This window comes from Eumetopias jubatus, unplaced genomic scaffold (assembly GCF_037043125.1).
Source record: "Eumetopias jubatus isolate StellerSeaLion01/CBP00866 unplaced genomic scaffold, mEumJub1_p1.0 scaffold_2, whole genome shotgun sequence".
NCBI lineage: Eukaryota > Metazoa > Chordata > Mammalia > Carnivora > Otariidae > Eumetopias > Eumetopias jubatus.
The window spans coordinates 147,406,045-147,468,420 of NW_028274808.1; the positions used below are offsets into that span (position 1 = coordinate 147,406,045).

Below are 62,376 nucleotides of genomic sequence, written 5' to 3' on the forward strand. Positions count from 1 at the left end.
CGTCACTGACCCTGACATTCTTCCAAGATAAATTACATAAGACAGGTGACTTGCACATGTTAGGTCATTGGCTCTTAGCTAGATGATAGAACTTATAAGCATCAAACAAATATTAAACACATCTGTACACAAATGAAATCATCTACCTTTGGCTCTTTCCACTTGCCATCCAGATGCTCTGACTGTTCATATAATGTGTTTACTTTGAAATGTAGGAGTTATATTTTAACCTACTGATTGATTTCTCCTTGGATATAAGTACAAGCAAGGGAGAAGGAAACAGGAATTGGAAAAGAAGCACTGAATTCCACTAGGATGTCTATGAAATGGATTTCAGTTCTGCTGCTACAGCTGAGCTGTTACTTCAGCTCTGGAAGTTGTGGAAATGTGCTAGTGTGGCCCACAGAATATAGCCACTGGATCAATATAAAGACAATCCTGGATGAACTTATCCAGAGAGGTCATGAAGTGACTGTTCTGACATCTTCAGCTTCCATTCTTGTTGATCCAAGCAAATCATCTACTATTAAATATGAGATTTATCCTGTACATTTACAGAGAAAGGATTTTGAGGATATCTTCAGGAAAATGATTGACATATGGATATATAATTTGCCAAGAGATACATTTTGGGGATACTTTTCACAATTGCAAGAAACCTTGTGGGAATATTCTGACTGCCTTCAAAAGTTCTGTAAAGATATAATTTTGAACAGGAAACTCATGACAAAACTACAAGAATCAAAGTTTGATGTCATTCTTGCAGATGCCATTGGACCCTGTGGTGAACTGCTGGCTGAGCTACTTAAAATACCTTTTGTGTACAGTCTCCGCTTCTCTCCTGGCTATATATTTGAAAAGTATAGTGGAGGACTTCCTTTACCTCCGTCCTACGTGCCTATTATTATGTCAGAATTAGGTGGTCAAATGACATTCATGGAGAGAGTAAAAAATATGATATATGTGATTTATTTTGACTTTTGGTTCCAATCATTTAATGAGAAGAGTTGGGATCTGTTTTACAGCGAAGTACTAGGTAAGTCATGTTTTTAACTGGTAGCATGAAGTTTTAATTCTTAGTGCCTAGGAAGGTGAGTTTGTATAAATATAAAGTCAGAGGAATTTGTCCTTCATAAGTGCAATGATGAAATGAAAATATAAAATGATCTCTCAACCGCACAAATGTTATGGAAAGACTTATATGACAGGGCCAGTTAGAACCCTGTGGTCCATTATTTAGTACATTACACTCCAGGAAGTCAATAACCACAAATTAAAACACTAAGGATTTCTTGAAACAATTAGATATCTATTCTTTGTGTGTTTGTTTGTAATACTTAAAAAAATTTTTTTTTACTTTTTTCTGGATAAAGTGTTTTAACCTTTCTTTGTTATTTATTAAATACAGAGTGAAAATATTACTTCTGATATGCTTTACTTTTTAGAATAATTTTAAGTCACAGTATATTGAGTCAAGATTTCCCATATAACCCTTGCCCCACACATGCATAAAACATCCCCCACCAGAGTGGTACATTTGTTACAACTGATGAACCTACATTGACATATTATTATCATCCAAAGTCCATAGTTTACATTAGAGTTCACTCTTGGACACAAGTGTCCTCCTTAATCCCCATCACCTATTTAACCCATCCCCCCACCCACTGCCCCTCCAGTAACCCTCAGTTTGTTCTCTACATTTCAGAGTCTATTTCTTGGTTTGTCTCTCTCTTTATATTTTTGTCTTTTGTTTGTTTGGTTTCTTAAATTCCACATATGAATGAAATCATATGGTATTTGTCTTTCTCTGACCGACTTATTTTACTTAGTATAATACTCTCTAGCTCCATCTGTGTCATTGCAAATTGCAAGATTTCATTTTTTAAAAAAGATTTTATTTCTTTATTTTAGAGAGAGAGAGAAAGTGAGTGGGAGAGAGAGGGAGAGAGAATCTGAAGCATACTCGACACTGAGTGCAGAGCCCCACTAGGGGCTCCATCCCACAACCACTAGATCATGATCTGAGCCAAAACCAAGAGTTGGATGCTTAACCAACTGAGCCACCCAAGTGCTCCAAGATCTCATTCTTTTTTATGGTTGAGTAATATTCATTGTATAAATATACCACTTTTCTAGCCATTCATCAGTTGGTGGACACGTAGGCTGTTTCCATAATTTGGCTATTGTAGATAATGCTGCTATAAACATTGGGGTACATGCATCCCTTTGAATGAATATTTTTGTATTCTTTGGGTAAATACCTAGTAGTGCAATTGCTGAATCATAGGGTACATCTATTTTTAACTTTTTGAGAAACCTCCACACTTGTTTCTTGTGGCTTTGATTTTAGCCATTCTGAAAGATGTGAGGTGGTATCTCATTGTAGTTTTGATTTGCATTTCCCTGATGATGAGTGATGTGGAGCATCTTTTCATGTGTCTGTTGGACATCTGTATGCCTTCTTTGGAGAAATGTCTGTTCATGTCTTCTGTCCTTTTTAAAATTGGATTATTTGGTTTTGGGGTATTGAGTTGTAGAAGTTCTTTTTTTAAAGATTTTATTTATTTATTTGACAGAGAGAGACAGAGAGAGGGAACACAAACAGGGGGAGTGGGAGAGGGAGAAGCAGACTTCCTGCCAAGCAGGGAGCCCGATGAGGGGCTCAATCCCAGGACCCTGGGATCATGACCTGAGCCAAAAGCAGACACTTAACGACTGATCCACCCAGGCACCCTATAAGTTCTGTATATATTTTGGATACTAACCCTTTCTCAAATGTCATTTGCAAATATCTTCTCCCATTCAGTACGTTGCCTTTTAGTTTTATTGATTGTTTCCTTCATTATGCAGAGGTTTTTTTTTTTTTAACTTTGATGTAGTCCCAATAGTTTATTTTTACTTTTATTTCCCTTGCCTCAGAAGACATATCTAGAAAAATGTTCCTATGGCTGATGTCAGAGACATTACTGCCTGTGCTCTCTTCTAGGATTTTTATGGTTTCAAGTTTCACATTTAGTTTTTTAATACATTTTGAATTTATTTTTGTGTATGGTATAAGAAAGTGGTCCAGTTTCATACCTTTGCATGTAGCTGCCCAATTTTCCCAACACCATTTGTTGAAGAGACTATCTTTTTTTCCCATTGGATATTCTTTCCTCTTTTGTCAAAGATTAATTGACCATGTAACTGGGTTTTCTATCCTGTTCCATTGATCTTTGTGTCTGTTTTTGTGCCAGTACCATACTGTCTTGATTACAGCTTTGTAGTGTAACTTGAAGTCTGGAATTGTGATAGCTCCCATTTTTTCTTTTTCAAGATTGCTTTAGCTATTTGGGGTCTTTTGTAGTTCTATGCAAATTTTAGGATAATTTGTTCCAGTTCTGTGAAAAATGCTGTTGCTGTTTTGATAGGGATTGCATTAAATGTATAGATTGCTTTGGGTAGTATATACAGTTCAATATTTGTTCTTCTAATTCATGTGCACAGAATGCCTTCCTTTTCCTTTTATCCTCTTATATCCTTATTCCTAGGTACTTTATTATTTTTGGTGCAGTTACAAATGGGATTATCTTAATTTCTCTTTCTTCTGCTTCATTATTAGTATATAGAAATGTAACAGGTTTCTGTACACTGATTTTGCATCCTGTGACTTTACTGAATTAATTTAACAGTTCTAGTAGTTTTTTGGTAAGTTATGTCATCTGCAAATAGTGCAGGTTTTGCTTTTGGATGACTTTTATTTCTTTTTGTCATCTGATTGCTGTAGCCAGGACCTCTAGTACTATGTTGAATAAAAGTGGTAAGAATGGACATCCTTGTCTCGTTCCTGACCTTAGGGGAAAAGCTCTCTGTTGTTCCCCATTGAGTATATGTTCACTGTGGGTTTTCCATATAAGGCCTTTATTTTTTGAAGTATGTTCACTCTAAACCAACTTTACTGAGAGTTTTTATCATGAATGGATGTGTACTTTGTCAAATGCTTTTTCTGCATATATGGAAATGATCATATGGTTTTTATCCTTTCTCTTATTGATGTGATGTTTGGTTTTTTCCCGTCAGGAAGACCCACTACATTATGTGAGTTAATGGGAAAGGCTCAAATATGGCTCATTCGAACCTACTGGGATTTTGAATTTCCTCGCCCACTCCTACCAAATTTTGAATTTGTTGGAGGACTCCACTGCAAACCTGCCAAACCCCTGCCTAAGGTAACTGATTCCTGTTTCTTTTGTTTTATTTTCTCTGAGGCATTTCACCAGTATTCTAGCTTAAAAACACCATTCCTCAACAATGTTTGTGTGTTCCAACAATATCTGCAGGCAAATCCAATGTTTGCTTGCTGTCACTCCAACATTTACACAATTCATTTGAGATCCCAAGGTTTGACAACTTAGAGCATTAAAGGATTTGCTTAGCCTATGAGAACATGTGTTTTCTGCCACACACCAAGGCTGGACAAAATCTCAGTAAAGATCATCGGGGGAACATGGTTCTCAACATTATAGCTGACTGACAAAATGAGCACAGAGAAAACTACACTGTGTATATAATAAGGACCATAAATTCTGCATATTTAATAAGGACCAAATAATTTCTACCACTTATATCTGAAAAACATCCATAATATGAAATTACAGAAGAGTTCTGTATGCTTTCTTTTTTTTTGAAAGAAAGCAATAATGTAATATGTTTTAAGTTGATATTGTACCTTTAAGACACAATTGAAAAACAAGCATCACTTACTGAATGATTTTATGGGCTCTTCAACATCTTGTCTACCTTCTTATTGGTAATAAGATGAAACTAAGATCTTATTTGATGGTTAACCTAAGATCAATTTTGATTACAAAATGTTTAGGTGTATATGGTAAATTTCTCAAGGTCTAAATCCTGAGGTAAAACTAGCAAAAGTTCTATTCAGTCTAATACAAGTGTCCATCAACAGATAAATCCATAAACTAAATGTATTTACACACAATGGAATATTAGTCATAAAATAGAAGAAAATTCTAACACATACTCCAACGTGGAAAACTTTAGGACATTATGCAAAGTGAAAGGTGTAATCACAAAAAGACAAATACTTTATGATTCCACTAATACGAGGTATGCAGATTAGTCAAATTCATAGAAATACAAAGTATAATACTAAAGATGTGAAGGAGGGAATGGGGAATTGTTATATAATGGGTACAGAGTTCCAGTTTAGCAAGATGAAAAAGTTCCGGTGATTGGTTACCCAACAGTGTAAATATACCCATTATCTAACTGCATACCCAGGAATAGTTAAAATGGTAATTTTTGTATGTACTTTGCCACAATTTAAAGATAAAAACAGGCATTATTCTAATAACTCCTGATAATATTTGGTATCTCTCTTCAGCTGTTTGTAGAAATTATCTTTTTTTAAAAAGATTTATTTATTTGAGATAGAGTAGGGGGACTGGGGGCAGTGGAGCAGAGGGAGAGAGAGAATACCCAGCAGATTCCCCACTGAGTGTAGAGCCAGACTTGGGGCTCAATTTCACAACCCTGAAATCATGAACTGAGATGAAATCAAGAGTCAGATACTTAACTGACTGAGCCACCCAGGCACCCCTTGTAGAATTCTTTTAATAGTGTTTGCTATGCTGGTTCCTCTCTTGTGATGGAGAAAACTTTCTTCACAGGAAATGGAAGAGTTTGTCCAGAGCTCTGGAGAAAATGGTATTGTGGTGTTTACTCTAGGGTCAATGGTCAATAACATGCCAGAGGAAAGAGCCAATGTGATTGCAACAGCCCTTGCCCAGATTCCACAAAAGGTTAGATAAAGTAACTTAATCGTATACAACTACTTAATAAGTCTGTTAAACTGTGTAAAGGGATTGATTACCCTTTTCTTCATGACATGGAAACCATGATGATAGCTCCAATTTATCTCAGATATGAGCAAAATATACACAGCAGATACTAAAGTAGTACAGAAGGTGTTTTGACAATAACTTTAGTATTAACATTGAGATCAGAAAGAAATATATTTAGAAGGTATATATTTAGGAGGTACAGTGTAAAGTTTGCTATTATAAGGTATCATGGGCAGGTACAGAAATCACCAAATTCTGTCCTGTCATTCACTCCTTTTCCTTACAGGATTTCCAAGGGCACTGAATACCTCAGAGATGTTCTCAGAAAGGAGTTAAATTTCAACAGTATGTTAAGCAGGAACTGATAAAAGTCTGAAAAGCATCATTCAGTTTATGCTTGCTGGATAATCCAGGTTTCTTTTCCTTCCCCTAAATTTTTGAGATAAGCCTATTCAGTATGCTGTTCAGAGAGAGGATGGCCAGGGTTCACCAAGCTATGTCTAGGCATTCATCCAGCCTAGATTATTTAGAGAAATAGAAAAACTGACATGACTGGTGGAGTGGGCCCTATTAAGAGTAAAAGAGTAAGATAAATGAAAAGTGGGGAGATGGGTCTACCCTTCAAGGTGACCCTGTGCTTACTAATGTGTGGCTCCAAAAGGACTTTAACTTATCAGAATACTAACTCTTCCTGATTAAGGAAGGAAATGGAAATATATTAAGGAGTCAACCAGAAACAAGCCTAGCAAGGGAAAGTTTCAGATGCCTCTTTCTACATAAAATATAGTAGTAAATTACTTTCCAATATATAGAAAAAAACCTGGAGTATTTGGGTATTTGTGAACTACTTTTTAGTTTACTGATATAGTTTCTCTTTATGCTGTTTGCTTGATATCTAAAGTTTTACTTGAACATAGCAAATATATGTTAACCAATGAAAACTATAATCCAGTTTATGAGGATTGCTGGGGAATTCTAAAATCAATCTATTTTGGTACTGGGAATGGAAATTGCTTGGGTATAGATCTCATATTCATCAATGCTGTCAATGCTTTGTAGTGCATCACTGAAGTGTTAACAATCAGTTAAATAAAATTTAGCATCATCACAGTTTTGGATTTTTTTCAGCAGCTACACTGTTATTTGTGAAGTGCCAACAGGCTCTTCTTTGTAACATTTAAAAAACTTCCAAACCAAGATATAGTAATAATAATCTGGATTCATGTAATAAATTACCTTTTTCTTGGAAGTAGTGCCTAATAATTATTAATGTAAAAGAAATTAAATGTACTAAGTAGAAATTATTTATATTAATAAATTACTAATAAGCAGAATTATTTCTCACAAGCAGATTGCATACTTAGCTTTTTTGTATATCAAAAGACATAAAACTCTAATAAAATAACATATGGGACAAGTAGATATAAGTGAACTCCTTCTGTAACACTTAAAAAGGAATAAATAGGTTAATATGACATTGGAAGATGAAAGCAATTATAATTGATAAAACAAAACAAATGTGTAGGCCTTAGTATTTTCCTACTTGTTTGCACTAGAATTATAATAACTGCTTAAAAATTTCTTAAATATTTGTATTTGTCACTGATAATCTCATTTGTCTAATCTCTATGTTTGAACCATCATGATTACAATCATACCTGATTGAATATAAGAATAAGGAACAAAAATGTGCGTATTTTATTATACCAGTGTTTTAGTAGTCTTATTTTTAATAACTTTTGTCCTTATTACTTACCAGTCAATGAAAGGGGTCTAACTAGATTATCTCTTAATTTCTTTAAAATTCCTACATGCTATAACTTCAAAGTTCAACTCATGAAATAAGGTATTTTCTTTAACAGGTTCTTTGGAGATTTGATGGCAAGAAACCAGACACCTTAGGGCCAAATACTCGGCTATATAAGTGGATCCCCCAGAATGACCTTCTTGGTAAGAATCTGGAAAACACTGAATTGAAAGTAACTCTAAACAAAATAATAAGAGTTCCCAAGAAGGAAATTGATTGAACATTTATTATTGAAAAACTCAAAAACCAAACTTAACTTCCTTACATTTATTTTGCAGTCCTAGGGGGAAAAAGATAAGATACAGCATGTTATTATACACAGTCACATTCCTTATGGCCAGAATCAAAGTATCTTTATTTCAGGTGTAATTACTTCTCAAAGGTAATTTTTTTATTTTTTAATTTAAATTCAAATAGCCAACATATAGTACATCATTAGTTTTGGATGTAATGTTCAAAAACTTATCAGTTGCATATAATACCCAGTGCTCATCACATCATGTGCCCTCCTTAATGCCCATCACTCAGTTACCCCATCCTCCCACACACCTCCCCTCCAGCAACCCTCAGTTTGTTCCCTATATTTAAGAGTCTTTCATGGTTTTTCTCCCTCTCTGATTTCTTTCCATTCCGTTTTTCCTCCCTTCCCTTATGATCCTCTGTGCTGTTTCTTATATTTGCCATATGAGTGGAACCATAAGATAATGGTCTTTCTCTGGTTGACTTATTTAATTCAGCATAATACCCTACAGTTCCATCCATGTCAGTGTAATTGGCAAGTATGCATCTTTTCTGATGGCTGAGTAATATTCCATTGTATATATATACCACTTCTTCTTTATCCATTCATCTGTCCACGGATATCTCAGCTCTTTCCACAGCTTGGCTTTTGTGGACATTGCTGCTATAAACACTGAGGTGCAGGTGCCCCTTCAGATCAATACATTTGTATCTTTGGGGTAAATAACTAGTAGTGCAATTGCTGGGTCATAGGGTAGCTCTATTTTTAACTTCTTGAGGAACCTCCATACTGTTTTCCAGAGTGGCTGCAGCAGCTTGAATTCTCACCAACAGTGTAAGAGGGTTCCCCTTTTTCCACATCCTCGCCAACATTTGTCCCCGTCTTGTTAATTTTAGCCATTCTGACTGGTGTGAGGTGGTATCTCATTGTGGTTTTGATTTGCATTTCCCTGATGCCAAGGGATGTTGAGAATTTTTTCATGTGTCTATTGGCCATTTGTATGTCTTCTTTGCAGAAATGTTTGTTCATGTCTTCTGCCCATATCTTGACTGAATTATTTGTTTTTTGTGTGTTGGGATTGATAAGTTAGATCTGGGATACTAGCCCTTTATCTTATATGTCATTTGCAAATTTCTTCTCTTATTCCATAGGTTGCCTTTTAGTTTTATTGATTCTTTCCTTTGCTGTGCAGAAACTTTTTATCTTTTTTTTAAAATTTTTTTATTATGTTAATCACCATATATTACATCATTAGTTTTTGATGCAGTGTTCCATGATTCATTGTTTGTTCATAACACCCAGTGCTCCATGCAGAACGTGCCCTCTTTAATACCCATCACCAGGCTAACCCATCCCCCTGCCCCCCTCCCCTCTAGAACCCTCAGTTTGTTTTTCAGAGTCCATCATCTCTCATGCAGAACGTTTTTATCTTGATGAAGTCCCAATAGTTCATTTTGCTTTGTTTCCCTTGCCTTTGGAGATATGTCTAGCAAGAAGTTGCTGTGACCAAGGTTGAAGAGGTTGCTGCTTGTATTCTCCTCTAGAATTTTGATGGATTCCTGTCTCACATTTAGGTCTTTCATCCATTTTGAGTTTATCTTTGTGCATGGTATAAGAAAATAATCCAGCTTCATTCTTCAACATGTGGCTGTCCAATTTTCCCAGCACCAATTATTGAAGAGAATGTCCTTTTTCCATTGGGTATTCTTTCCTGTTTTGTCAAAGATTAGTTGACCATAGAGTTGAAGGTTAATTTCTGGGTTCTCTATTCTGTTCCATTGACCTATGTATCTGTTTTTGTGACAATACCACACTCTCCTGATAATTACAGCTTTGTAATGTAGCTTGAAGTCCAGAATTGTGATGCCACTGACTTTGGTTTTCTTTTTCAACATTCCTTTGGCTATTCAGGGTCTTTTCTGGATCCATACAAATTTTAGGATTATTTGTTCCAGCTCTGTGAAAAATGTTGATGGCATTTTGATAGGGATTGCATTGAAAGTGTAGATTGCTCTGGGTAGCATAGACATTTTAACAATATTTATTCCTCCAATCCATGAGCATGGAATATTTTCTCATTTCTTTGTGTCTTCCTCAATTTCTTTCATAAGTCTTCTGTAATTTTTAGAGTACAGATCCTTTACTTCTTTGGTTAAGTTTATTCGTAGGTATCTTATGGTTTTCAGTGCAATTGTAAATAGGATCAACTCCTTAATTTCTCTTTCTTCTATCTCATTGTTAGTGTATAGAAATGCAACTGATTTCTGTGCATTGATTTTATATCCTGCCATGTTGCTGAATTCCTGTATGAGTTCTAGCAATTTTGGGGCAGAGTGTTTTGGGTTTTCCACATAAAGTATCATGTCATCTGCAAAGAGTGAGAGTTCAACTTCTTCTTTGCCAATTTGAATGAGTTTTTATTTCTTTTTGTTGTCTGATTGCTGAGGCTAGGACTTCTAGTACTATGGTGAACAAAAATGGTGAGAGTGGGCATCCTTGTCATATTCCTGACCTTAGAGGAAAGGCTCTTGGTTTTTCCCCCATTGAGAATGATATTCTCTGTAGGCTTTTCATAGGTGGCTTTTATGATATTGAGGTATATTCCCTCTATCCCTACACTGTGGAGAGTTTTAATCAAGAAATGTACTGTATTTTGTCAAATGCTTTTTCTGTATCACTTGAGAGGATCATATATTGTTCTTCTCCTTTCTTTTATTAATGTGATGTACTACATTGATTGATTTGTGAATATTGAACCACCCTTGCAGCCCAGGAATAAATCCCACTTGGTCATTGTGAATAATCCTTTTAATGTACTGTTGGATCCTATTGGCTAGTATCTTGGTGAGACTTTTGGCAACCATGTTCATCAGGGATATTGGTCTGTAATTCTCCTTTTTGGTTGGGGTCTTTGGTTTGGGGATCAAGGTAATGCTGGCCTCAGCATTTGGAAGTTTTCCTTCCATTTCATTTTTTTTGAAACAGCTTCAGAAGAATAGGTATTAGCTCTTCTTTAAATGTTTGGTAGAATTCCCCTAGGAAGCCATTCGGCCCTGGACTCTTGTTTGTTGGGAGATTTTTCACTACTACTTCAATCTCCTTCCTGGTTATGGGTCTGTTCAAGCTTTCTATTTCTTCCTGTTTCAGTTTTGGTAGTTTGTAAGTTTCCAGGAATGCATCCATTTCTTCCAGATTGCCTAATTTTTTGGCATATAGTTGCTCATAATATGTTCTTAAAATTATTTGTATTTCCTTGGTGCTCGTCGTGATCTCTCCTCTTTCATTCATGATTTTATTAATTTGGGTCCTTTCTCTTTTCTTTTGCATAAGTCTGGCTAGGGGTTTATTGATCTAATTAATTCTTTGAAAGAACAAGCTTCTAGTTTCATTGATCTGTTCTATTCTTCTTTTGGTTTCTATTTCATTGATTTGTGCTCTAATCTTTATTATTTTTCTTCTCTTGCTTGTTTTAAGCTTTATTTGCTGTTCTTTCTCCAGCTCCTTTAGGTGTAAGGTTAGCATGTGTATTTGAGACATTTTAATTTTTTTTTGAAAAAGGCTTGCATTGCTATATACTTCCCTCTTAGGACGGCCTTTGCTGCATCCCAAAGGTTTTGAACAGTTGTGTTTTCATTTTCATTTATTTCCCTGAAATGTTTTAATTCTTTAATTTCCTGGTTGACCCATTCATTCTTTAGTAGGATGCTTTTTTACCTCCAAGTGTTTGAGTTCCTTCCAAATATCCTCTTGTAATTAAGTTGAAGTTCAAAGAATCATGGTCGGAAAATATGCAAGGGATAATCCTAATCTTTTGGTATGGGTTGAAACCTGATTTGTGACCCAGTATGTGATCTATTTTGGAGAATGTTCCACGTGCACTCAAGAAGAATGTGTATTCTGTTCTCTTAGGATGGAATGCTTTGTATATATCTGTGAAATCCGTCTGGTCCAGTGTGTCTTTCAAAGCCCTTGTTTCCTTGTTGATCTTCTGCTTACATGTCCATTGTAGTGAATGGGGTATTGAAGTCCCCTATATTATTGTATTATTATCAATGTGTTTCTTTAATTTGGTTATTAATTTATTTATATAACTGGCTGCTCCCAAGTTAGGAACATAAATATTTATAATTGTTAGATCTTCTTGTTGGACAGACCCTTTAAGTATGATATAGTGTCCCTCTTCATCCCTTCCTACAGTCTTTGGTTTAAAATCTAATTTGTCTGATGTAAAGATTGCCACCCTAGCTTTCTTTTGATGTCCATTAGTATGATAAATGGTTTTCCACTCCCTCACTTTCAATCTGGAAGTGTCTTTGGGTCTAAAATATGTCTCTTGCAGACAGCATATCAATGGGCCTGCTTCTCCCTCTCCCACTCCCCCTGCTTGTGTTCCCTCTCTCACTGTCTCTCTCTGTCAAATAAATAAATAAAATCTTTAAAAATAAATAAATAAATAAGAAACCAGGTGGGATGCCTCGCTGGCTCAGTCAGTTAAGCAACTGCCTTCAGCTCAGGTCATGATCTCCAGGTTCTGGGATCGAGCCCCACATTTGTCTCCCTCCTCAGCAGGGAGTCTTCTTCTCTCTCTCTCCCTCTGCTCCTCCCCATTGCTTGTTCTCTCTCTCAAATAAATAAAATCTTTAAAAAATAAAATAAGAAACCAGTTGAAAAGGAAAAATTTAAACTGAAAGATAAATGAATCTTGCGAAAAAAAACCCAATTTCTATATACTATTTTCCCCTAGTGTTGGAGTTTTGCAGTCCTGTGTGCTCCACAAACTGGGTGTTCCCTTCTTGTTTCAGCTGGTCTTCAGAGGGGCACCAATTGTGCTGATTATCAAGTGTCTTTGCCTGGGCAGACTTGCACCACCCCTTGCTAGGGGCCTGAGCTCAGTGTAAGCTGATTCTGATTGCTCTATGTGGCTTTTGTTCCCTGAAGGCCCTCTGTACCTCTTTAGAGGATGAAAATAAAAATGGCTGCACCCCAATCTCCAGCCCTGGAGCTGAAAGATTGCAGCCTCCTCTCTTCTGTAAACCTTCAGGGATAAGCAGTCTTCACTTGTGTGTGTGCCAAACTCTACAGACTCTTGCAGTGCATGCCCGCACTGATCCTCCCAGGGGAATGTGGGTCACCACATTTCTGCCCTTTTCAGGACCCCCACACACAGAGCAGTAGCCCAGTCCTGCACCCTCCTGCACTGCCCCTTCTGGGGGAAGGTGGGGAGTCACCACATTTCTGCCCTTTGGAAGGCCCCTACACAGAGAACGGTCACCCGATCATGCTGCAGTTTGCAGTTTATGGCGAACCGAGCTGAGAGCCCCCTCCTGTCTCACTGAACATAACTGGTTTCTCTTCTAATGCTGGGAATTCTGTCAGCTCAGGAACCCCCATTCTTTCTGTGACCCCAGGGATCCTGAGACCACACTGTCCCACCTAGGATTCTGCCCCATCTCGCCACCTGAGCACCTTTCAGGCAGGAATGTCTCTCCCTGGAGCAGACTTCTAAAGGGTCTGAGTTTGCACTCTGGGGCTATATCAATTTTTGGTAGCCAGCTTATGGAGCCCCCCTACCATTTATTTTCCAAATATACCCTCAGATTCATTTTTATACATCTCCTACCTTGCAAAAAGTGGTCACTTTTCTATTTGTAGAATTCCAGCAATTCTTTTCTTGTATCTCAGGTTGAATTCATAGGTGTTCAGAATAATTTGATAGTTTTCTAGCTAAATTCAGGGACAAGATGAAATGAGGTCCCCTACACCCACCATCTTGCCTCCTCCAATAATTTTTTAATAACTACCTGGATCATCACTCTGTCTCCTAATTCTCCCACCGTATTCCTATCCTTTCTCATTCTGCATGGGTATTCAGTGTCACTGAAAAATAAAAGCCCTTCTTTAATTATCAGTGACTCTACATGTTCTCTAGGAAAACACCATAATCATTTTCATGAAGTCACAACACATTTCATGATAAAGTGCAGTCTTTCCTTCCCCTGATTTGAACCACCATCACACTTCCTGCTACCTTGACACCCTACATGTTAACTCAGTGACTTTACTGCTTAAGAGAATATTGTCTAATATACCACCTCCTTGCCTTTTTTTTTTTGCACATGCTATTCTTTATCCAGAATGTTCCCTTTTAATTTGTCTGTCCAGCCATCTTGTATTCATTTTTCAAGTTACAAATACCACACCAATCTTCATTTACCTCTCCAGTAGATTTATGTGCTTCTTGCTCTGAGATCTGACATTTTAATGCTGTTTCATATATATAGTACTATATGCCTTATGTTGCCCAACTCTCATTTTATTTCTAAGACTTATAATTAATAATGTGCTGAGATTCATCCAATCCTAGGTCATCCAAAAACCAAAGTCTTTGTAACTCATGGTGGAGCCAACGGCATCTATGAGGCAATCCACCACGGGATCCCCATGGTGGGCATTCCTTTGTTTGCGGATCAACCTGATAACATTGCTTACATGAAGGCCAAGGGAGCAGCTGTCAGTCTGGATTTCCACACACTGTCTAGTACAGATTTGCTCAATGCATTGAGGATGGTCATTAATGACACTTCGTGAGTATTATAATTTTTTTCATTAATAGTATTTATAGATAGGTTCTTCTGTCAATGGTGACTATGAGTTTCATCCTATATTTAAGAGGCTAATTTTGAAATTTTAATATGATTTAACTGATCTTAAATCTACTTTTATTTTCAACCATTTATTTCAAAGTTGCATTTTAACCCCATTGATTTAATGGGTAACCAATTGCTGCAGCAATTTTCCACATGAACAAATGCAAAAGTCATACAGGTAATTGTAAGAAAACATTTTTAAAGATATAATAGAATCCAAAAAATGAAAGAATGAAGAATTTGCAGTTATGTAAAATAACTTCCAATGCAGTACCAAAAATTTCTAAAACTAAAAATATCTTTTTGCCCCAAAATTAATTTTATTCTTATTTTAATATATTTTATAATATGTAACATAAAATTTAAAGTATAAAAATGTTATGGAATTATGAAACCATCACTATAATCTAAGTTTGGGACATTTTCATTAGCCCAAAAAGGAATCACATATGACTTAGAAGTCATTTCTCATTCCTCTTGCCTTAGGTAAACAATCTACTTTCTATCTCTACAAATTGCTGTATTCTGGATATTTCATACAAATGGAATCATAGAAGTTATGGTCTTTTGCATGTGGCTTCTTTCACTTGGCATGTTTTTGAGTTTCATTCATGTGGAGTTTTGTATTGCTGAATAATATTCTATGGTATGGATATGTTACAATTTATTTATTCATTTATCAGTTCATGAATATTTTGGTTATTTCCACATTTAGGAATTACAAATATTGCTACATATGTTATTGTGTGAACAAAATTTTTCATTTCTTTTGGATAGACATCTAGGAATAGAGTTGGTGGTCATATGTTAACTCTGTGAGGAAGTGCCAAATTGATGTCCAAATGAGATGCACCATTTTACATTTCCACCTGCTGAGTATGGGAGATCCAAGTTCTCCACATCATTACCAACACTTGTTATCATCTGTTTTATTACAGACATCCTAGTGGATGTGAAGTGGTCCCTCCTTGTGGTCTTGATTTGCATTTCCCTTATAGCCAAAGTTATTAAGCATCTTTTCATATACTAATTGCCATTCATATATCCTCTTTAGAGAAATGTCTATTCCAATTCTTTGATAATTTTTAAATTTGATTACTTGTCTCACCTTATTAAAGAATTTGTTATGTGTTATGGATACAATATATTATCAGATATATGATTTGTTAATATTTTCTTCCATTCTGGTTGACTTGATTTTTCACTTTCTTGTGTCCTATTGAAGATAAAACTTTTTAAATATGATAAGATAAATATTGAAATTTTCTATATTACAGAGGAAAACAATGTGAGGGAATTTGTAGTGCCCAGCACAGCAACCATGAATTCAGTATTTATTACTGCTATAGTATTAATATTATATTAGGAGGGTATCATCTAAAGAAATACTGAAAAATGTATTATCGAGAAGAAAATGATAGAACAATCAAATAATAAAAATACTTTAAAATAGGTAAGAAAGAAAAAGAAATATATGGCAGGTTGGACAAATAGAAAAGAAAATAGAAATAAGACAGTAGATGAAAATATAAATATGCCACTACTTACATTAAACCTAAACAGACTAAATAATTTAAAGACAAAGTTTGTCAGAATACATTTTAAAAAATTATATACTGTTTATAAGACATGTTCAAATAGAAATGTACAAGAAGATTGTATCAAAACAACACAAATTACTAACTGGTGACACCTACTATTAAAACATCAAAATGCAGAAGTGGACAAAAGAACAAATATACAAATCTATAGTCATAATATTGAGTTTTCAAACATCTTTCTCAATAACATAGAAAAAGACCAAAAAAGAAAGAAAGAGAAAGAAAGAATGAAAAAGAAAGAATGAAAAAGAAAGAATGAAAAAGAAAGAAAGAAAGAAAGAAAGAAAGAGAGAGAGAGAGAGAGAGAGAGAGAAAGAAAGAAAGAAAGAAAGAAAGAAAGAAAGAAAGAAAGAAAGAAAGAAAAGAAGGAAAGAAAGGAAAAAGAAAAAGGTAATGGAATGGATAAATACCTGTGTTTTGAAAGACACAATTTAAAAATATAACCTGTCTGACATACATATACATCATTATATGTAAAACAACAGAGAATACACATTTTTCAAGAATGGAATACATACTGGTATTAACCATATGCTGGGCCATAAACCAAGAGTAAATTTGAAAAATATAAATCATCAAGAGTATATTGTCCAGCCTTACTGCAATTCACTTAGAAATTGTCAAAAAGAAAGAAAACTGAAACATCTCTAAATTTTGGAAATTAAGCAATATACTTCTACATAATTCAGTCAATAAAGAAATCATAATCATAAATACACCTCAGCAATTCTACTTCTACATTACATACAAACACAACTGTATAAACATGTAAATCAAAAGAAATACACAAGATTTTTATGACAGCATTAGTAGTAATGGCTAAAAAATTATTAACACAAATGTCCACTGATTGTTAAATGAAGAAATAATCTGTGGTATTGCCAAACGATGGAATACTATACAGTGATAGAATTAACCAACAACTGTTACACAAAAAAGGAAATGAGTGTTACCTTATCATTCCAATATATAAATAATAAAAGCTAATCTATGATGATTAAAAGGATCAGGGAAGATGGGGTGCTTCTGGGTAGCTTGTGATACCCTCTAACAATATCTTAGTAGTAGGTATATTATTACATCCACTTCACAATAATATTCTAGCTAATTTTGAATTTATGAGCTATTCAGTTAAAACTATGTGCATTTTTCTTATGTAATATACTTAAATGTTTTTCTGGAAAATATAACGTTTTCAAATTCTAGGTTTCAAATAGCAACACACACACACACACACAGAACAAATGTCCAAGGGTGCTTTGATAGTGTGCCCAGAAAAGCCTCTCTGAGATGGAACATGAAGCTGGGTCATCAAGAGGTAGAAACAGCCTTGGAGTTTTATAGGGAATAGTGTCCAGCAGAGAGACAGAGAGGACAGAAAGTGCAAAGGTGCTGAGGTGAGGACATGTTTGGCAACTTCAGTGAACAGCTAGCAGGCCTCTGTGCCTACAACAGAGTGTACATGGGACAAAGTGACAGGAGAAGAGGTTGCTAAGGGTCTGTATCTATAAGATCCTATAGTCCAAAATTCATAGTTGGATTTTATTCTAAATGTAATGAGAAGCCAGATGGAAATTTTGAGCAGGGAAGTGTCATGATCTGATATCTGTTTCAAAAATCAGACTGGCTACATGATGGAAAATAAAGAGTAGAGGGTAGACGAGTGGAGACACAGGGACCAGTGAGGTGGCATTTTACTCACCATGACATAATTCCCTTTACTGCTTCATGAGGATCATTCTATAAGTGCATTCCCACCACCGCATTTATAGCTGTTACAATGGCCCATATCATTTTCTCTGTTAGAAAAGATAAAACTATCCTAACTAAACTTCCATTTTCACTTTTTAAAATATTTGTTGATGGGAAAATTCCAATTTAAAAGCCCAATCTCCTATGTGGACCCAAATAAAAAACACACTACTCCTGTAATTCTATGGCATTTATTTTGAATCATTTGTATGGCACTTTTCAAAAACCTTTCAAGGGAATTATATGATTAGGCAAATTAGCTTCCTTTCAATATCAGTATCTTTATGTTTCTCCTTTAGATACAAAGAGAATGCTATGAAATTATCAAGAATTCACCACGATCAGCCTGTAAAGCCCTTGGATCGAGCAGTCTTCTGGATCGAGTTTGTCATGCGCCACAAAGGAGCCAAACACCTCAGGCCAGCCTCCCACAACCTGACCTGGTTCCAGTACCACTCTTTGGATGTGATTGGGTTCCTGCTGGCCTGTGTGGCAACTGCTCTATTTGTCACCACACAGTGTTGTTTGTTTTGTTACCAGAAGTTTGCAAAAATAGGGAAGAAGGAAAAAAAGGAGTAATTGTATCTGGGGCCTCAAGCTGGTATGCCTCATAGATGGGACTCCTCCAGTTTATTCCAGAAAGAAGTTGTGATGTAAGATTCCCTTCCTCCTGTGACAAAATGACTTCACAACTTAGCTTCTCAGATCAAAATCTGCTTTTAAGGGATTTACTACCTGTTTAAGAGTTAGAAATATGTCATGCCCACAGAAAAACTGGCAAAAAATAAATAAAATAAAAATAAGACTGTATGGATATTTATTGAAAATTATTATTCTAAATCAAAAGTCATCCCCCTCCAAAAATTATTGAGCTTAACTGTGTTTCAAACATTGGGCATGGACACAAGAACATTAAGGTTATTCACAATATCATTATTGTGCAAATACTCAGAATATTTTAACTTAATTTTGGTGCAGAATTTTGTAGTTTTGTACCTTGCTAGAGAAACTACAGATAGTTGAAATTGTGTAAAATGATTTACCCATCCATTTTGTTTTGGAAGACCACTAATTCTCCTTGGCTCTTACTGTGGATCCAGCCTCAGCATCACTCCTTACCTAAGAACATGGCAAGTTGATGGCCTACTCATTTTTCAGTGAAATGTTTGTGGAATTAGAAATATAACAACACTACCTGCATCTTATTATAAAATTGAACTATCTGAAAGTCTTTGATTTCATGACCAAATTCTTTCCCCTTCTTGACCTTTTTTTAAATTTTATGTTATGTTAATCACCATACATTACATCATTAGTTTCTGATGTAGTGATCTATGATTCATTGTTTGCGTATAACACCCAGTGCTCCATTCAGTACGTGCCCTCTTTAATACCCATCACCGGCTAACCCATCCCCCCACCCCCTCCCCTCTAGAACCCTCAGTTTGTTTCTCAGAGTCCATAGTCTCTCATGGTTCGTCTCCCCCTCTGATTTCCTCCCCTTCATTTTTCCCTTCCTGCTATCTTCTTCTTCTTCTTTTTTTTTTTTTTAACATCGAATGTATTATTTGTTTCAGAGGTACAGGTCTGTGATTCAACAGTCTTACACAATTCACAGCGCTCACTATAGCCCATACCCTCCCCAATGTTTATCACCCAGCCACCCCATCCCTCCCACACCCCCCACCACTCCAGCGACCCTCAATTTGTTTCCTGTTCTTGACCTTTAAGAGTATTCACCTGGTTGCTTTCACTCTCATGTTCAGCCTTTGATAATGGATGTAAGGTCTTATTAACCTGGCTAGCCCCTCAGGGCTCAGCAGAGGCAGCAGACAGAAATGCCCATCTCCCAGTTTTTCCCTGAAAGAGGCCTAGTTGTGTACTTTAAAAGCTGCTGCCCAAGGGGCAGGCTTCAAATTCAGCACACATCTAGCAATAAACTGCAAACCTCCCTGGAGTCCAGTGGGTGCCATTTTCATGCTCACACTTTCACCCATTCCAGACCACCACTGTCTCACTGGAATGAGCTTGTACACATGACTGCCATGCTGGCCTTTGTAGCAGAAGCACAGGAGATATAAAACTTGATCGGTTGGCTCTGGGACATTTTTCAACTACAACATATGTTAGGCCACAAAAAATGTCTAAATAAAATTAAGAAAATTGAAATCGTATCAAGCAACTTCCCTGATTTGGTGGCCAGATGTGTCAGAAGTGTTATATTGTGAAATAATAAGAAATACATATATTGGCTCGGCTCCCAGTTCCCAACAGAGAGCTCCCAAAATCCTTATAAATTCCTTAGTGATACGTGCACTAGGAGCCTCTTTTGTTCTAATATTTGGTCTTTGACCCCAGTCCCTGACACAGGGCTCCTAAAACCCTTATAAATTCCTAAGTGATAAGAGCACTAAGAGCATCTTTTTTTCTAATGAGGTAATTCTAGGTGGGCTCCTGGATGGGGAAGGGGGCTAAACCAGAAAAACCACAGCATAATTGGAGCTTGCAATTTTCAACCTCACCCCCACTTCTTTAGAAAGGGGATAGGGGCTAGAACTGGAGTTAATATTGATCATGCTTATGTAGGAAGCTTTATAAAAATCCCAAAAATATAGGTTTCAGAGAGCTTTCAGATTGGAGAACATATCCATGTATTTGGGGGTGATACACCCCAAATTCACTGATATAGAGCCTGCTAGACTCCAAAACCTCCTAGACCTTGTCTTATGTATCTTTTCATTTGGCTGCCCATATCCTTTAATAAACTGATAAATATAATTTAGTGTTTCCCTGAATTTTGTGAGCTGTTTTAGCAAATAATCAAAACCAAGGGGGAGGAGGCCATGAAAACTTCCAATTTGTATCCAAGTTGAACAGAAGCTATAGGTAACCAGAGGATGTACTACTTGTAATTGGCATCTCATGAGACAACAGCTCTTAACCTGTGAGCTCTGATGTTGTCTCCAGGTAGCTGATGTCAGAATTGAGTTAAATTCAAGGACACCCAGGTAGTGTCACAGAGAATTGCTTGATGTGGTTAAAAAAAACAAAAACCCTGCATATTTGGTGGCCAGAGTGTCACAAGTGTTGTGAGCATGGTAGTAGTGTAAAAGTAAAGGAGAAACACAGGAAGAATACTGTATTTTTTCCTTACATAGTTATGAAACTAGAAATCAATTCAAAAAAGACAACTGGAAAATTCACAAATACATGGAGATTAAACAATACAGTACTAAACAACCAACAGGTCAAAGAAAAAATTAAAAGGAAATCAAAAAATATCTGGAGACAAATGAAAATAAGAAAACTTACAAGATGCCGTAAAAGCAGTTCTAGAGGGAAGTTCATATGGATAAACATCTAAAAAGAAAAATCCCATATTTAAAAAAAAAACTAACCTTACACCTCAATAAATTAGAAAAAGAATAAACTACACCCAAATTAGTAGAGGGAGGGAAATAACAAAGATCAGAGCAGAAATAGAGACTAAAAAGACAACAGAAAAGATCAACGAAACTAAATGCCTTTTTTTGAAAAGATAAACAAATTAGAAAACATATAACTAGACTAATAAAGAAAAAAGAGAAAGGACCCAAAAGAAAATTTTATTAAGAAATGAAAGAAGAGACATCACAAATGATACCACACAAATGTGATAGATCATAAGAGACTACTATGAAAAAATATATACCAAAATTTGAACAACCTAAAAGAAATGGGAAAATTCCTGGAAACACACAACCCACCAAGACTGAATCATGAAGAAACAGAAAGTCTGAACTTACCAATTATCAGTAAGCAGACTGAATCAGTATTCAAATCTCTCAACAAATAAAAGTCTAGGACCAGATAGCTTCATTCGCAAATTCTACCAAACATTTAAAGAAAAATTAATATCAATCCTTCTCAAACTCTTCAAAAAAAATAAAAGAGAAGAATTTCAAACTTATTTTATGAGACCCACATTACCCTGAAACCAAAACCTGACAAGAACACTACAAGAAGAGAAAATTACAGGCCAATATCCCTGATAAGCATAGATGCTAAAGCCCTCAACAGAATATTAGCAAGCTGAATTTAACAATAAATTAAAGGGATGTATTAAAAGAATCACACACCATCAAGTGGGATTTAGTCCAGTGATGGTTCAACATCTGCAAGTCAATCAATGTATTGATTATACCACCTCAACAAAATCAGGGCTGAAAAGTTATATGATCATCTCAATAAATGCAAGAAAAAAACAACTGATAAAAGTCGACATCCATTTATGATATAAACTCTCAACAAAGTGGGTATTGAGGGAAAACACTTCAACCCAATAAAGACCATATATGGCAATCCTACAGCTAAGATGACACCCAAAGGCGAAAAACTGAAAGCGTTCCCTCTAAGATCAGGAGTAAGAAAAGGATACCCATTCTTGCCACTTTTATTTAATACAGTACTTGGCAGTCCTTCCCAGGGCATTGACAAGAAAAAATAAAATAGGGGTGCCTGGGTGGCTCAGTCATTAAGCGTCTGCCTTCGGCTCAGGTCATGATCCTGGGGTCCTGGGATTGAGCCCCGTGTCAGGCTCCCTGCTCTGCGGGAGGCCTGCTTCTCCCTCTCCCACTCCCCCTGCTTGTGTTGCCTCTCTCACTTGTCTCTCTCTGTCAAATAAATAAATAAAATCTTTAAAAAAATAAAATAAAACAAAATAAAATCATCCAAATTGGAAAGGAAAAATTAAGATGGTCTCTATTTTCAGGTAACATAATATTATATATAGAAAACTATAAAGACTCCACCAAAAAAAAAACAAAAACAAAACAGAAAGAATGAAAACCAACTATGAGGGCTGTGGCCTGAATGTGAGCCCTTATGGTGGAGGTACCAGCTTCCCCAGGGGGAGGAGGCCAAGGTTACAGCTTGAGGGAGGACCCAGACTCTCTGCACCTGTGTCTGTCAGAGCCGGTGTGAGATGAAGAGACAATCCTTCCCCGCTACCCCAGATAATCAAGAGTTTTGGCTGGACCTTTGAGTACACACTGAGCCAGTGAGGAGCCAGCCAAAAAGCACAGACTATAGCAGGGAAACGGATTAATAAGGAATTTAGTGATTTGGCCCATGACTCACCAGCACAATGTTCTGCAGGTCTAGTTGGGGATTGCATGTTTCATTGGCAAGCAACAATTATGGGACTTAATGATAGCTCATATCAAGGCAATGTACAGTGTATTCTTTTTGACAATTCATTTTCCTATAGATTATACCTTCAAACCACCTAAGGTTGCATTTACAACAAGTTTATCATCCAAATATTAACAGTAATGGCAGCATTTGTCTTGATAGTCTAAGATCAAAATGGTCTCCTGCTTTAACTATTTCTAAAGTTCTTTTATCCATTTGTTCATTGCTATGTGATTCAAACCCAGATGACCCCCTAGTACCAGAGATTGCATGGATCTATAAAACAGGCAGAGATAAGTACAACAGAATATCTTGGGAATGGACTCAGAACTATGTCATGTCATGCTACCTTAAAGTCAAATAACCTGCATTATAGCTGGAATAAACTTTAAATTACTGTTCCTTTTTTTTTATATTCTTATCCAGCTGCTCCCCTATCAGACCTTATCTTTTTTAATTTTATTTTTTGTTTACCTCCCTCCATTCATTCAATGCTCATCTGAGAAGACTTAAGTTCTTCCAGCTTTCAATAATAATTGATTTTAGAAACTGTAAAGTAGTTACAAGAGAACAGTTGTCCAAGATTCAGAATTTTTTAAAAAATGGAGCATGTTTCCTCACTGCTCTAACATGCTGAAGCAATCATCTGAGGGGGAGGGAGATGGATGTTCAGTTGTCACATCAAAGGAAGCAGCATTATTCTAGCACCCAGTCTTTTTTAAGCTTTCCACTGTTACTGATTCGAAGTTACATGATATACTTTATGCTCATACTGATGTGGCTGGAAAATTGGTATTGTATTTATAGCATCAGCAGAACAAAAAATGTGATGTATTTTATGCATGTCAATAAAGGAATGACCTGTTCTTGTTCTAGAGAGGATAGAAATTGGAAGTCAAACACCCTTTGTATTCAAAACTAGGGTCTCAAACATTTTGTAATCCTCATTTAAATTGTTAGGAGGTTTGGAGCTATTAGTTAATCTGTCTTCCAACACACTGTTTAATATAGCACCGAATAAATGGTATAAGTTGTCAATGGATGAGTGATCAACCCTGCTAGTAACTGATTTTTCTTCAATAAAGTTGCATAAACCAAAAAAAAAAAAAAAACTACTAGAAGTATAAAGGAAGTCAGTAAAGTTGTAGTATACAAAATCAATACACAAAAATCAGTTGCATTTCTATACACTAACATCAACTATCTGAAGGAGAAATTAAGCTCTCTTTCTCAGCTTTGCCTGAGAAGGCAGCAGCCATCTCCTACTCAGTATCATGGCTGCCCTCAGACCTCTGGTAAATCCCAAGATCATTAAAAAGAGGACCAAGAAGTTCAGCCAGCATCAGTCAGACCGATATGTCAAAATAAAACACAACCGGCAGAAACCCAGAGGTACTGACAATAGGGTACACAGAAGATTCAGGGGCCAGATTTTGATGCCCAACATTGGTTATGGGAGCCACAAGAAAACAAAGCACATGCTGCCCAGTGGCTTCTGGAAGTTCCTACTTCACGACGTCAAGGAGCTTGAAGTGCTGCTGATGTGCAGAGATTGCTCATAATGTCTCCTCCAAGAACCACAAAGTCATTGCAGAAAAAGCAGCCCAGCTGGCCATCAGAGTCATCAATCCCAATGCCAGAAAGCAGGGTGAAGAAAGTGAATAGACAGCTTATGTGCCTGTTGTATTTGTGTTAGTAAAAACATAAAACTACCAAAAAAAAGGGGGAGAGAAATTAAGAAAGCAACCCCATTCTATAATTGCATCAAGAAGAAGAAAATACTGGGGCACCTGGGTGGCTCAGTCAGTTAAGCATCTGACTCTTGATTTCAGCTCAGGTCATGATCTCAGGGTCATGAGATCGAGCCCCTCATCAAGCTCCCCACCCTCAGTGTGAAGTCTTCTTGTCCCTATCCCTCCCCTGCTTGCGCTCACTGTCTCTCATAAATAAAAATCTTTAAAAAAATAATAAAATACTTAAATACATTTAACAAGGGAGATGGGAAATCTATACATTGAAAACTAAAGAGACTGATGAAAGAAATTGAAGAAAATTCAAATAAGTGGAAAGATATTTCATGCTCATGTATTGGAAGAATTAATATTGTTAAAATGCCCACAATACCCAAAGCAATCTACAGATTCAATGCAATCTCTATCAAAATTCCAATAGTATTTCTCACAGAAATAGAACAAATAATCCCAAAAGTTGTATGAAACCACAAAAGATCCCAAACAGTGAAAGCAATCTTGAAAAACAAGTACAAAGCTAAAGACATCATACTTCCTGATTTGAAATCATATTACAAAGCTATAGGAATCAAAAAAGTATAATACTGGCATAAAAACAGACACATAGAACAATGGAATAGGAGAGAGAGCCGAGAAATAAACTCACACATATATGGTCAACTAAGACAAAGGAGGCAAGAATATGCAATAGGGAAAGGACACTCTCTTCAATAAATGTGGTTGGGGAAACCGGACAGCCACATACAAAACAAGAATTAACCCAAAATGGATTGAAAACTTAAATGTGAGACCTGAAACTATAAAACTTCAAGGAGGAAAACATAGGGGATAAGCTCCTTGACACCGATCATGGCAATAATTTTTTGGATATAACACATAAAACAAAAGCAACAAAAGCAAAATAAACCAGTGGGATAACACCAAAATAAAAGGCTTCTGCACAGAAAAGGAAGCCATCAAGAAAAAGAAAAGGTAATTTTTACAGAACGGGAGAAAATATTTACAAATTATATTTCTGATAAGGGGTTAATATCCAAAATATATAAAGAACTCATGTAACTTAATAGCAAAATAACAAGCAATCCAATTAAAATAATGGGTAGAGGAACTGAATAGATATTTTTCCAAGAAGACATACAAATGGCCAATAGGTACATGAAAAGATGCTCAACATCACTAATTATCAGGGAATTGCAAAACAAAATAATGAGATATCACCTCACACCTATTAGAATGGCTGTTATGAAGAAGACAAGAGACCATATATGTGTGAGTGTTGGCAAGGATGTGAAGAAAAAGAAACCCTTGTACACTTCTGGTGGGAACGTAACTTGGTGCAGCCACCATGGAAAACACTATGGAGGTTCCTTAAAATATTAAAAATAGAACTATCATATGACCCAGCTACCCAAGGAAATGAAATCACTATCTCAAAAAGGTATCTGCACTCCCATGTTTATTTTGACATTATTTACAATAGCCATAACATAGGAACATTCTAAGTGTCCATCAATGATGAATGGATATATATATATATATATATATATATATATATACACACACACACACACACACCTAGGAATATTATACAATCACAAAAAAGAAAGAAATCCTGCCATTTGTGACAACATGAATGGACTTCGAGGGCATGATGCTAAGTGAAATAAATCAGACAGAGAAGACAAATACTGTATGATCTCTTTTATATGTGAAATAAAAAAAACTGAACTCCTAGCAATGGAGAACAGACTGGTGGTTGCCAAAGCTGGAGTTTGGGGGAAATGGGTCAAGGTGGTCAAAAAGTACAAACTTTTAGTTATAACATAAATAAGATCTGGGGATGTAATATACAACATGTTGACTATAGTTAATGACATTGTATTGTATATTTGAAAGTAGTTAAGAGAGATCTTAAAAGTTCCCATCACAAGAAAAAATTATACCTATATGAGGTGATGGATGTTAACTGAATTTATAGTAATCAATTCACAATACATATACCAAATTATTAAGTGGTATACCTTACAGTGTTATATGCTAATATATCTCAGTAAAACTGGAAAACAGATTTTTAAAACACAGAAACTAGAAAAAAAAAAAAGAGCAAACAAAACCCAAAGCTAGTAGAGGAAAGAAAATAACAAAGATTAGAGTTGGAATACCAAAAAATAGAGAATAACAATAAAGCAAAAGAACAGAACCAAAATTTGGTTCTTTCCAAATATCAACAAAATTAATAAACCTTTAGCTGGATGGACACCCAAAAAAAGAGAAGACTCACATTTCTAAAATAAGATATGAGATTGGAGATATTACTACCAACCTTAGGCAAATAAAAAGGATCCTAACAGAATACTAATACAAACCGCATGCCAACAAATGAGATAACTAGGTCAAATGGACAAATCACTAGAAAAACATGAACTATGAAATAACTCAAGCAGAAACAGAAAATCTGAATAGACCCATAACAACAGAAAGAGGGACTGAATTAGTAATCAAAAAACTATCACAAAGGAAAGCCCAGGTCCAGATGGATTCTACCAAGAATTTAAAGAAAAATTAGTATCGTTTCTTTTTAAAAATCCTCCAAAAATACAAGAAAATACATGATACCAAATAAAACATGATACTAAAACCAAATAAGGACATCACAAGAAAACAATAGACCAGTATTCCTTATGAATATACATAAAAATCCTCAACAAAATGCTAACAAACCAAATCCTTAACCATATAAAAAGAATTATACACACACAAAAAAGTGGAATTAATCCCAGAAAGCAAAGTGGCTTTAACATCTGAAAGATCAGTTAATATAATACCACATACCAACAGAATAAAAGACAAAATTGCATGATCATCTTAATAAATGCAAACAAATTCTTTATTTCATGAGCTCCAACAAACTTCATGATAAGAATACTCAGTAAACTAGGAATAGAATTGAACTTCCTCAAACTGAAAAAAAGGACCTACAAAAAACCCATGCCAATGTTAATGGTGAAAGACTTAAATGCTTTCTTTCATAGATAAGGAAAAAGACAAGAAAAGCCACTCTCTTCACTTCTGTTCAATGTGTTATGTAGGTACTAAGCTAAGACATTAGACAAGAATGTGAAATAAAATAAATCCTAATTTGAAACGAAGAAACAAATTTATCCCTATTGGCAGATGACATGATATTATGTAGAGAAAATCTAAAGGGTGCCACTAAAATAATATTGGATCAAAACACAAACTAAGCAAGTTATCAGGATACAAGATCAATATACAGAAATCAACTGCATTTCTATACATTTGCAATGACCACTCCAAAATAAAATTAAGAAAACAATTCCATTTACAATACCATCAGAAGAATAAAATACAAATAAATTTAACAAAAGAAATTCAAAACTCATACTGTTGAAAACTCTAAAGTATTGTGAAAGGAAATTAAAAAAGATCTAAGTCACTTCCTGATTTCAAAGCCAGCTACCAATCTACAGCACTCAAGAGCGTGTTATAGGCAAAGGGATAGACGTAGATCTTTGGAATTGATTTTACAATCCAGAATAAATTCTTTGAGGACAATTAATTATCCACATGTAAAAGAATGAAATTGGACCCCCCTACCTCAAACCATATACAAAAATTAACTCAAAATGGATCAAAAATCTAATGTAAGATGGAATAATCATTTTAAAAGCTCATAATAGAAAACATGGGGGCAATATTTGTAACCTTGGATTTAACAATGGTTTCTTAGGTATAACACTAAGAGCACAAGCAACCAAATTAAATTTATATTAGTGGGACTTCATCAAAATTAAAACCGTGTGCTTCAAAGGATACCACCAAAAGAGTAAAAAAAAAAAAAAAAAAAAAAAACCAACCCACAGAATTGGAGAATATATTTGCAAATCATGTCTGATGATGAGCTTGTACTGAAAACACATAAAGAACTCCTACAATTCAATAAGACAAATAATCCAATCAAAAATGAGCAAAATATCTAAAAGAAATTTCTACATGGAAGATACACAAATAGCCAATAAGCACATGAAAAAGATGCTCAGCATCATTAGGCATCAGGGAAATAGAAGTCAAAACCACAATAAGATACAACCTCATACCCAGTAGCATAGCTGTAAACAAAAAGACAAATAACAACTAGTGTTGGCAAGAATATGGGGAAATTAAAATCTTTATATATTGCTTCTGGGAATTAAAAATGGTACAGCCACTTTGGAAAACAGTTTGCAAGTTCCTCATAATGTAGATTTAATTATATGAGTAAAGATTAGAATGAAAACATACAAATTTTAGCATAATGTCCTCAAGACCCATCCATATGGTCACAAATGGCACTTAGGTTGTTTCCACTGGTTGCTGTAAATAATCAACAAACATGGGAGTGCATATATCTTGTCAATATCCTGTTTTTCTTTGAGTATACACTCCGAAGTGGAATTGCTGGATTATAGGGTAGATCTATTTTTAGTTTTTGTGGAATCTCCATATTGTTTATCATTAGTGGCTGAATCAATTTACACTCCCATATATGGTGTACAAGGATACATTTTTCTCCACATCCTCGCCAACACTTATCACTTCCTAATAATAGCTATTCTAACAGGCATGAGGTGATATATCATTGCGGTTTTGATTCAAATTTCCCTAATGATTAGTGATGTTGAGCATCTTTTTATGTACCTGTTGGCCATTTGGATGTCTTCTTTGGTAAAATGTCTATGTAGTTCCTCTGCCCATTTTTTAATCACATTGTTTGTTTTTTGTAATTGGGTTGTAGGAGTTCCTTATATATTTTTATATTAGCCCTCTTATCCAATATATGGTTTGCAAAAATTATCTCCCATTCTGTAGGTTGCTTTTTCATTTTGTTGTCTCTTTGTGTGAAAGCTACTAAGTTTGATGTTGTCCCACTTTTCGGTTTTGCTTTTGTTGTTTGTGGTTTTGGTCTCATGTCCAAAAAAATCACTGTCAAGACCAATGTCAAAGAGTTTCTTCCCAATGTTTCCTTTTAGGAGTGTTATGGTATCAGATCTTATGTTTAAGTCTCTGATATATTCGGGTTAATTTTTGTGAGTGGTGTAAAATAGGGGTCCAATTTCATTTTTCTGCATGTATATGCAGTTTTCCTAACACCGTTCACCCCCAGGTGCTCCTGTCATTGACATTTTGATAGGGATTGCATTGAATCTATGGATGGCTTTAGGTCGTGTGGACATTTTAGCAATATTTTCTTTGCATCCATGAACATGGGATATCTTTCCACTTTGTGTCTTCTATTTTTTCCCCACAATGTCTCATAGTTTTCTTGTACTGACCTTTCACTTCTTTGGTTAAATTTACACCTATTTGATGCTCTTGTGAATAGCACAGTATTTTTCAGATGTTTCATTATTGGTGTGTAAAAGTGCACCTGATTTCTGTATGTCAATTTTATATCTGCAACTTTACTAAATTAGTTGATTAGTTCCAACAGTTTGGGTGAGTCTTTGGAATTTTCTATATACAAAATCATATCATCTGCAAATGAACACAATCTTACTTATTCTTTTCCAATTGGATGCCTTTTATTTCTTATCTGCCTACTTGCTCTAGTTAGGACTTCTAGTACCATACTGAGTAAGAGTGTCAGGAGTGGCATACTTATCTTCTTCCTGATCTTAGAGGAAAAGCTTCCAATTTTTCACCATTTAATATAATGTTAGTTGTGGGTTTGCCATATATAACCTTTATTATGTTGAGCTGTGTCCCTTCTATACCCAATATGTTGAGAGTTTTTGTAATGAAATGATGCTGTATTCTGTCAAATCTTTTGCCTCTATTGAGAGGATCATGTTATTTTTGTCTTTCATTCTATTAATGTGATCAGTATTACTGTCATTGATTTCCATGTTGAACCATCCTTGTATCCGAGGGATAAATCCCACCTGGTTATGGTGTATAATCCTTTTAGTATGGTCTTAAATTCAGTTTGCTAACATTTTGTTGAGAATTTTTGTATCTATATTGATCAGGGATATTGATTTATAGTTTTCTTTCTTGCGTCCTTATTTGGCTTTAGTATCAGGGTAATGCTGGCCTTGGAGAAGGATTTTGGAAGTGCTTCCTCCTCTTCAAGTTTTCGGAAGAATTTGAGAAGGGCCAGCATTAATTTTTCTTTATATGTTTGGTAGAATTCACAAGTAGTCTGTTCCTGGGGAATTTCTGTGTTGGGAGGTTTTTGATTACTGATTCAATCTCTTTACTCATTATTGGTCTGTTCAAATGTCTACTTTTCATTATTCAGTCTTGGCAGGTTGTGTTTTTCTAAGAATTTATCCATTTCTTCTAGGTTATCTAACCTGTTGGCATATAATTGTTCATAGTAGTCTTTTATGATCCTATGCATTTCTGTGTTACCAATTATAATGTCTCCTCTCATATTTCTAATTTTGAGTCTTTTTTTCTTAGTCTATATAAAAGGTTTGTCAACTTTATCTTTTCAAAAAGAGAGAAAAATAAATACTATATGATATCACTTATATGTGGAATCATGAACGGTTATGGTGGTTATCAGGAGCTAACCATCCTGGCAAGTGGGGTAATAGGAGACATACTGTTTAAGGGTACAAACTTGCAACTAGCAGTAATGTCTTAGCTGATACACCGTATAGTGAATACAAAAATAATGTATTATAATCCTCAAACTTGCTAAAAGACTAGATCTTAATTACCCTAACCACAAAAAGGAAATAATTATGTGACATGAGATGCTATAATTACGATGGAAATCATTACAATATATAAATGTATGAGGTCAACATGTTGTGCACCTTAAGTTGCACAATGTTATGTATACTTTTCAATTAAAAAAAAAAGAAAGCAAATTCTAAACCAGGCATATCCCCAGGTAGACAGTATGAGTAAATCTTATTTCCTTTTTTGCAATTTTTTATACTTTCGCAAATTTTCTTGCAATAAGCTTATTTTCATAAGGATGTCAGGGAATGAGAACCACCAGTCCATATCAGTGATTAATCTGCAGAAAATCTATTAGTATAATACTATAGGGAATAATCTTCCACAGCATGGATGAAGAAGCTTTAGGCCAGTGAAAGAAAACACTGAAAATAGGTAATCTTAACTGCAGCTACAGTCACTGGAATCACACACATTATACCAGGACGCACTATGTGAGTCATAGGAAAATGCCATCAGGGTGGAATTATACTTTTGAAGAATGCTCTACAAAATATAGTATACAAGACTACTGAAGTTGGGGGCGCCTGGGTGGCTCAGATGTTAAGCGTCTGCCTTCGGCTCAGGTCAGGATCCCAGGGTCCTGGGATCGAGCCCCACATCGGGCTCCTGGCTCAGCGGGGAGCCTGCTTCTCCCTCTCCCTCTGCCTTTCTCCCTGCTCATGCTCTATCTCTGTGTCTCAGATGAATAAATAAAATCTTTAAAAAAAAAAAAAAGACTACTGAAGTTGGAAAACTGTTTCCTTTCTCTGTAAAAATGATTTTGAAAAGTTTTATGACAATGATTAGGATGAGAAAGTATAGCTTTTATATTGGAAAGCTAGATCATTATGTTCCAGAGAGAAAAAAAGAGATGATGGAGGATGGAGGATGGGAAGGCAAGGCAAGGCAAAAAGGTAAAGGCAAAAAGGCAAAAAGGCACAGGCACCAGCAAGGCAAGGCAAGGGAAGGGAAGGGAGGGAGAAAGGATAAGCATATGGTTTTGATCAGGTATCCAGGAAACTACATTTTCCCCCCTTTGGAAGGAGAGTACACTGAACAATGTGGAGTCATTCTAGCATAGAAAGTAATATATATATATATTTTTTAATTGGCATGGATCAGGGACAAGAAGACAAAATGACTCTGAAACAATTCCAGGCAAACACATCTTCACCAGGAGCTTTATCTAGTCTTAACTGAGCTACTCAGGAGGGTGATCACAGCTCTGCTGTGGTTCAAGTGCTCCCTGGGGCCCTCACTGTGGTGATGACCAGGGCCCCGCCCCTCACCGCCAGTCACAGAAAGCACATTCTAACGAGACATCAATTTTACAGTATGATTTCAGGGCAAAGGGTGTCATATGTAAACAAACCCACAATACTGTTACTCAAAAAAGGTAACGACACAATATATTTCTGGGTTATAAAGAAGACTGCAGGATGATTTCATAGAAATTCCAAACTATAATATGACACTCCTCAATATCAGCAATTAGTAATTTAGGGAGAGAGTTTGGGAAATTTTGACAAGGTTTAAGGTAAGGTATAAAGGATTATAGGCCTGAGATAATGTTATAAAGTTATCTTAATCATAAGTAACATTTTCTTAGTGCTCATAGTCAGGGAAGTGAAATACTAATGACTAAAATAATACTCCAGAAAATCTGTCTGGAATAAAAACAAATGATTTAGTAGAACTATAATAAAGAATTAAAGTTAACTTAAGATCCTGCTGTGTGTGTCCTACTTCCAAGAATCTACCATAGTAATAAATAACATTATTGATAAGAGTCTGGGTATACTGTCTATTATTGTCTAAAAGTATCTCCCCCTCACAATTGTGCACAGGCTCTATTTCATTTCTTGCCTACACACACACTCATTTACACAAATATACATAATAGAAGGAATTGACCTCATGCATACATCTCTTTCCAAAGGACCTGAGGATTAGGTCTGTTAATAAAACAGCCACTACTGAAAACAAGGAGTTTCCTCAAAAAAATTAAAACAGAATTACCCCATGATCCCCCCATTCCACTTCTGAGTATATATCCAAAAGAACTGAAATCAGGATCCAGATGAGATATTTGCAGACCCATGTTCACGGCAGCACTATTAACAAGAGCCAAGAGGCCAAAGCAACCCAAGTGGCCATCAACAGATTAATAAACAAAATGTGGTAAATACAAACAATGGAATATTTCTCAGCCTTTACAAGGAAAGAAATTCAACATCTGTCACAACATGGACAAAGTTGTTTTGTGAAATGAGTCAGTCACAAAAAGACAAATACTGTACAACTTATATGAGGTATCTAGACTTGCCAAATTCATAGAAACAGAAAATAGGATGAGGATTGCCAAGGGCTGAGAAAAAGGGAAATAAAGTTCTTTTAATAGGTATAGACTTCCAGTTTTAGAAGATAAAAAAGTTCTGAAGATTGATTGCACAATATACCTACTGAGTACACTTAGGTACAATTAAGATGGTAAAATTTATATATATTTTACGATTTAAAAAAAAGATGCTACTTTAATTCCTGATTATATTTGATTTTCTCTATTTGTTTATAGTACTCCTTTCAACAGTGCTTGCTTTGCTGTTCCTCTTTTGTGATGGAGCAAATTCTTTCTTCACAGGAAATGGAAGAGTTTGCCCAGAGCTCTGGAGAAAATGGTACTGTGGTTTTCACTCTGGGGTCGATGGTCAGTAACATGACAGAAGAGCCAATGTGATTGCATCAGCTCTTGCCAAATTCCACAAAAGGTAGATAAAATACCTTTTAGTGAACAGCTACTTAATGAGTCAAACTCTCTAAGTTTTGATTACAAACATTTCCTGCAAGAAAGGTAAACTATTACAACTACAATTTATCTCAGATATCGGTTTAAAAACTAAAATACACATGGCAGATGCTGTAGTAGTACAGAGGGTATTATTTTATTGATGATAACTTTGACATTAAAACTGTGATATATACATATACACACATACACACACATATGAGGTGCAGTATGAAATTTTGGTATTATAATGGTATTGTGGACAGGTACAAAAATCTCCAAATTTTGTCACTTGTTTCTTTTCGATGAAGGATTCCTGAGGGCACTGTACACACTACAGATGTTATCAGGAAAAAGTTAAACTTTAATAGTAGCTGTACCAGCACAATGTTATGCAATATTGATAAAAATCTGAATGCACCATGCAGTTTTTGTGTTTTCCATGTAATCCTGGCCTCTTTTATTTCCCCTAAACTTTGGATAGGCCTATTCAGTGTGCTTTTCAGGGTGCTATTCAGAGAAAGGATAGCCAGAGCTCACCAAGCTGTGTCCGGGTGTCCAAGCAAGCCACAATGATTTAGAGAAAGAAAAATGGGTCTGCCCCAGTTGAATGGGCCCTACCAAAGTCTGAAATGGGAAGGTAAAAGATCAAGGGTGGATATGGGTCCTGTCCTTGAGGTGAACCCTGGCCTCAAATGGACTCTGCTTCTAATCAATCAGATTACTGCTCCTGACTGAGGAAGAAGGGAAAAAAGGGGTCAGGCAGAAGGAAGACTGGCATGAAAAGGGCTCAGATGCCTCCTCCATAAAATATTAGTTTTTACTAATATATAAGTAACTTTTCTTATCTGATACAATCTTCACCTAATCACCTATGTTAATTTTTTGCTGAGAATCTAAAGTTACTTTATATTCACATAACAAATAGAAGTTAAACACTAATAAATTGTAATCCAGTTTATGGGGATTGCTTGGAAATTCCAAAGTCGACACCAGATTTTGGTACTGGCATAGGCAATGCTATGTGCCTCATTTTTGAAGTGTTAAAAGTCAGCTGAATAAATTTTAGCACTCCGATTTTGGAATTTTTTCAACATCCATGTTGTTATTTGTAAATTATCAACAAGCTCTTTCTAAATCAAAAGAATTTCCAAACCTAGCAATAGTGGTAATACTCTGAGTTCATGTCAAAAATTATCAACAAATTTTTCTTGGAGGTAATGCTTAACAATTTATAATCTAAAAGAAGTTATACTTACTTCCTAAGCAGAATTAATAATTTATAAGGAAACACAAATACTTCTCACAAGCACCTGATTGCATAGATTAGCCTTCTTGTACATCAAAAAATGTAAAACTCCAATATAAGAACTTGAGAAACAGGTGGATATAAGTAAATTCCCTTCTGTGACAAAAAGAAATACAGGTTAATATTTAAGTTTAGAAAACAACAGTATATATAGCAAAATAAACGTATAATTTGCAACTGTTTTCTGTACTGGAATCATGATTGCCTAACAATTTCTTAAATATATGAATTTGTCATTGATAATTTATGCCACTATTTGTCTATGCCACGATGTGTGAAATGCCATGACTTTATTCCATATCTGAACATAAAAAATAGGTACATGTTATATGAGCATTTCTATTACATCAGTGTTTTATTGGTTCTCATTACCTAACACCCCCTGTCCTCATTTCCTCGGCCGTCATATGGAAGGCATTTAACTAGAGGTCTTTAAATCTCTCTAGAATTCTAATATGCTGTAAAACTTTGAAGTTCAACTCATAGAATAGGTATATTTTTTACCCCAACAGGTTCTATGGAGATTTGATGGCAAGAAACCACAAACCTTAGGACTCAATACTCAGCTGTATAAGTGGATCCCCCAAAATGACCTTCTTGGTATGACTCTGGAGAACAAATACTGAAAACATGAGTGACAGCTGGTGACAGCTGATAACAGCTGAGCAGAGCAAAAGCTCAACAAAAAACGAATTTATTGAGCATTTACTATTGAAATACTAAAAAATAAAACTTACTTGTATTATTTCTAGTCCTAGGAAAAAATATAAAAGTTGGCATTTTATTACATAGTCACATTCCTTATGGCCAGAATCAAAACACCTTTTATTTCAGGTATAATTACTTCTCACAGGTGAATTTTTCAGTAACATCCTAAATTGTTGCTGTCTTTGAATTATACCTATCTTTCTCCTATTTGCAGGGGTACTTCAAATGCTACTGAAAAAGAACAGCTCTTCTATCAGTGGTTCTCCATTTTCTATAGGAAAAAATTCTACAATATTTTGCATTAATAACACATTTTATGATTAAATGTAGCTTCTCCTTCCTCTGGTTCCAGTGCCACCACCATCACTCTTCCTGCTACCCTGACACACCCTTCATATCAGACTCAATCACTTATTTAAGAGAATGTTTCTAACATGCCCCCCTCTTTTTGCACGTTTTTTTTTTTAAGATTTTGTTTGAGAGAGACACGGCAAGAGAGGGAACACAAGCAGGGGGAGTGGGGGAGGGAGAAGCAGGATTCCCGCTGAGCAGGGCGCCTGATGCAGGGCTGGATCCCAGGACCATGACCTGAGCCGAAGGCAGACGCTTAACGACTGAGCCACCCAGGTGCCCCACATGCTGTTTCTTTTTATCCAAAATGTTCTTTCCATTTGTTCGCCTGCCAATCTTGTATTCATTTTTGAAGTCAAACACACTTCTTTAATGTAATCTTCATTACATTACATACTAGCAGACTTACATGCTTCTTGCTGAGTTCTGAAAGTAATTTAAATGCAGTTTCACATGTATAATAATCTGTTATCTAAAAAAAGAAAAACACTGCCTCTAGATTCAGTCCATTACAATGTTCATTTCTCATTTTAAAGATATAATAATTTTAGTGAAATTCACTCAATCCTAGGTCATCCAAAAACCAAAGCTTTTATAACTCATGGTGGAACCAATGGCATCTATAAGGCCACATCTATCATGGTATCCCTATGGCGGGCATTCCTTTGTTTGCGGATCAACCTGATAACATCACTCACATGAAGGCCAAGGGAACAGCTGTTAGTTTGAACTTGAACACAGTGTCAAGTACAGATTTGCTCAGTGCATTGAGGACAGTCATTAATGATCCTTCGTGAGTACAATTTTTTTTTTTACTAGATACTATTTCTAGAGAGATGCTCATATGAAAGGCAGGCAGGAAGCAATGAGTCCAAATATGAAAACAATTATGACTAAGATTTGCTCAATGCTTTGAAGACCACCATCAATAATCCATTGTGTAAAAGTAAGTTTTTTTTGGTAGTTTTAGGGAAAAAGCTTGTAAGACGTTTAAAGATAGTAAAGAAATTTTTGACATAATCAATAAAAAGAATCACCAAAATGGTTAACAGAAAGATTAAGAGGAAGCATTGAGAATCAGGTTGAAGCAGGGAACCATGAATGTTACAACAGTACTAATCTGCACAATTACAACTTTCAGCATAACTCAACTGTTTTAAACTCTTCTAAAATGGTTTAATTTCTGTAAACCAGCATGTTACCGATCTCAAATTCCCATTAAACACTTCCAAAATTTTCTATGCTAATATTTTGATCCCATCATTGATAAACAATAAATAACTACAACTTTCAGATTTATCCAATTAAAACTTTGTGAATACTACTTATAAATGCCGTTATATTCTTAATTTTTGTTATGCTTGTTTTTGTTTTGATAGAACTATAAAATCAAAAAGTAATTGACTTGGAAGATATCTATTGGAATATTCCTGTTTTTTTTTTTAAGATTTTATTTATTTGACAGAGAGAGACACAGTGAGAGAGGGAACACAAGCAGGGGGAGTGGGAGAGAAGGAGGCTTCCCACTGAGCAGGGAGCCGATGCAGGGCTCAATCCCAGGACCCTGGGATCATGACCTGAGCCGAAGGCAGATGCTTAACGACTGAGCCACCCAGGCGCCCATTTAAAAGCCAAACTTTCTGGACCAGAAATATTTGATTTCCAAATTATTTCAGTATATACATTAATTTGCTATACTCTTCCTACTATTACTAATTATCATAATTAAGCATATATTTCCCCTTTTTTTCCATGACTTTAGAAATAAAATTTTGTGAATGTTTGGTTATATCACAGGGGACATCTGCATTTTAAAAGTAATGTTATTTAATTTTAATTTAGCCCAACTATTACTCATCCTAAATAAGCACCATGGGAAGCACATTTTTGTTGTTTTTTTTTAAGGTATCTTTGATCTGGCAGTTTTATGTAAAAGCGTATCTTTCTAAAATTGATGTCTTTTTACATTTTTTAATTCTTAGTAAGGTAAAGCTGTGCCCCCAAAATGAAGAAAATTTATTAGCGGATATGTATTGAATGTTTATGATACTGGTACACACTGTACTAAGTTCTTTGTACGGATTAAGTAACTTCTTCATTATAGTTGTTCCCTATTGTATTACAGATATGTTTCAGGATTACTTCCCTCCTCTCAAAAACCCAGTGGTGCTCTCAGTGGTTTTCACAGGACAGGGACAGAAGTTACCTCCACAGTTCTTGCTACAGTGCCATAGCACATTGTGATCTGAAGTTTGTAAGCCCTCTTTATTAATCCTTCTTCTTTCTGTTAGTCCATAATCATTTCAACAGTAGAAACAAATGCAACTGGCAATGCCTGCAAGAGAAATGTTGAGCACTCTCCACATTCTAAAATGACAGTACTAACAAGAAAAACAATACCAAACACAAACGGAGTCTCTAAATGATAGGGACATCTCCAGGAATCAATACATTATTCCTCAAAATCGTTAAGATTAAGAAAGGTACTATTCCTATCCTGAGAAACAGAAATGATAAAAGAGAAATGAAAAACAGAAACAGAAATGATAAAAACTGAGAAACAGAAATGATAAAAAAGCAAAGTGTCAGAATCAAGACCCAAACCAACACAATCCATTCCACACTTGCAACCACTAATTCACTGTTATCAAGTCACTACCAGCTCTTGGATCAGCTCTGCCCAGACATTTCCCTGAACCTCACAAGGATTTTGTCTCCTATCTCTGGATTATTATAGTATTTTGAAATGTGCTTACCAGATCTATTAACAATTCCTTACTGGATAATTCAAAATTTGCATGTCAAAATATTGTAATTTTTTTTTTTTTGCCTTGGGGAACTTAACTCATTCCACTTTCTAAGCTAGAAATACTTGTCATCTCCCAACTTTTTTTTCTTCAGTTTGAAATCCTAGACATTCAACAAATTCCAGCCCATAAAGATCTCTATAATTGTCTCTAAAAAAAATAATAGAATTTTCTTCCAGTTGTTATGTGGCACTCATTTTTACCATCCACATGAAAATTTTCACTTTTCTACTTTGTTCTGTAAATCATTTGATTTTCTTTCAGCTATAAAGAGAATGCTATGTGGTTATCAACCATTCATCATGATCAGCTTATAAAGCCTCTGGATGGAGCAGTCCTCTGGATTGAGTTTGTCATTCGTCATAAAGGAGCCAAGTACCTACGCCCAGCTTCTTACAACCTCCCCTAGTTCCAGTACCACTCTTTGGATATGATTGGGTTCCTACTGGCCTCTGTGGCAATTGTTACTTTCCTTGTCATAAAATGTTGCTTGTTGTCAAAAGTTTAAGAATGGGGCCGCCTGAGGGGCTCAGTCATTAAGCGTCTGCCTTAGGCTCAGGTCATGACCCCGGGGTCCTGGGATAGAGCCCCACATTGGGTTCCCCACTCTACGGGAAGCCTGCTTCTCCCTCTCCCACTCCCCCTGCTTGTGTTCCCTCTCTCGCTGTCTCTCTCTCTCCATCAAATATATAAATAAAATCTTAAAAAAAAAAAAAGTTTAACAAACAAAAGAAAAAAGGGAATAGACTTTTGAGACATAATAGGCAAGTAAGCTAGCAAGCATAAGTAAGATCACTCCATTTAATTCAACCACTGTGGATCAAGTTGTGACAGATTCTCCTCCACATTTTATAGACCTGTGCCTCACCCAAAACTTTTACTCTTGGTTAAATATATTGTATTAGTTAATCCATTCTACCCTAAGGAGTAAATAATCCTACGTATTTTTTGACATCTACTTCCCTCAATATTCTTCTTGTCATTCTTCAATTCTGTTCATCAAACCAAAGAGACATGCTACCTATAAAGATGGATTATATTCCATTTATAATTCTCATTTTAAAAATCCTCAAATAATTCTACTTTAATACGGACATATATCTCTTAAGTGGAAAAAAAAAAAACTCACTAGCGTTTTAGTCTGTGACTTAAGCAGCCTGATTGTTTTTACCATGCATTTTCAGAAGTATCTGCTGTATAAATAAAATCAAATAGAATACATATGCCCCTGACAAAGAAAAACACAGCTGAATACTTGTTAAAGGTGGCAAGACAGATGTTATTCACACTACTGTAGTAGGGAAGAGAGATTCCAGTATAAACTGAATTCAACTCCAACTAAGACAAAGGTGACTGAGGTTTTTAAAGAGAGAGCAACTGGGAACAAAAAAGAACTATAGACAAGTAAAAAGAGAAAGGAATAAAAAAGGGACTAGATATATGTCTTTCTCTGATTGCCTTATTTTGCTCAGCAATAATACCCTCCAGTTCCATCCACGTCGTTGCAAATGGCAAGATGTCATTCTTTTTGATGGCTGCATAATACTCCACTGGTGTGTGGGTGTGTGTGTGTGTGTGTGTGTGTGTGTGTGTGTGTGTGTGTACACACATCTTCTTTATCCATTCATCTGTCGATGGACAACTTGGCTCTTTCCACAGTTTGGCTATTGTGGACATTGCGGCTAGTAGCAGGGGGTGGGAGGGATGGAGTGGCTGGGTGATAGACACTGGGGAGGGTATGTGCTATGGCGAGCACTGTGAAGTGCGCAAGACTGCTGAATCACAGATCTGTATCTTTGAAACAAATAATACATTTTATGTTAAAAAAAAAGATAGCAGGAGGGGAAGAATGAAGGCGGGGAATCGGAGGGGGAGACGAACCATGAGAGACTATGGACTCTGAAAAACAAACTGAGGGTTCTAGAGGGGAGGGGGGTGGGAGGATGGGTTAGCCTGGTGATGGGTATTAAAGAGGGCACATTCTGCATGGAGCACTGGGTGTTATATGCAAACAATGAATCACGGAACACTGTATCAAAAACTAATGATGTAATGTATGGTGATTAACAATAAAAAAAAAGGGACTAGGGGGCTATGTGGAAATGGAAAATTACAGAAAGGAGTAAGTGGAAAATTACTGAAAATGGTTTGGCTAGGTGAGTTAGACAATATATGTTTTATTGTTTGGCAGGATCACATTTTCTTGAGCAAGGACTCAACACAGGAGATGGGGCCATCCTTAAGGACACAAGCCATGACCTAAGTACAGATGGAAGAGAAGTTAAAGTTTGGTCAAGAGCCTTAGCACAGTGTTTAGGCAAGTCCTTTGCGTTTATAGTTCACAACCCTCTTGAAATACAAAATATTCTTTCCTGTAAATTTCCTTTGTTACAGGAATTCTGAATGGTTTTAACTGGCTTCCTACCTAAAACCATGCAACCAGTAAAATCTTTGGTTGAAAGGACAAAAGGTATTTTCCACACAAAGCCTTGGATATGTCTGAATTCCTTTTCTCACTTTATTGAACCCTTTATAACTGGATAGTAAGACACAAAATAAAAGAATAGAAATGATAGGTGGGGCCCAGCCAAGATTTAGTCCAATTCCTCTGGATTATAATGTTAGAAGATTCCCCTCCCCCTACAATAATCTCCCATTTTTTGGCCTTACCTTGTCAAGTCAGATATTTCCAACTCCTTTAATACATGGGATACTGAGGATATCAAAACAGAAACTTACATAACCTTTTTATTGATTCTTTTCTCACGTCACATAGAAAAGCAAATTGCAGATGACAAAGAGCCAAATATTTTGTGCAACAATTTTTAAAGTCCATGCATAAGAAAGCATTTGAAATAGCAAAAAGGTCTCCAGCGCTTGCCTTTAAATATTGGTAATAGAGCCTTTAGACTCAGAACACAACTTACAAAGTAAACCACAAAAAGAAAAAGCAAATCAAGTTAAGAGCAGCTCTTCTGCGTGACAAAGAGATATATTTAAACAGTTGGATGGAAATGAGGCATTCTTAGCACTTTGATTATATGGAGATTTTTATAGCATTCCTCTATACAAAAAAATTACATTTAGCAATAATCACTGTAATTATAATAATAATATCCAGAAAGGAAACAATGAATATTTTCTTTTATTAAACTTGGAATATATAATCATCTCACTAAAAAGTAAAAAATAGTAAAGTACACAGAAGAAAAAAGTAATGCATTAATGTTCTTTAATTACATTAATGTCTTTTTAAAAAAATAGTGAGGTGGGGGAGGGGGTAGAGAAGGAGCGACACCTTACACATACACATTAGCCTGAGGCATAATGAAGCTCTGCGTGTCCTACCCGAGCTGAATTCCAATCCACTTGTCTTAATGAAGTAATTTCTGCAAATAATGACTTTGTCAAAATTGATCTTTGCAATCCTTAGACCATATAGCCAGATACATAAACCTATGTCCAATCATAGGTGATCAAGAATTCTCATTCCTTTTAATTTTGAAAAGTTTCCCATAAAGCGATATAATACTATAGTTAGGAAAAGATGTAAACATAAAGACACATTTAGCAGAGTCACAAAAGTCCCATTATAAATTCCAAAAATTGCAATACTATCCACGTGTTTGTTTCTTCAAGATTCTAGCGGCTTTCAAATGTCTAAGAGGTCCAAAAAATTTAAACACAAAAACTCCCAAGTGGTTACACAGAATGACAGAACTGATGTAAGTTTTTTCATCTTTATAATCTCTGTGCTAGTATTGTTTATTTCAAATATATTGTTTACAACCAGAATTATGTTAAGCACCAGAGGTCGAAGACAAAAATCAAATGATTGATAATAATGTAGGAAGCTGGGTCCATCTATGTCAGGAACTATGTAACCAAGAGTTTTAATTTCCATATTCCATATAGAATGCAATATTTATTAAAGGATAAGTAATACAAATATACTACCAATTTTCTTATATTGTTTAGTTTATCTTTAGGATTTTGAAGGACATTCTTTACGTGTTCTTAAAATCCAACAAGAGTCACAAAAATTACTGAATAATAAAGATGAGGCCTTTAAAGGGATGGGTCCCCCTGACACTATGCAGTCGCCCCAGTGTCCTCTACTGATGAAGCTTAACATTTAGCCAGTTAGCAAAGAAGAAATGTTGATAGTGTTCAGATTCAGTATCACAAAGCTGAATCTGAAGCTGAGACACAATAAACTGAAAACTGGCACAGCAGATGGCATTCCACATTTCTCATTTGTTCAAATCCCAAAGATTTTGTACCTTTGGGCACTGCATCATGGTAAAACTCAGATGAGTAATTTTAAAATGAAGTTTGTGAAATGGGGGGTTATAGGGAAGTCCAGCCTCAAAGAAGAAGCCAAAGGAGGCCCACTGAGTCTGTAGCCTCATTGATCTCCAAATGTATCATCAGAATAGACACACTAGCAGGCTAGATTCTTTGTATCAGTAATAGCTAGGGCAGTAGTGGTTAGAGGGTCATTCTGTTAGGCCCACATGTAACCACTCTGCACTCATCACCAATCTGTTCAACAGGCCATTGAACCAGCACTACAGTGATCCATTATTTGGTGCCTCTCCTATGGTGGATATGTATTTTACCGATTCAAAAAGATATTGAAATGTGTTTCATTGATTTAATTGGCAAATCACTAATTCTTTATCTCACTGGCCATCTTTTTGTATGTTTTTTGTCTATTCAGGTTTGTTGTTTGCATGTACTGCACTCATTCTCTACTGTGGTGTTTTTCTACAGACTCTTCTTTGGTGACAAGAAGCTACAAAGGGTAAATTTGTTATATGTAAAAAATCTGAAGAATTCAGGGGATGACAGTGGCTCAGAGTGATTGGCAAAGCAGTTAAGATCAATGAAAATGACATAAACTGGTAAAAATTAATCAAATATCCTAACCCAAAGATGATGACTTTTGGAGCTATGCTTAAGTTGCAACAGTCGGAATCAAATGACAAAAACTGAGGCAAATACAGTGACTCAATCACAAATGCTGCAATGAAGCACAGGATGGGTGACTAAGGTCAGGAAAACAATTAGAAACAAGAGAGCTTTAGAAAAACAGGTAATTAGGAGGGCTCTAATGTAAGGGGCTGGCAAGTAACACCTATATTTTAATCAGTTTACTGGAAATTCCTAGAGCCTTTGTCTAAGGTTCAGTCAGGAAAACAGAAAATTCACTAATTCTCTCTACAACTGATCTTGTTCATTCTTCTATTCATCCATTCAGTTCTATTTCAAATAATCAATTATATTTCATGTAATAAATGACTTTCTGATTTCTAGAATTTTAGAATGGTGGTTTTATACATCCTTCTCAACCCAGTCCATTCTTATGTTAACCACTCTTTCATGTCTAAACAACTTTTTTTCTCTATCTATAATCTTTAAGTGCAAATCATCCTATTTTGTATAGTCGGTTATCTCCTCGTGTGGTTTTCATGAATTAATCTTCAACAGGTATTGATTTCTGCAAACATTCCACACATACTGTATTGTGAAAGCATCCCTTCAGAATGTTTTTTGATTGCCTCTGCTGCAGCCTAGCAGGATCACCAGTTTCATTACAATTTATTTTAGCCTGAGGTCACTACACTCTACAAATAAGAGTAAATTTCGATGCCTACTGTTGAGGCCCTTATCTTTTTTTCTTTCTTTCCCAAAGCCACTTTTTTTATAGCTCCTATAAGCATCTATTATGGTATTTCCTTTTATGCTAACAATTAGCAGATATCCTTTCTTGGTTTCATATTTGACTGTGTATGTTGTTCTATGTTGTCTATTCTTCAGGATGTATATGCAATTGAAGCAGAAGTGGAAAAGGGTTGAGTCAGTTAAAATAAGCTCAGTCTACTACACTGAACGGTACTCTTAAATGTCTATGTTTGGGGAAAGGGTATTCCCTTTTAATGATTTTTAAAAATGTTACTGCACTATAGTCCAGAGTTGTTTTATAGAGGTACTTTGTGACCCTAAGTTCAATTTTATAAGTTTTTCATCTGCATTTGAAAAGAATGTATATACATTGTATCTACATACAATGCATATACATTCATGCGGCCGAATTCAATTGATGAATCTTGTCACTTCCGTTGCTAAAATAAGCAACTTCCAACTTTTGTTACCAAAACAATCAATTTGCATACGAATTTTTTGTTTATCAGTTTCTGAGGTATACTAAAATCTTACAATGTTTCTTATTTGTTAATTTGTAGTGAATTACTTCTACCCATAGAAATGTTTCTCTTTATCACAAGTTGTACTTTGCATCTTTTATTCTACTTTGATATTAATAGTATTACATTAATTTTCACTTAGTACTGGCTAAATACACATATATAAAATAACTCTAGGTCATTTTGTATTAGTTATTTTTCTTTTAAATAAAAGGTGGATTAAAAAGTCTGATACTTGTTCTTCAAAGGTGAGTTTACTTAATTCATATTTAATGTAAATGTATATTAAATGAATGTATTACATTAAAAGTTTGCACTTACCTTTAACAATTTAACATTTAATTACCATGTTTTTTCTCACTGCATTCTCCTTTTCCTGCCTTTTTGTTAGACTGATCAAAATGTTTTTTCTCAACTGCCAATAAAAGTTACACTGTACGTACATATATTTCTCAACTCTCTGCCAGGAAGGGCCTAGAAGCAGTAACATCCCAGCAACCATGAGCACAGCTATAACCCAGATCTTAATTTCTAAGTATTATTCCTCAATAATAGGAATCAGGGCTTCCTAGAGAAATGACTGATTTTAGTTCTGGACAAGAAAAGTACAAGATGAGCACGAATCATCTTGAAGTATATTAAATGATGGGACCATGTCAAAAGGAAATACAAAGCAACTGGAGAGGGCTCCAATGAATCAGATCTGGAGTAATTTGAGCAATAAAATAAAAAATGATAGTTATAATCATGACCCATAGGTTAAATGAAATATCCATAAATCTACATTGAAAGAAACAAAAATAAGTAAGTGCAGGAAAGGGGAAGTTCTTCCTTAGGGGAGAATTCCAATTAATAATTATAGAAGAAATTATGGATACAGAAATCACCAGTAGGCAGACACCACAGTAATATTTGTTCTAGGCAAGAATTATCTATCAATGGATACTAAAATTGGAAGGCAAAGGCATGATGACAAACAGGATATTTACACAGTCTCCAAGTATCTCCTTATAAAACACTTAATTTTAAATGGAAAAATCGTAACTTTATAGTGCAGAAACCTACAGACATCATCTTAATCAAGTGATCAGAGTTAATATCACTATTGAGATACATTAACAGCATATGCCTCATGAAAATGATAGTGAAAAGAAACAGCATATGCCTCATGAAAATGATAGTGAAAAGAGCACATCACTTCAGCAGTATTCTTGCCAAAAATGCATAATCTGAATTTAATCACAAAGAAACATCAAGCAAACCTAAACTGAAGATCATTCTATCAAATAACTGGCCAAGAATTCATCCAAAGTGTTAAAATTAAGAGGAAGAAAAAAAGACTAAAAGATTATCTCAGATTAAAAAAGACTAAAGAGGTTGACAACTAAATATAACATATGATCCTGGATTGGATCCTGGTGTTGGAAAAAAAAAGTCTAGAAGCTAGACACTTATACTATGGTCCCTACACCCTATATACCTCTACCCTCCTTATTCTCCCCACCACCAAAAAAATCTGGGTCCTTTTCTAAAGGAAATGAAATAAATTGTCCATCCAGTTATCAAGTCCTTCACTGGTACAAAGAGATCCCAGTGAGTCATTCTACTGCCTCATTCTTAAATATAAACAGACAACCAAAGATTAGCAAACATTTGGGGAAAGCTAATAAAATGGCAGAGGAAGACTAAAATACACACACACACACACACACACACACACATTACCACCCTCACAATGGACATAATGAAGACAGAATTTTTAAAAATGAAAGATTAACTGTATTAGGAACTTCAGATACCAAAAATACTTAATCCATACAATAATATACTGTAAAATAAAACGGAAAAAAGGGAGAGCTTTTGTTATTTCACACCTTTGATGCCCCATCTCGTATCTTTTCAGCCCTTTTTCCTCCAGTTTTTGCTGTGACAAGGAGCTACTGTACAGTTATAACCTAATAGCACAGATCTCTCACTTTCTGCACCATGCACCACTGCATACAACTGCTAAACGAACTCACCTAGCACTCATGTGTATAATCTAGCAGCATGTTCAACAGGAGCTCTCTCCTATCCTTCAGGTTGTCATCTGTGAGTATATTCCATAGCTGCTTACTGGGTCTCAGTGGGATTCAGTCCCAGTGATGATCAACTTTGTCCACAGTGATGATTAGCTTTGTAATACACGGGTACTGACTTTTTCCCTTTCCTGGACTTTCCTGTTTCACCTTTCCCTGTCTTTTCCTCCTAGAACCCTTGGATTTCTCAAAATAAACTACTGCATTCTGATCCTCATCTCAGGCTCTGAGGAGAACACAGACTGATATCATATATACCAGAACTGGCTTTAAAAGCAGACCCACAAGATGAAACTTGGGAATGGGACAATTCACTCCTAACTGGCAAGAATCATCTCACTGCTGATGACATGTGCAAGGGTGACAAATGTGCAAGGGTGACAACTCCTAGAATTCAGTAAAATCAGAATTTTTGATTCATACAGGGGAGTAAAGAATGGGGAAGTAAAGTACTGACTTACAGACTATATGGGCACAACGGTTAATTACATAGTATATAGAGTGAAAAAAGCTTTGTTAACAGTTTTAGAAGGCTTGTAAAAAGAAAATGACAGCTCAGTTTAAACAAGTATCAAATCGAAAGATGCTGTGAAAGTCAGAAGTTCTCCCTGGCAGTGTTTAGACTCTTCTTCTAAAGCAGCAGAAAACCAGGTTTAGAATTTAATTGCAAAGATAGCAGAGCTACAAAAGAGACCCAACTCACAACCTCAACAGGCCTCCTGTGCCGAAGTCAGGGCCTGGAAAGAAAAAGAATGGAACCCTGAGACCTGGGGTCGGGGAAAAAGCCTGAAAATCTTGAATGCCCAGTTTCTTCTGAGTTCTGCTTCTGAGGGTGGGTTGATAGAGAAAAATCTATCAGGGGATACAGTAAGGTTTCCACCCAACTAAAGCTATGACTTGGTCATTTTGGACCCCTCGTTATCAGTGAGACAGAAAATAGTTATTAGTGGGGACAACTGACTCTGACAATTACTCTGATTAGGATCACAGTTACATGATGGGAAAGAAATAGGGATTGTTCCAAGACCCAGGAGATGTAAAGGAATGCCGAAAATTCAGAGAGATAGGAACTCAGTGCCTACTGATAACTCTTAAGCATGTACTTGCAGCAACCACGTCCAAGAAGGCTAAGGTAACTTGGGAATGAAGGCTCATGTCATCCCATCAGACTAATAATTCAGAACAAACAGCCAAACTGCTGGCCCACAGAGAGGGAAATATGAAATTTGTAATAGAGGAGGAAGATGATAAATACTTATTATTCCCTCAGAACCAGTTGCACAGTGAGGACAAAAGGTTGTTCTTACTAACACCCCTTTGTAAAGGCTGAACTTGGCCACCATGTTGAAAACTCTGTCACTGAATGGATTTAACAGAGGGCGCCAAGGGATAAGAGCATTGCAAAATGTAGACTATAGTTATCATTAATTTTGCCCCACCTCACCTCTTCACTGCTTTCTATCCCACCACCCTTGTTTCCCTTCAGCCACTGCATTATCAATCAGCTTCCTTAAAGAGAGAACCAGACACTTACCAGCTGTCCTGCACAATCTTCCTTTCTGCCCGAGTCTCTCCGATGTTACTGTGTGGGACACCTATGAGAAGCTCTGTTGACCACATGAACATCCAAATAGAGCAGAGATACACCATACAGAACCCTTGACAAATGGGAGACAGGAGCCATAATACATTCTCTCCTCTACCATTATTCTACATACCACTCTAGATGGTCCCAGCAGGATAGAAACCAATTCTCCACAACAGTGACCAGGTTGATACCTTGGTACTGGTACTGGCTTTCCCTCTTTCCTTATGTCACTTTCCTTTTCCCACACTCCTGTTTCATAGGATCAGTTCTAGAAACAAAATACTAACATGCAAGCCCTTGTCTTAACTGCAGCTTTCTGGGGGAAACTAAGCCAAGAGAGACATTCTTGAAAGATAAATATACAGTAGCTGATCTTGAAATACGTGAGAACAAAAGACATGTTGGAACATAATATAAGGAAATCTCTTAGAATGTATAAACAAAAGACAAAGGTGACAGAAAATGTGAGAAATGAGAGAAAGTATTAATCTAGGTAGGAGTCCAAGTAAGATAAACTGAAGAAAAAAAGAACTGAGAAGGTTAAAAGCAGCAATTAGCAGAACAATGCAATGAAGTTTTCCAGAGTAGACATGTATGTGATCTTCAAAAACAGCCAATGGAGAGGCAAGCTGGATGCATAAAATTTTTCATTACCATGAATTTTTAAACGAGGATAAATGGAAGATCCTAAAAGATTTGGGAAGGGAAAATTTTTGATTACCTGCAAAGGAATAGGAATTGTACTTCCCCCAGCATCTCATCAGCAACAAGAAATGCTAGGACAACAGATCAATGCCTTATTTTTTCTGGGAAACTTTATTAATCTAGAGTTTTATATCTCTCCAAATTAGCTATCAAGTATTCAGAAAACAGACTTTCAAATATTTTAGGAATTAAGACAAACTCACATTTCTTTCCTACATCAGTCAGAATATACTAGGTTATGCTGCAATAACCCCAAAATTTTCCAGTCTTAAAACAATAAAGGTGTATTTCTCTCTCATGTTCCATGTCCACTGCAGTTACATTGAAAGCTGTGTGTCAAATTATCCTCACCCCAGAAACCAGGCTGACAAAACTGCCACTATCTGGTGACTCTCACACAAGAAAAGAGGCTTTTCACTGAAGAAAGCAAGTTAACTTTAGGCAGTAGAAACATACAAACCTAGAAGGTGGGTGGTGTGTGCAGAGGAAAAAAATATATGGTAAACAGCACTAATGACTATTAAACTTTCTCAGACAGTTATGTGAAGAATTTACTCCAATAAAACAAAACTCTAAACCAAGAAACAGAAATTGGAATCACTAAACAATGATTCTGTGGATTTGCTGTGCCAAGTCCTATAGTCAGGTTGGAAAAGGAAGACACATGCCTCCAGCAGAAGACCTCTTAGTTAAAAAATGAGTGAAAGAGAAGATGACTGAGAAACTTGAAAAAAGTGAGGAAATGATGAAGAAAATTACTGGTGGGGGGTGTTGAAGGAGGTTGAGGAGGAGGAAGAGATAAAGAGGTAAAGAAAGAGGAAAAAGAGGAAGAAGAAAGATGGGGTTGGGGGGAGGAAGAAATCCAATTAAAATTTATCCTAGGAATATTATCCCGTTCAGGAGCATGGGTGTCATGACATGTAACACATAAAGAAGTAAGCAGTATATTTGGCTTTGGAGCGAATAATAGTTGCAATATACAAAGCAAAGAAAATGATATTTATGGACTATGTTAAGAATCAATCTACAAATGACAGCTTTAACTACAGTTACAAAACCATGTAAGTGTTATCAACCTTGACAATGTAAAAGCAGCAGATTTTATTTTATTTTATTTTATTTTTTTAAAGATTTTATTTATTTATTTGAGAGAGAGAGAATGAGAGATAGAGAGCACGAGAGGGAAGAGGGTCAGAGGGAGGAGCAGACTCCCTGCCGAGCAGGGAGCCCGATGTGGGACTCGATCCCGGGACTCCGGGATCATGACCTGAGCCGAAGGCAGTCGCTTAACCAACTGAGCCACCCAGGCGCCCAAAGCAGCAGATTTTAGAGTAGTTAGCTGAAGGCAGGAGGTTAATGGAGGTAAAGAGGTTAAGTAGAAGGACAGAAGAACCAATTTCCTCATCTTACAAAATGAAGAGACAAGTGAAGCTTCTAAAAAAAAGAGAGAGTGGTCAGTTTCTCAGTAGAGGATTTGAGACTAAAAATATGGCTGATTTGGAAGGAGGCAAAAGTTTTATGAGGATTGGATAAATTTATTAAATAAATATGTATTATCTCAACTTTATAAATTTTGAAACAGCTATATACTATTATTTAGAGATGTGACAACTATCAGCAAAAACAAAAACTGAAATGGTTAAATAAGGCTGATCGTCAGAAGATACTTCTTTTTCAATATAAGCCCATAGGTACCATTTGATATGTTTAACCATATGTATGAATTCTTAAGTTTTTGCTAAGTTGGTTTTTTTCCCCTTCCTCAATGAAGTATTATCATTAAAGTCAAGAATTAGACAAGAATATTTAGTTGTTAATCTTAACTATTCAGTACTGTACTGGAAAGCCAGGCCAATTCAAAAGAAAAATATGTATTGGAACACAGGAAGAAAATTTGTCATTTGTGAGTAATATGGTGTTGAGAAAAATCAAACACAACAAATGAAAAATTATCACAGATTACTTAAATTCTGTAAGATGACCAAATATAAGAGCAGTATCAAAACTCGGTTTTCAGGGCACCTGGGTGGCTCAGTTGATTAAGCATCTTGATTCATGATTTTGGCTCAGGTCATGATCTCATGGTTGTGAGATCTAGCCCGACTTCCCTTCTGGCTCCACACTCAGCAGAGAGTCGCTTAAAGATTCTGTCCCTCTCTCTGCCCCTCCCCTCCTGACCCCTAGAAATAGATAAATAAATCTTTAAATAAATAAAAATCAGTTTATTTCCTAAGAAAAAATCAATCATAAGGTATTATGGAATTTGTCACAATAGCAACAGAAACATAAAAATAATCCTAATTAGAAATGGGTAATACATATTGGAAGAAAAATATAAAGATTTACTTAAAAACATAAACAAAGACATGCAAAAATGACAAGAACTACCATGTACCTGGATGGGTAATCTCAACATTTAAACTATTCTCTCCAAAGAGTTAATGACCTCAATGAATCTATTTCAAAATCCGAAAAATATTTTTAAAAGGCACAAAAATGTTATACTGTTATTATGGAATAATATTAAATGAACAAAAATAAAAGGAAAATTGAAAGTGAACAATACACACAGGAGTGGACCACAGCTTTAAAACACTGTGGTCCTGGTGCAGACATAGATATGGAGATCTAATATCAGAATAGCATCCAAAACAGAACCAGGTGTATTCAGTGTGTGATAAAAGAGGCTTGGAAAATCATTTAGACATGATTACTCAATGATAAATGGTGTTGGGACAATATGCAACGAGAACCGAAAGTCATATTCTTAGAAAAAGAAATTTCAGATCTAACTACATACAGACTTAAATGTCAAAAAAAAACTTTAAAATTTAAAAATATATAAAAGAAACTAGCAGTGAAAACGGCAGAAAATCAAGAGCCCATAAATAAACTACTTACATATTTAACTGTATGAAAATTTAAACTTTTATATGAAGGAAAATACCATAAACAGATAACCGATCATTAGTAGGGAATACACATCACAAACAATATTATGAATAATGTGTATTATTCATATACTTAAAGCATAATAAAAAAGTACTCACAAATGTATGAGCAGAGACTAGGAAAGGCAACTGCCATGAAATGAAATATAAATGGTTAAATGAATTTATGAAAAGATGCTCAAATTTATAAATAAGTATGGAAACACAAGTTAATACAAAAACGAAATAGTGTTTTTCTCCTGTTAGACTGACAGGAATTTAAGGGCTCTAAATATTCCAGTACTGATAAGAGAATATAGTAAATGGGCAAATCTGAGACTGTTTAAGTAAATTGTACAACTGTTTGAAGAACGACTTGACAATACCTATCAAAATGTAAAATGACCAAACCATATCATTCAAGACCCCTATCTTACGAAGAATAGTTTATTAAAATATAGGTACAAGAATATCCATTACAGCATAGTTGTAATATCATCATTTAGAAGTTCTGTAACTGTCCAAGGATAAGTAAATGGATAAAAGACATTTTGGTACATTCATTATTAGAAAATATGAAGCCATTAAGAAGAAAATAAGGCATTCAATACGCACTAACTCAGAAGAATGTTCATGGTACAGTGTGCAGTGCAAAAAAGCTTTGCAAAAATATACATTTTCTAAAATAATAATCTTAAAGCATATAGATGATGATATAAATATTTTTAAAAAGCCTGGATAATAAATATCAAACTGATAACACTACCCATGGAAATTAAGATTGGAAAGTGAGACTATCACATTTTATGTACTTTTTGATTTAATATTTGTTCAAGGGGTATCTACTACTGTTGTAATTTCAATAATTATAGTACTTCAGAATTTTCCAAAGTCTTACTCTAATTAAAAAAAACAACCCCAGCAAATAATTCCTGGCAATCTAGCTCTAACATAGCTTTGAATACATTTTCAACTATAGCCCTCTCCCATTTCCAAAACCCCACCCATACATCCATACCATTTCTAAATCTCATCCACTTCCCCAAACAATCCTGCTTCATCATCTGAGTTTAAACGCCCATTCTCCCTAATATGTATTTTATCTCCAGGTAAGATTTAACCTCCTTGAAGGCAAAAATTGTCTTTTATATCTCTTTATCTCCCAAAGTATCCCACTGAAAATGTATCATACATTTTTGCTGAATTTAATATAAATTTACTGACATGCTGTATTGAATATACTTACAAATACTAGTTCAAATTTGCTTACCATTTTTAATGAAGCTCTAAGACTAGATAGTGTTTTTGGAGGAGGCAGTTCAAGATAGTAACGTACAAAAGATCCTGAACTTGCCTCTTCCCACAGACACATGGAATCTACAGCTACATATGTAATAATTACCTCTGAAAAGACCTGAAAACTAGCTAAGGAATGCCTTTACATTGGGCAAATGAGAAAGAGGCCACATTAAGGCAAACAGGAGAGCTTGAGACCCAACTCACCATAAACACCACCCCCAGTGCAGTGAACCACAATTGGGAGGGAACTCACAACCCTGAAACTTCTTCCCGAAGAGCAAAGGCTTAGTCCCCCAAATTGGACACCCCAACTTTTTTTTTTTAAAGATTTTATTTATTTATTTTGAGAGAGAGAATGAGAGATAGAGAGCATGAGAGAGAAGAGGTTCAGAGGGAGAAGCAGACTCCCTGATCAGCAGGGAGCCCGATGTGGGACTCGATCCCGGGACTCCAGGATCATGACCTGAGCCGAAGGCAGTTGCTTAACCAAATGAGCCACTCAGGCGCCTTTTTTTTTTTTTTTTTTTTAAGATTTTTATTTATTTATTTGACAGAGACAGACACAACGAGAGCAGGAACACAACCAGGGGGAGTGGGAGAGGGAGAAGCAGGCTTCCCACCAAGGAGGGAGCCTGATACAGGGCTCGATTCCAGGACCCTGGGATCATGACCTGAGCTGAAGGCAGATGCTTTAACGACTGAGCCACCCAGGTGCCCCTGGACACCCCAACTTTTAAGACCCCCAAAATGTATGGTTTGAAAGCTAATGGGGCTCATGTCCACAAGACCCAAAGGACTGTAATGAACTGAGAAACAGCTCTTAAAAAGGGTTTGCATGCAGAATCACTCACCACAGGGCCCAGCACAGAAGGAGCTATCTGAAAAGCTTCCAAACCCGAGTGAAAGAAACTCATTTGCTAACCTTAAAAGCACTGGCCAGAAGGGCAGAAGCTTTTTGGGATACTCTCAGGGGATGGAGGCTGCTGGGAGACACTTTTGACACTTTCCCCCCACCCACCCCTCATCTTCATACTCTCCCTCTACCAACCACTCTCCAGAGTGCCAGAATTCCCCAGAGGGAAGCTCTTACACTCCTCTGATCCCCAGTTTTTACATGTGGTGTCCCTGACCTTATGGCTTCAACTCAGGGGAAGCCCCTGATCACTTTGCCCTGGCAGGCCTGTGGGGCTTGCATTCCTGGGTCCCATTGGCTATAACAACTGGGAAGGCAGCTCTTGGCAGATTACCATCCTAAGGGTACTGCACAGATAGCAGACAGAAGCACATCCTCAGTCTTTCTGAGAAAGAGGCCTATTCCTAGGAGCTTTGGCCTAAGGGCCAGCCTTCTGGTCTAGCACACTTCTAGAGGCCTATAGAGATTCTCTCAGGAAACTGTTAAAACTAATAAATTCAGTAACATTAACAGGCTACAAAATATAAAAGATTTGTTGTGTTTCTATATACTAATAATGAACTATCGAAAGAGAAATTAAGAAAAAACATTTACAGTTGCATCAAAAAGAGTAAAATACCTAGCAATAAAGTTAACCAAGGAAATTAAAGACCTATATACTTAACACTGTAAGATATTGCTGAAAGAAACTGAAGACACAAATAAATGGAAAGATACTCTGTACTCACAGATGGGAAGAATTATTATTGTTAAAATGTCCATACTACCCAAAACAACATACAGATTCAGTGCAATTCTTACCAAAATTACAATGGCATTTAAGATAGAAATAGAAGAACAATCATAAAATGTGTATGGAAACAAGATCCTGAATAGTCAAAGCAACCTTGAGAAAAAAGAACAAAGCTGGATGCATCACACTCCCTGATTTCAAACTGCATTACAACGCTATAGTAATTAAAACTGAAGGGTACTGGTGGGGTGCCTGGGCAGCTCAGTCAGGTAAGCATCAGACTCTTGATTTCAGTGTAGATCTTAATCTCAGGGTCATGAGTTCAAGCCCCAGGATGGGGCTATATGATGGGCATGGAACCTACTTAAAAAACAAAACCACAAAACAAGGGAACAGAATCCGGAATCCAAAATTAAACCCATGGCATATATTGTCAATTAATTTACAACAAAGGAGGGCGCCTGGGTGGCTCAGATGGTTAAGCGTCTGCCTTCGGCTCAGGTCACGATCCCAGGGTCCTGGGATCGAGTCCCGCATCGGGCTCCTTGTTAAGCAGGGAGTCTGCTTCTCCCTCTCCCTCTGCCTTTCCCCCTGCTTCTTCTCTGTCTCTCCCGCAAATGAATAAATAAAAATCTTTAAAAAAAAAAAAAAAAAATTTACAACAAAGGAGCCAAGAATATACTATAAGGAAAGAACAGTCTCTTCAATAAATGGTGTTAACAGGGAAAACTGGACAGCCCCATACAAAAAAATGAAACTAGATCACTATTTTACACCATACACAAGTTAACACAAAATGGATTAAAGACCTGAACTTAAGACCTGAAATTACAGAACTCCTAGAAGAAAACATGGGTGGCGAGCTCCTTGACATTGGTCTTGGCGATGATTTTTTAGATAGGACTCTAAAAGCAAAAGCAACAAAAGCAAAAATAAATAAGTGGGACTGTATCAAAGTAAAAAGCCTCTGCACAGCAAAGGAAATCAACAAAATGAGAAGGCAACCTACAGAACAGCAGAAAATATTTGCAAATCACCTATCTGATAAAGGCTGAATATCTACAATACATAAAGAATTGATAACAACTCAATAGCAGAAAAAGAATCCAATTTAAAAAAAGGGCAAAAAGGGACACCTGAGTGACTCAGTCAAGTGTCTGCCTTTGGCTCAGGTCATGGTCCTGGGGTCCTGGGATTGAGCCCTGAGTTGGGCTCCCTGCTCAGTGGGGAGTCTGCTTCTCCCTTTCCCTCTGCCCATCCCCATCCCCGCTCATGTGTGCTTTCTCAAGAAAAAAAAAAAAAATCTTAAAAAAAATTAGGCAAAATATATGAATAGACATTTCTTCAAAGAAGGCATACAGATGGCCAACAGGTACATGAAAATGTGCTAACATCACTAATCATCAGAGAAATGCGTATCAAAACCACAAGGTATTGCCTCACACCTGTAAGAATGGCTATTATCAAAAAGACAAGAAATAACAAGAGTGGTTGAGGATGCGGAGGAAAAGGAACCCTTGTACATTGTTGGTGGGAATATAAATTGATTCAGCCACTGCAGAAAACAGTGTTAAGGTTCCTCAAAAAATTATATAGCTACCATGTGACCCAGCAATTCCACTACTGGGTATCTACCCAAAGAATATGAAAACACCAGTTCAAAGATATACATGCACCCCGACTTTCACTGCATTACCTAACACCAGCCAAGACACTGAAACAACATAAATGTCCACTGGTGAACAAATGGGTATGGGTAGACAGGATACACGCATGCATGTGCGTGTGCGCACACAAACACACGCTAAGACTACTACTCAGCCATAAAAAGAATGAAATCTTGTCATTTGAATAACACGGAGAAACCCTGAGGGTATTATGCTAAGGGAAATAGGTCTAACAGAGAAAGACAAAGGCCATATGATTTCATTTATATGTGGAATCTAAAACAAAAATCAAAGAAAACCCAGACTCACAGAGAAGAGATTGGTAGCTGCCAGAAGATAGGGAGGTGGTGGTACAAGAGGACATGGTAAAGGCAATTAAGTACAAAGGTCCAGTTATAAAAGTAGTCACAGGGATACAATGTACAGCATAGGGAATATAGTTAGTAACATTTGCATTAACTTTGTAAGGTGACAGACAGTAACCAAACTTTGGTGATGACCATTTTGCAAAATAAATGTCAAATCCACTATCTTGTATACCTGAGACTAATATAATGTTTATGCCAATTATACCTCAAATTTTAAAAAATATGACTGTGGGCTACTGAGTTAAAATAATGAGGCTCAAAATAAACAACAAAAAACAAAAACAATGAGGTTCAAAGCCTGACTTTATTGCATGCAATAAATTAAGTCTGAAACACCCACCAGAGATGATGTGATGATTAAATGTGACATAAAAGTTCTCCTTCGATTTTCCTCCTTACCCTATTTTTTACTATGCAACTCCAATGTGCTCTGAGCACCTTTCCTCCACATCCACACTTGGATCTGATGAGTTCAGTTACAAGACATATCCCTGTATGACTTCTGGATAAGCCGAAAAGTACTTTAACATAATCTGTTTGTCCCTAATGATCCTGCACCCTCATCCTCTATATTTTATTCAGATCTATAACCTCTTTCCAAATCCTTGACTGTACTTGCAGGGTCTTTGTTTCAAGGTCCAGCGAAAAAGAAAAGTTCCTCAAAGACTAAAAAAAGTTCTATTCTATTCTATCATGCAAGGTAATTCTGGCTTTGTCTTGTTTGTTGGATTTATCTTAAACCAGTTTCCTCAAGCTGGCAAAATAGTTTTAACAATTCCAGGCTTCAGAGTCACATACTTTAGTTCCCTGAGGTGAAAAAGTATCTCTTCTAGTGTCTGTCTCCTGAGAGCAAGTAAATCTCTTTCCCAGAAATCCTCAGAAAAACTCCCATGGCATTTCACTGGCCCATCTATGTATGGTAAAACTGCTCAGTTCTAAGCCAAGCCCTGACAAAAGGAATGCCATGCCCTGACTGATTTAGGAGTTCCTAGAGGAATAAACTAATATAGGTCAATCAAGTCTACTCTGAGGATGGGGCCAGCTGTTCCTAAATCCTCAAGTCTACACTTGAGGATGGGGCCAGCTATTCCTAATTCACATGGTGAGACGGGATACTTAAGTGATAGTTAAAGAACTGTTAGGATAAATAAAAGAATGGGGCCATATAGGAAATCAGTAACATTCACCATAACCATTAATTAACATTTAATAATAAAAAGTCAGTGGGGTCTGTTCTCAAGTTCTCAAAACTGTGTGTCCTCATGGCAGTAATGACAGCTGCTATATTATAATGTATGTTACTAAAGATTTCTGCTTACAAAATATGATTATAGCCCCAGTTTTTGCGTGAGGTTTTCTAAACAGTGATTTTGAAATAAGACATGACAAAAATGGGGATTTAACCTTACCCAAAATCCCCAAAAGTCTGTATATAATATATATTTCATATGCATTTAAAGTTTGAAAACACAAAAATGAACAAATTAGTGTTCTAAGCTTAAAATTCATCCCAATAACATTCCATCCCCATAGATTTCAGTTCCCATAAAAAACCACTTAAGTCTTAATTTGTATCAGGGCACCTGGGTGGCTCAGTCGGTTAAGCACCTCCCTTGAGCTCAGGTCATGATCCCAGGGTGCTGGGATTAAGCCCTGCATCCGGCTCCCTCTCCTGCTCCCCCTGCTTGTACTCTGTCAAATAAATTAAATAAAATCTTTAAAAAGTCTTAATTTGGGGCGCCTGGGTGGCTCAGTTGGTTAAGCGACTGCCTTCAGCTCAGGTCATGATCCTGGAGTCCCGGGATCGAGTCCCACATCGGGCTCCCTGCTCGGCGGGAAGTCTGCTTCTCCCTCTGACCCTTTCCCCTATCATGCTCTCTCTCTACCTCATTCTCTCTCTCAAATAAATAAAATCTTTAAAAAAAAAAAAGTCTTAATTTGTACCAAAATTCTCAGCTACTTCTCAAATATACTACAAATAAACAGGGAAGTACATTTTTGCATTCAATAAGCCAGTTATTTGCCAACTGATTTAGTATTTTCAGCTAAAAACCGAGCTTACATTTCAGTTATTTGCCAACTGATTTAGTATTTTCAGCTAAAAACCGAGCTTACATTTCAGAATTACTGAGTCCCTTAGAAACTTTGAGAGGCTAACTGTAGCCTCCCGTCTTCTTGCCTATCATATAATTTAAAAATAAAGTTCCGTTCAGTAACATCAGTGGAAGCCAAATCTGTAATACTGACCTGTTACACCCTGAATATCATTAGTAGGATTGAACAGTCTTTCAGATGCCACACAGAGACACGGAAAGAAGAAACTGAAAGGGAAACACAAAAGTGTGAGAGTTAGAAACGAGGAGGAGGCAAAAAATTAGATGAGCCGGATGACTGTAAGATTCCTATCCCTATTAAACAGTGAACTTGAGGTCTAAGTTTGCCTCCCACCCCACAAAAAGGAAGTTTGGCCCAATAATGTCACATGCCTCATTTTTAATAAGTGTACCAAATTGCATTAGGCATTTTTTCTATTCAAATCAAACAATTTTTAAAATCAGGATAAAACGATTCTTGTGTCAGTCACCCTTACCTTGAGGTCAGGAAACTCTAGAAATAGTGAAATGCTGGCAACAATTCTCATTTCCTTTTTCTTATTCCATACATCCAACATCCCTTGGGATAATTTTAATAGTATGACAAAGCAGGATCTATGTCCTTCAGAAGAGTGACCAATGCATTCTACAGCAGGATGAAAAGAGATATCCAGAAGAAAGCTATGCCTATGACAAAATATTCTTAGTGAAAAGTCAGACATTCAGATAATAATTCTATGAGATTGTGCATTAAATTTGATCAGACATCTGTTACTTTGTCATTTGGAAACTGTCCTTCCTGATCTAATTCCCCTGGAGCTGTGTTATCACCTGCCTCTTTTGCCTCCCACACTGGCTGGTCAAAGAACCCCACTTCCCTGAACACACATTAGATCAGAACTGGCTCCATGAAAACTATCATGGCTATTCAGTCCTTTTGAACTCAGTGGAAAACTGGTCTCTCTCCTTCTGACACTGGTTAAGAATACGGATAATGGAAGATTGGAGGTGGCGAAGAACATTTTTAGAACACTTAAGACTACAACTAAGAATAAAGCCATTATAGAGGAAAAGCAAAGTCAAAAGAGAAGTGACCTACCTGAACTCAATTTCATTCCCTTGAACTTTTACTCCAGATAATAAAATCCCAGACTTATTTCTAAATTTGGAATAACTGAATTTTCTCTTTTTGACTTGAACACATGGGACTGTATGTTACCAATGTAGATTTTTAGAATTAACATCATAGAGTCCATGGAAGAAACCACGCCTTTCACAGTAAGAAAAACTATCATGTCTTCAATTAGCTAATCAAACATTTCAATTTTACAGGTCTATTATTTTGACTCCTCCGCATAGGGGAAAAAAATTGTAAAGCAATCTTTTATACCATGTTCCTGTCAGTTTTATCAAAAAAAAAAAAAATCAGGAGAAAAGTTACTGTGAGGATTAAATGAGCTAACATACAGAATAATGCCTATTAGTAAGAACTCAATACATGTTAGCTTTTTAGAATAAATTACGTGGATAGTTAATAAGCTTAACACCCAAAATACAAAGCATAGGTTAACTTCTAATTGACTGGGCACTTCAGGAAAACCCTCTCCTTAATAAGAAAAGCTAGAAGAAAGTATGTTTAATAACCTTAGTAGAACCTAGCACCACTGTTTTAAACATATATTATGTTCTATTTCTTTCCAAAACAGATGAAGTGGCTTCCTTGGAAACACCAAATTAGATAAAAATATGGAAACTTGCTCCATCAATTGCTACTTTTGTCCTCTTGGGCAAGTTTAATCTCTCTGGGCCTATCTCATCTATAAAAATAGGAAGTGGGATGTTTTAGGAGGATGAAATTAGTAATGGAAGCACAAAGTACCTTTAACTGTTCAATATGATTTACAATTTTTTATTAGTATTACTATTATTTCAAGAAAATGACTTATTTCTTAAAATAACATTTTTGGTGATTCCACTACAGCTTAGAAGTTTTCAGTTTAAAAGGCATGGAGGAAAAAAAAACCCTTAGCTATTAACTTCTATAACTTTCTGATGAACACAAACTTCACAATATCACCGTTTTCAGTCTAACTGAAGGCAATGCAACTAGAACCCAGGTTCCCTATCACCTAGCAAAATGTTCCTTCTAATCTACCACACTGCAGATATTTAAAATATATCCTTAGGCTTTATTTTTGAAACAGGTAAATAAAACTACTGATTATGAGTGCATGGAAAAAATATTCTAAATGCCAGGGAGAATATAAAAGCAGTAAACTGA

At 36.0% G+C, this 62,376-nt stretch overlaps 1 protein-coding gene and 3 pseudogenes across 4 annotated transcripts; all 4 read left to right on the top strand.

The window, feature by feature from the left end:
• The first annotated feature begins 315 nt into the window (after nucleotides 1-315).
• LOC114206747 (UDP-glucuronosyltransferase 2B31) lies at nucleotides 316-18,473 on the top strand. 4 transcript variants are annotated; one of them, XM_028100625.2, is made up of 6 exons: nucleotides 316-1,036; nucleotides 4,063-4,211; nucleotides 5,673-5,804; nucleotides 7,709-7,796; nucleotides 14,259-14,478; nucleotides 18,194-18,473. In XM_028100625.2, exons 1-6 carry the CDS (start codon nucleotides 316-318, stop codon nucleotides 18,471-18,473), a joined length of 1,590 nt encoding a protein of 529 aa, XP_027956426.1. The 4 variants fall into 4 exon arrangements, with proteins under 4 accessions (XP_027956426.1, XP_027956429.1, XP_027956428.1 ...); XM_028100628.2 differs by having other exon boundaries at nucleotides 316-784; XM_028100626.2 differs by having other exon boundaries at nucleotides 319-1,040; nucleotides 4,067-4,211.
• A 4,574-nt stretch (nucleotides 18,474-23,047) lies between these two features.
• Nucleotides 23,048-23,430, top strand: LOC114206700 (ubiquitin-conjugating enzyme E2 D3 pseudogene; annotated as a pseudogene).
• A 910-nt stretch (nucleotides 23,431-24,340) lies between these two features.
• LOC114206725 (large ribosomal subunit protein eL32 pseudogene) lies at nucleotides 24,341-24,731 on the top strand (annotated as a pseudogene).
• A 6,633-nt stretch (nucleotides 24,732-31,364) lies between these two features.
• On the top strand, nucleotides 31,365-40,020 carry LOC114206699 (UDP-glucuronosyltransferase 2B18-like; annotated as a pseudogene).
• Nucleotides 40,021-62,376: the final 22,356 nt, after the last annotated feature.

What these genes read in the sequence shown, in the direction of transcription:
- LOC114206747 (XM_028100625.2), top strand. Translation starts at nt 316, where the DNA reads ATGTCTATGAAATGGATTTCAGTTCTGCTGCTACAGCTGAGCTGTTAC. An exon ending in CTGCCAAACCCCTGCCTAAG is followed by an intron (nt 4,212 to 5,672) that starts GTAACTGATTCC and finishes CTTTCTTCACAG; the next exon opens with GAAATGGAAGAGTTTGTCCA. An exon ending in TTGCCCAGATTCCACAAAAG is followed by an intron (nt 5,805 to 7,708) that starts GTTAGATAAAGT and finishes TTTCTTTAACAG; the next exon opens with GTTCTTTGGAGATTTGATGG.